At 50.0% G+C, this 71,519-nt stretch overlaps 1 protein-coding gene across 1 annotated transcript; it reads left to right on the forward strand.

Annotated features, from left to right (window-relative positions):
• The first annotated feature begins 34,905 nt into the window (after window positions 1-34,905).
• On the forward strand, window positions 34,906-35,598 carry LOC138832635 (uncharacterized). Its single transcript, XM_070030912.1, has one exon. It carries the CDS (start codon window positions 34,906-34,908, stop codon window positions 35,596-35,598), a length of 693 nt encoding a protein of 230 aa, XP_069887013.1.
• Window positions 35,599-71,519: the final 35,921 nt, after the last annotated feature.

The following is a 71,519-nucleotide window of genomic DNA, read 5'->3' on the forward strand; positions in this document are numbered from 1 at the left end:
ATCTTCTACATGGGATTCTTGCATCTTGTTTTTTAATAACCCACTAGCTGGTTTGTATAGTATTTATACTTTATTTGGCCACTAAGTATCACTTTATGTTTAGATAATATACCTTTATTCAATAGGAAAGTGTTCTATATTAAATTAAAACTGTAACATTATTCACTTTTTCTTTATTCAGAGGTAGTTCTTGGTAGGTAGGCCAGGCTGGCTTGATACTGAGTTTCTCCTGGCTAAACATCCTAAGGGCTGGGATTACAGGTGTTTACCACTATGCCCAGCTTGTGTGTGTGTGTGTGTACTATTCATTGTGGTACTTGGGTTTGAACTCAGGACTTCCTGCTTGCTAGGCAGGGACTCTGTGCTGTCATGCCTCCAGCCCCAATGGGTCTGGATTTTTTTTAAGTGAAGTGCTATTATCGCTTAGCAGTACGACACTCCTTGACCCCTTTCTTCTTTTCCTGAGCATCACTCTGGCGAAGGCTGTCTGGTGTGGGGTACTAGTGAGGATACCTCACAGCTGAGCTTTTACAGGACAACAGCAAGGGGGAAAAGATCTCAGTATGTTACTCTTCTTCAAAGATGTTTCTCATAGCCCACGCCAATGTTTCATCATCGTAACATAGCTTTGGAAAGCCATGTACAGCAATTTGTCACAAATAGTACCCTCACAGAGATGGTTCTTCCAGGATTCAGGCCCACCCTTGGACACTGAAAACATCATAAAATAAATAAGGACAAAATATGAGGCCAGATGGAGAGAAGAGCTGAGATAAATTCCAGAAACATGAGACAAAGCACAAAATTTGCTTTAGTTAAAACTCAGACCTTAACCTTGAGCTGCTTGGCAACCATGGCAAAAAAGGAAATATTGTGGTGGTTACCGTTAAAATTAAAGTGCGGATCAGATCAGAGGATGCTTTTCTCAAAGGCACGCCCAGACGCCAGGGGCCGGCCTGGGGAATGCAAGGCCGGAGGCAGGGAGGCAAACGGAACCGGGCTCATGGTCTTCGGGGCCCCACTGCTTCCGGCGTCCACCAGACTCGGAACTCCCAGGAGTCAGGAGATGCTGGAAGCGTGGACGTCCCTCTCACTCACACAGTTCCTCCACAACCTACGTGGCTCCCTCTAAAAAGGGAAAAGTTATGAACCACGTACAGTGGGCTTGTCAGGAGATGGTGATTTTACAAAGATACCTCTTAAGCTCCGGGTTTACTCACTTGCTCTCTGAGTGGAAATCCATCAGCACCCCTTTTCATCAAGTGCCCCCTCACTCCGGAGAAAGAGTTCCCTGTCACCTCTTGTTGAATTTTCTGACCACATGTTTATCTCTTCTCATCCCTCACTCCTATTTCTGATAGCACGCTAACGTGGCAGACAACAATGCACACAGCATTTTAACAAGAGTCTGAGTGATGTTACAGAAAGAAACAGTGCCCGGCCACTGAAGACCACTGAGCCTGGCTCTCTGAGGAGCACGGGGCCTGGGCCTGACGCTCTCACAGCTGAACTTCATCGCTGGCTTGGCTCCGTTTGAACAGGTACAGTTTCCATGGTAAATCAATACCTCCTTTCTACTCATCCTGGAGAGCTTTCTCCCATCCGTATATTTACGTTGTCCCTTTAAATGGACTCTGTTTGCAATACATATCCACAGGAAGTTACAAATACGTTGCTGAGAGGCCTGAACCCTGAGCCCAGTTTCCCCCAGTGGCCTCACCTTCCTGGAACAGTAGCAGAGTATCAAATTCTGGAAGTTGGTGTTGGTCTGAGTGTGCGGTTGCACCCAGCCTCACTTTAGGTAGCCATACACAGTTCACCCACAATCTAGCTATCACCACCATGCTGTCCTGTCCCCTGCCTCCTATACTCAAACCTTGAGACCCCTCACTTCTAACTCAGCAACCAAAGCTGTCATGTCAAGAACATTGTACAAGCCAGCCATCAGTGGTCACCTCTATACTCCTAGCTACTCAGGAGGTTGAGATCTGAGGATCATGGTTCAAATCCAGCCAGAGCAGGCAAGCCCATGAGGCTCTTATCTCCAACTAATTACCAAAAAAAGCCAGGACTGGAACTGTGGTAGATCCATCCTTGGGCAAAATAGCTTAGGGACAGCCCCAAGGCCCTGAGTGCAAGCCCCAGGACTGACATGCACACACGCCACACACACACACACACACACACACACACACACACACACACACACATAATATTTCCATGTGTAGTTGAGCCATGTATTTTTAATCTACTTCCATAATCACTGTCTCTTATTAGAGTATTTAAGTTTAATGTAATCATGCATATGTTAAGACTTGGGTGTGTCATTTTATTTTTTGTTTACAGTTTATTCTCTTTTTTCTTCCTTCTTTCTCTTCCCTACCTTCCTGTGCAATATTGAACAAATGTACAGGTTTCCATCTTGATTTACCTCTATTTGGGGTGGGTCTCCCTGGTTAGACTGTTTTGTGCTTTCTCTAGGTGTGACATCACATACATGTACCAACCACCATTTACTAGTTTGACTCATAAATAGAAATTATAGCTCCCTTACGCTCTCTTAATTGTCTTCACTATTTGTGATGGTTTGAAAGTTTTTCTTGTTTGCCAGTCATGGGGCTTGAACTCTGGGCCTGGGCGCTCTCCCTGAGCTTTTTGCTCAAGGCGAGTGCTCTACCACATGAGCCACAGTGCTACTTCTGGTTTTCTGGTGGTTAATTGGAGATAAGAGTCTCATGGACTTTCCTGCCCAGGCTGGTTTTGAATCACAAATCTCAGATCTCAGCCTCCTGAGTAGCTAGGATTACAGGTGTGAGCCACTAGTGCCCAGTTTGATGGCTTAAATGTAAATGTTCCCCAAAGGCTCCTGTGCTGCTGGGACTGGGAATGTGGATTAGTGGTAGAGTGCTGGCCTAGCATGCACAAAGCCCTGGGTTCAATTCCTTGGTATCACATAAACAGAAATAGCCAGAAGTGGAGCTGTGGCTCAAGTGGTTGAGTGCTAGCTTTGAGCAAAAGAAGCTGAGGGACATGCCCAGGCCCTGAGTTCAAGCCCCAGGACTGGCAAAAAAAAAAAAGGCTCCCATGAAGGGGGCCTGGTCTGGGTGTTAATTCATCCAGAGGGGTGAAAAGATGAGAGGTGTGTCCAGTGCTGTGGGGGGCGTGGCCTGGTGGGAGGAAGTCAGGTCATGAGGGGTGTGTCCAGGGCTATGGGGGGCGTGTCCTGGTGGGAGGAAGTCAGGTCATGAGGGGTGTGTCCAGTGCTGTGTGGGGGCGTGTCCTGGTGGGAGGAAGTCAGGTCATGAGGGGTGTGTCCAGTGCTGTGTGGGCCTGGTAGAAGGAAATCTGATACCTGTTGCTTTTATATAAAAGACATAAAAATATATAAATACATATAAAATATAAATATATAAAACAAAAAAAAAGAAATGTGTAAAAGCAGATGTACTATTTGACCTAACACAAACATTACATTTAATTATATCTACTTGGACATGTTATGGGTTTGTGAGAGATATGAACAAATTTGAAAAACATCCAAGAGCAGGAAATTCCACTGTTGGCTGCTTTGTGGCTGTGTGAGCATCCTCAAGTGGCCTCGCTTCCTGGGGCCTCTGTTTCACCATTTGTAAAGAGATTAGGGATCACCTTCAATAGGCTGCTGTGTAGACCATGTGACTTGAACGGTTAAGTGCTTTTATCATTTTAGGGACAGATGAAAAGTTTACAAGATGTAAGCTATTTTGTTTCTTCTTTCTTTCTTCCTTCCTTCCTTCCTTCCTTCCTTCCTTTCTTTCTTTCTTTCTTTCTTTCTTTCTTTTTTCTTTCTTTCTTTCTTTCTTTCTTTCTCTCTTTCTCTCTCTCTTTCTCTCTTTCTTTCTTTTTCTTGTCAGTCATGGGGCCTAAACTCTGGGCCTGGGCACTATACCTCAGCATTTCAGCTCAAGGCAAGTGTTCTACCATTTAAGCCACAGTGCCACTTCCAGTTTTCTGGTCGTTTATTGGAGATAAGAGTCTCACGGACTTTCCTGCCCAGTCTGGCTTTGAACCGCGATCCTCAGATCTTAGCCTCCTGAGTAGCTAGGATGACAGGCGTGAGCCACTGGCACCCAGCTAATAGGCTATTTTTTGTTTTGGTGGTACTGGGGTTTGCTCTTGCAGCTTTAGTGCTTGCTAGAAAGGTGCTCTACCTCTCAAGCCATACTCACAGCCCTTTTTGCTCTGGTTATTTTTGTTGGATAGATCTGACCTTCTTTGTGTGTGGGCTGGCCTCGAGTTACAGCTCTTCAAATCCCACCCACCTCCTGAGTAATCCAGGTACAGGCGGGCCCCACGTCAGAAGAGGGTGGACTTATCCACCCAGAGCTTCTCTAGTTTTTATTTTTATAAAAGACCGACAACAAGGCTCTCACCCAGTCACGGGTCCTGTACCCCTGAGCATTTACTGGGCATCAGCTGCCAGTATCCTTGCTGGGTCTGAGTCCTCTCATCTTGCTTCAGTTTGTTCAATTGGTTTCAATTGTTCAGGACAGGTCTAAAATGTTTCCTTTTGAAATTCTGAAGCGATATATACAAGAGAGTAGTGGGAGCTTGGGAGCTCCAACACCAACTATTTATGATCTCTAGCTCTGCTCAGGACCCCATGGAAAGGATGTCACCTTCCTACCTGCCTGCAGCCCAAAAACCTAGGGCCCTTGAATGCCCCCATGTGGAAGGGCAGCGGCCATCTCCAAGTTCAGCCTTTGATAGAAGCTGTTCAGCCGTGTGCTCCGGAACTTCACCATGACACTCCTAACTGGTCAGACTCCCATTCCTGCTCCAGGCCCTGAGCTTGCCTGTTACATTTGGATACTGCATTTATCCCTTAGCCCTTTTATAGAAATGTTGTTCTGTTTCAGTTTCCATCTCCACAAATTCCGAGGGCTGCGTTTATTCTTTAGGTATTTGTCTTGTCATTGTTTTTAGTGCAGGATTTGTTCTTGTTAAGTGTGTGGTTCTTGTTAAAGGTGTGTTTCTGCTCTTACTTCCAGGAAACCAGTTTCTCTCTTTTTGGTTTTGTTTTCCATAAGATTTCTGGTGATGCATGATCATGCTGACCAGCAGATCACTGAACCCAGTCGGGCTGCAAACCTGGTGAGGGCTGAGGGAGCCACACGTGGGTCACGTGACCTGGCTGAGGACGACCTAGAGTCGGTCTTTGTTTTCGACTGCCCATGAGCACGAGAGATGAGCAGACTTGTAGGGAGCCCTACCCCTGCCTGATATTGGCAATGCCCAGTCTCCATATGCTCAGAGCACCTCCTGTTGTTCCCTCCTGCAAGCCAACCTGCAGTCCCTGCGCAGTGGAGGGAAGAGCTGGAACCCCTGCCCGCATCCTGACTGTGGGCTCACTGCTCTTCGCCTGTCTCCCATGTTCCTACCTTCCATACACTTGTTGAAACATCTCACTGGCTCCCATTCTCCTTGTTCCTGTGAGTATCACCTCTGAAACCCTTTTTCCAGAGTGTTGGGTAAAAGAGAAGAAAAACCCATCTGTTCTGTCCGCCACGTGAAGAAGAGCATGTGTTTGCTTTCCTGGGGTTCTTTCTCCTTCTTCTGGTCCCACATTTTTCTTCCTACTTCCACCTGGCCACATTGTAGCTGACCCTTCCAAGCTATGTACCTCTGAGGGATTTGGTTTTCAACCTCCCACAGTTTCTTCTTCCGTGGGGATCAGATCGATTCCCCTGTCCGGTTAGATCCACCCAGTCCTCTGAAGGAGAAAATGCTGGCTGGAATGGTCCAGCGAGGCAGAGGTAACTGGAAGCTTTGATGTTTTGACCAAAAAAGGTCTCTTCAACCTCTTCATCATGGATGGCCTATAAATAGACTGCTCCGAATTCTGTCCTGATCGTAATCTCTCACCGTGTGCTGTCTGGCTGATGGCTTCATGTGTCCTGAGGTTTTATTCAGCACAAGGGTGTTGACTCATGTGGAGACATGCTGAGGTGGTGGACAATGGGCAGCGTCTTCTGCCCCCCAAGGCCAGTGAGGAGGTTGTCATTGATGCAGAGAAATGGTTATGATCAATGAATTATTCAGGTCTGATCTGTCCAGGAAGGGAGGAGGGAGAGAGGGAAGGACGACTTGTCTAGGGTAAATGGTGTTTTGTACAAAGTTTAAACACTTTTCTTCCTTGGGAACAGGGAGGACACTAATAAAACCCAAATACTGTCTGTCTGCTTCATACGTCCTCCTGGACGGGGTCCCCCCACCCCCCAGCCTTGTGAAGCCCTGGTTCCGTTTCCTGAGGGACTTTGAAGTCTGCAGGCCCTGTGTAGAGACGCAATCATTTCCTGCCTCCACCAGGCTCCTAGACTGTGGGAACTCTCCCCCTCACCCTGCTGGCTGGGGGCAGAAGTTTGCAGCCTGGCCAGGGAGATCCGCAGTCCAGGGAAAAGTCTGGATCCACAAAGTGTTTTGCCCAAATACCCTGACCACAACAGGCACCCCTACACACAAGGCGTTGGCAGAAAAGCACAGAAGAGGAAGTGAAGCTTCTAATCTTCTGGAATAAAAAACCTAAACATCACTTGCAGTGCTTAAATTTGGCACCTGTTGGAAAGAAACGTTGATGTGTGCGTTGCACAGATCTGTGATCCGAGTTATTCCGTGCTTGCCTCGTGCTGATGCCCTGCTTGGCTGGAAGGAGGAGAAATGCGTGTTTCTTCAGCAAGTGAGAGAGATGGGAAGGAGCGGGCAAAGAGCAAGCTGGCCACTCCCTTCCACCCAGGCCAGCGTGGGAGAACAGCCTTCATCCCCAGCAGCGCTGGTCTGGAACCGCCCCACAGAGGCAGCGGCTTCTGCCTCCTGACATTTACTGAGTGTTCAACACTACAGGAAACACCGTCCAAGTCAAATCCACTTACAAGGGACATTTCAAAACAGCAATCCTAAAAACAATTCAATCAGCAAGAAATGTTCTCTGAGGATAAATGTGTAATAAGTGGTAGACATCCACATGTTAAAATAAATATCTCTAGCTGGGGCAGTGGGGCGGAAATCATGGTTCAAGGCCAGCCAGGGTCTTCCCCACCCATAGCTGGGTGCAGTGGCCTTGTGACTGCCAGCCCAGCCAGCTGGGAGAGAGAAAAGTCCAAGGGTCCCCATCGCCATGGGAGACGCAGGACGCAGTGTCACATATCTGTCATTCCCGCCACGTCAGGAAGCCAAGAAAATAGGTGGATCACAGTCCAAGCACACAGCCGGGCAGGAAGTGAGCTCTATCACAAATATGATGCAAAGGAGGTCTGGAAGCGTGGCTCAGTGGTAGGACTAATGAAGTAAGCACAATGAGTTCAAAACCCCAGTATCACTAAAAGCAGCTGCCTTACTTTATGCCCAACATGTAACTAGGTACTTCTAGAAATAGACTGTAAGTGAGCACATGAGGAAGGGAAACAGCTTCTTGCTCACAGTGCAGTGAACAGGGATCAATCGTATTTTGAAGGAGGAGGAAAAGCAAGCAGAGCGGGCAGAGCTCTTGGTAAGGCAGTGGGCTTTGCCTGCACAGCTGGGTAAAAGCACCATTTAAATAGAGGCGAGGCCATTTCAAGACCCCAAACCTTTTTGTTTCTTTTTCTAAACCTGGATACTCTTGTCCCATTGATGGAGGAAGACTGAAGCTCAGTAGTGTTTCAGCTGGCCAGGGACGCATGGAAGTTAGCCCCAGATGTTCCAGAACCGGTGTGCAGGGCCCAGGACACACCCTGACCGGCCCACCACCCTGCTCTCCATGAGCACAGGATGCCAGGCCTGCAGCCTGCACCGAGGACGGAGGCTGGTTATTTGCTATGACTCAAGGGGGAAAACAACGTACACAGAAAATGGCAATGACAGGAGCTTTCCTGCTGGGTATGCCAGGCAGCCCAGAACAACCCTCTTCTTTCAAAAGTAGACACTCCTTCTGTGGATTCAGGGCCGTGAGTGAAGACTTCTGTGTTGTTGTCTACCGTGGTTAGCAGTGTTTGTTCTCAGTGATGCTGGTCTTACGGCCAGAGGTCCTAGAGGCCGGTCTGGGGGGAGTAGCTGGGTCTTATCAAGGGAAGCCGGGGTGCCATGCACAGCTGGACACTGTTGCTACGGGGGCTGAGGTTCTTTTTTCCTTTTACAGAAATGTGAGGCTCCAGATGAGAGACTGAGAGAGTTGTAAAGTAGATTTCGTGGTGAGTGCATTCCAACATTCTCCATTAATTGGCTAGTTACTCCCACAGCCTGACCCCGGAGCGGGGACCTGGGCGGCGCAGTGGCTTGTGGGAGCTGGTAGACACATGGCCCAGCCTGTGTGAACTCCCCTGTGCTTGTAGCCAGCTTCATCCTGTCAACCCAGCGACATTTGTCTAGCAAACTGGGAGGGTGGTGTATGGGTGAGAAGTGGGCCCAGAGGGGGCATGCGTGGGCCATGTGGGAACAGCCCAGGCCTAGAGTCAGGCACTTTCCTAGTCTCCTTCCTGCCTCTGCACAGCAAAGCTGCATGGCATGAGTCCCCATGTCTGCCCCTCCTGCTTCCTGGCTGTTTGACACTGTGCTGGGCACAGATGAGGCTGGCTCTGACCTCTCTGTCCTGTCCGTCCCCTGCTCCAGAGCAACTGGGAGCTCGCAGGGCTTCTCGAGGCCTGTAGAGAGACCCTGGCAGACATGGTGCCACCTTGGGGGGAGATTAAATTCCAGACAGACGACATGGGCAGTGTGTGTAAAGATCCTGGAAATAAGACAAGAAATGCCCTCTGTCTCAGGCCAAGATCTTCCCTCTACTCTGAAGAAGCCCCCAAGCATGGTGCCGCATACAGACACTGCTGGGCAGCAGGCCTGCCCTATAGGCCCTAGACAAACCAGGACTCGGAGTCACCACCCAGCCCTGGAATCACTGGCCAATCAGATATCTCACAACTGACAGTTCTCAAACGCATGGATAGTGACTGCGGGAAGTCAGTGACAGCTGCTAGGTACTACGGGTCTGTGACGCGCCCACCCCTCTGCCGGGCGTGGAGCACGGGGCTCCCTCCTGGGAGCTGCCCCTGATGCTGTCCAAGCTTTTGGTGCCAAAACAGGTACTCAGCACAGACGTGGACCAAAGGAGCTGGGTGCTGGTGACGTGTGCGCCCATGTGTGCTCCACGCGACCTCTACCAGGCAGCTTCTCCACGTGGCAACCTCATCTGCTCATCCTCCTCTGGTTCCTCGCGTAGCCTGGGCAAGCCCCTGCCTCTCTTCTTCCTCTCCCAGATGGACGTGGTCCGGCTGCGCCTCCTGGGCTGCCGTGAATGTGGGACCCGGGCAGGCGGCTCATGACACGGCCAAGGCCTGGGCTGTGAGCTGCCGATTCTCGGCCTGCATATTCACCGTGCCACTGCGGTTAAAGCGGCCTCGCAGGCCCTGGACCTCTGACCCGGCGCCAGCTTTTCTGCCAGCATCCGGCATCAGCACTGTGAAGTGCCAGGCGCCGCAGTCTGCCACTACCTTCTCTGTTTTGCTGCTGGTTTCCACTCAGGTATTGGGTATCTTGCTGGAGAGTAGTGTACGCTGTAAGGCGGCCATGAGACCCCTGAGAGGTCAGCCATGCCTGTCCCCTGGCTCCAGACTGCCCGAGGCCTGTGCCATCCACACCAGGCTAACCTGACGTCAGAAATGTGGCAGATGTCTCTTTGGGAGGTGAAAGGGTGCCAGCGTTACCCGCTGTGACAGCGAGGGCACGGCTGAGAGCGGCCGTGGAGCTGGGGAGGGGCGAGGAGACGCTGCTGGGCTCTGCGGGTGTCATTCGGGGGGACGGGAGCCCTGGGAGTGACGTGAGGTGCCACTGTCACCCGCATGCAATCTCGTAAGCAAACAGCAAGCACCTGGTGGGTTCCCAGGCCCCGCCCCGTGCACGCCACGCGCACGCGCCAGGGCGGGACCCCACTGCTCACTGGCCAGCGGGACCCCTGTTCGGTGGAACGAATGCACCCGAGCTTGTGCACAAGGCTCTGCTTCCGACGGCTGCCGTCGCCACCGCCTTGTCAGGTCACGGTGCCTTCTCCACCCCACGAGTGCAGGACCGGCAACGCGGGGTGCGCGCGGGGTGCGCGCGGGGTGCGCGCGGGGTGCGCGCGGGGTGCCTGCCGGGTGCCTACCGGGTGCCTGCCGGGTGCCTGCCGGGTGCCGGCCCAGGTCCTTTGCTGGCTCACCTACTCCACCAAAGCTGCAGTTCCCTCCTTCCAGGAAACGGCAGCTGAGGAGGATTCCTGCCAGTCCCGGAGAAGAGGATGGGCTCCGGGGTCCTCGGGTCGGCTGACCCCAGCCCCGCTCAGCCTCTGACTCCCGGAGGCCTCCTCCTCCAGGCCGCGTGGCTCTGGCCTTGCCCGTGTGTCCAGGCCGTGCAATGTATTCCGCAAGTATCCGTCCCTTTCTGCGAAACGCAGCCCGCGGCTGCAGACGGCATTCCCTTTCACCCATCTTCCTAGGTTGGGGTGGTGTCGGGGGTCCTCGGGGGCGTGGGAGCCGAGTGCCCGCCCCGAGGGATGGCGGGTTAGGCATGCAGGGGCATTTTGCAGCTATGGAGACAAAGGGAGTCTGAGGAGACAGGAAGTGCCTCCGGCACCCAGAGTGCCCTTCACAAATGGCCCCGGAAGTGAATGCTCTGAGACAAACGGGCCTGTGCGAGCTGGCTCTAAAAGACCGCGACCTCCCAGCTCAGTTCCGAGGCGACCCCAGGCCCTCGGGTGTCCGGCCGGGCTGTCCCGTCCGTGACATCAGCCACCAGCCTTTCCAGGAGACATGCTCCAGGCAAGACTTCAGAGCTAGGAGCCCGCCGCCCAGGCTCCCTGCGCCATCCTCACTGGAAGGGAAGGGGGGCCAGCCAGGGCCTCGGCCCCCCGCCCCGGCACACGCCAGAGCCCGATATGACCCTGGCATCCCCCTACCCACTTCTGCCGACCTCTGCCCAGGCACGCTTAGGTGGTTACTGGGAGTTGCTCTCAAGTTTGGGCCAAATCCCACAGACCCCGTGAGCCCTCTTTGTCTCTGTGGGGTGGGGCCACAGCAAACACACCAGCTCGCACACTCGGAGGCCAGGGCACCAACCTTGGCCCTCCTGCTGCACACTTCTGACCTGTTTATGAGGAGCTGGGCCTCCTCACTCCCGCACTGAGGGGGAAGGATGCCGGAGCCGGACATGCACAGAGGGGAGGACGCTAGAGCCTGGCCTTCACAGCGGGCAGGGTGCTGGAGCCTGGTGTTTCCAGAGGGGAGGGCGCTGGAGCCCGTGTTGGTAGAGAAGAGGGAACTGGAGCCTGGTGGTGGTAGAGAGGAGGGCGCTGGAGCCTGGTGTTTGCGGAGGGGAGGATGCTGGAGCATTTTTCTCCTTGGAGAAAAGTGTTCCTGGGAACAATATAGCCTTTGGTAAAGGCCAGGGCCAGGTGGAGGAGGCTCAGCAAAGGTAAGAGAGAAGAAAAGAGGAACTGAGGAACACCCCCCCCCCATTCCCTCATGGCCTTCCCTGGTCTGCCCTCCTCCTCCTGGGCACAGCCATTTCTGACCTGAGCTCCCTGGGTGGCTGTGACCGCAGAGACACAGCTGGGAAATCACCACCACGCAGCAATTACGGCTCATTTGTTGCTATGGTGCTTCTGTGGCCTGCTTGGTTCTGTGAACGTCTTGATTATTTTCCATACCCATTTATAGAACATCCTCTTCACCACAAAGTGCCCTGAGACCCCCGTCCATAGAGCACTCCGCTGACAGACACAAGCCAGTGACGTCACCACGCACAGAGGAGCACAGGGGAGGACAGGGGTTTCATAACTAAAATCAGAGAGAGGAGAGAAAAGACATCTGGCCACCGATATCATCCTTCTGAGACAGGACACTTAGCCTTAGGTTAAGTTAATTCTCTGTAAATCGATGTTCTGACGTCACAGGCTTGGTGGAGAATTGGGCACCTGGCTGCCATCACAGAGGGAAGAAACAGCACCGAAGGAGGTGTTACTATTTAAAAAGACCCGATGAGGCTGAAGAGACAGGCAGTAAGATGGGTTCCAAAGAACCTGCAGAAAATTAACTAAGTCACAGTTCCACCTTTATGCATTAGAGCGTATTTTGAGCAATTATCTGCAGCATGTCAAGAACTACTCTGTATAAATAATATTAACATTATAACTTGCATGGGGAAAAAAAGCAGACCAATGTCGCCGTGTGGGTGTGTAAACCGTGGCGCATCTGTGCCGTGGATTTTACATCACAGTGGAAGTGTGTGGCACAGGCCCTCTGAACCCACGCTCATGATGCGCAGTGCAGACACCAACTCGAGCAAAGCTGTCTTGTAGTTAAAAAACCCTGGAAATTTGTGAGTGAGGTTCACAGGGACATGGGGACAGCGGTGAAGGAGATTGTCAGTGTGATCACGGAGTGGCCGAGGGCAGCAGGGCCCATGTGCTGCACCATGTGGCACCCTGCCCCACAGTCTGAGGGTCCAACTTCTCCCCAGCCTCACCCCTGAGTGCGGCCGACTGACATTTTAGCCTCCCCATCCTTCCGGGCCTCCCTGTGCTTTAGACTTTGGTTTTCAGGCTTATCAATGACATGGCAAACGTCCCGGTGTGGATACTCTTTTCTTTTGCTCTTTTCCAGTGTTAGGGATTGAATCCGTACCAGGTAGGTAGGCTCTCTCTCAGGCACCTGTTGACTCTATAGATCTGCTTTGGAAAAATGTCTTTCAGATCCTTTGGCCCACTTGAAAAATAATTGGTTACTTCTCTTTTGGCTAACTTAGGGGAGTTGTTTACGTATTTGTATATTTCAGGTACATAAACTTTATCAGATATATCATATTTTATGTGTATCTGTTAATACTGGACTTGAACTCAAGGCCTCAAGATCTCACCTTTTTTGTGCTTTAGGCTAGCACTCTTTCAGTTGAGCTACATATCTTCACTACTGGCTTTTTGGTGGCTTACTGGACTTAAGCATCTCATTGATGTTTCTGTCCCAACTGGTTTCAATCTGGGACCCTCAGATCTCATCTTCCTGAGTAGCTATGAATACAGACATGAGCCACTAGCTCTTAGCAGATAGAATAGATAGATAGATAGATAGATAGATGGATAGATAGATAGACAGACAGACAGACAGACAGATAGATAATGTACATATACACATGTATTTTACATATATACATATGCAACATATATATGCGATTTATAAATATTCCCCTCCACTCTGAGACCTGTCCTTTAATTTCTGAAGAGCACCTTTTTAGACACAGAATCTTTTATTTGTTTACTTATTTGTGCACTTGTTTTTTGTGGTGCTAGGCAAGTTGTTCTACCACTGGCTGAATCTCTAAGGCCCACAAGTTTTTAATTTTGATGAAGTTCAAATTCTCTCTTTTCCTTGGGTGCTTGGACTTCACCTGTGACCAGAATCCCTCGTCTAACACCAGGCTCAGAAGGCTGCCACCTTTCCTTGGAAGAATATTGTAGTTTTAGCTCTCATATTTTGCATGTGGTACAAGGAAGGGTTTCAAATTCCTCCATGTGCTTATGAGAATCCCAGACTCCCCTCACCATGGATTTATTTTTGTAAGAGCCCTGTTCATTCCTTACTGAATCATCACAGTGCATTGATTAGAAGAGCACCTACCTATACATGTATGGACTTACTTCAGGACGTCCCAGGCTATTCTGCTGATCTGTACACTAGTCTTTGTGCTCGTGACTTGACTAGTGAAGCGTCAGATCAGAGGTTCAGTCCTCCAGCTTGCTTTTGGCTTCAAGATTGAGCAGGCTTTTTGGAGAGTTCCCTAGCACTTGCAGATGCATTTTAAGAACCATGGTACATGTGTATGCACCATGACTGAAGCCAGGGCTCAGTCCAAAAACAAGCCAGGTGGGGGACAGAAATCTGCAATCCCAGCTATGCAGGAGGTAAAAGTAGAGGGCCAACTGTGAGCAAAAGATCCTAGACCCTATATGGGTTGTAAGTGTGGCTCGAGGAAAACAACCACCAAGCAAAAGCAAAGCCTTGAGACACAGACACAGAGACAGAGTGAGCAAGAGATTTAAATTCAGTCACAGATGTGTCTGTGCATTTACATTTAAAAAATGATGCGCTGCACAAAGGGTTTCAATTCAACCTGTCAGTGTATGAGAATGTCGCACCTGGTTAAGGAAAGACCTTTCCTGAGTTGCTTTCCAGACCTAAAGTGAAGAACCTCTTGTTGGGAGTTCTGTTGTACTTGACTCCCAAAGAGGAAGAAACAAGTCATAGGTGCCCTGAAAGGCCAGGCGTCCACCTGACCCCGTTTTCTTCTTCCTCATGGAGGCTTTTGTGTGTTTGAACAAAGAGAAGCAGGGGTTCCCAGAGTGCGTGCCCCGCAGGACAGAGGGCACAAGGGAACTCTCTGGGGCCCGGCCACCCCTTCCCCCCACCAACAGGCCAGACATGGCTCCCCCACACCAACCCACCCATCACCTAAGGGCAGGAGCACGCTGCAGGCAGCCTAGGCCCCAGTCCGACTTAGAATGAAGAGGCGGCTGGAGTCTTGAGTTTAATAACAGACAAACCCCCGGAACGCTGGGATCAGGCACTCACAGGGCACCATTATCTCACAGCAACTTAATAAGCGTGTGTTAAATACCACTTCGGTATTCTTGGCACACGGGTGTCTCATGCCCAACTCACCCTGGAATTCTGGCTTCTTCCAAGGTGGCAAGCAGCCGCTTACACAAAACAGATTTCAGCAAATATTTAGAAAGCAAAGGCATGGAAGAGCGTCACCGGAATCAAAGCAGGACATGTTTGTACGGAGCAGTTGCTTTACCCAGCCATTCCTGAACTGGCGGGAAGGGCCCTTCTTTAGTCTCGGAGCTGAGGTTTCCTAGGCCCCCCAGCACCAACTGCCCCCTTATAATCGGGTGTTTATTAAGATAAAAAGGTGTCCGTGTGAGCAGGAACACTGGTGTCACAAGGCAGCCTGGCTGCAGTGCGGCTTTTTCGCACATTAGATTGGGATTATGGACTCGTTTCACAGAGTGACTGTGTCACTTTGTGAGTGACACAGGCCAGAGGGTTTTTAGTGTGTTTGTTTTCAGTTTTGAAGTCTTGGGGGAATAAACTCAGACACAGAGGAGAAGAGGAGTAGCCAGTGCCGGTTCTCTCCTACTTCTAACCTAACAGACTGTCACAGATGGAGGTAGGACCTGAGAGCCCCAGCCGGCGGCGTCTCTCCGGATGGGGGAGGGAGGGTGGAGACCAGTGCTTTCCAACCCAGGCGAGTGGAAAGCACACAACTCCAAACTGCACCCGCTAAACGAGAGCCTGTCTGGCCACTGAGCAATGCTACCTGGCCGCATCTCTCTTCTGAAGAGAGCGAGCTGGATTCTCCCAAGGGCTGCCTTCTTCCTGACTTCCTCCCTACACAAACGTTTCTCAGCTGGCTCCAGAAGAGCTGTGCTGCCCTGAAGCACCTTTCAGATGCTCAGAGCTCCATTTCCATTGTCCTAGAATCCGTGTGTATACCATGATTTTATTAATCCATTTATACACCACGATTTTATTAATCCACTCTTGTTTGTTTTTAATTGAGCAACCTTCCATTTATTACTTCTGGAGAGCCAAGTGTATTGCTAAGATCCCAGGCTGAACCATGGCTTCTCTGTTTATTGTCCGATGGCTGAGCGCTGCAGGCAGAGGCCCCTCCCTTTGCTCCCCACCCCCCACCCAGGTCCTTCTGGGCCCCGGCCCTGACTTCAGGTCCACCTGAGCTGGTCAGGGACACACACAGACTTCAACCCTTCTGCGATTTAATCCCCTTTCTCCTCCGGAAGTCCAAAGTTCCCCTAGGGCAGGCTGGAAGAGAAAGCTCCCAAGACTTTCCTTCCCTGAAGCCAGGCGGGAGGAGAGAGAGGGAGGGCTGGGCGCTTGCAAAGTGCCTGCTTTGCATCAGATTACAAACGTGCTTAGGTTGCAGTTAGAGGTTGTGTTTTTAAAAGTGAAATGTGGGCATTCTGCATTTAATCCCAGTGAACGCTCTTCAGTCTATTGACATAGAAGGACTTCCACTTGCCAAGATCTTGCAGCTTGGACAACGTGTCTGGGGAGGTTGAATGAGACTCTTTTCTGAGCCTTTTGTCCTTACCTCACAGGAGCAGTGAAGAGGAGGGTGGCAGTTCCAGGGAGCTTTCTCAGCCTCTGCGTCCAGGGTGAACCCTGCTGCTGGAAGGGGAAATGCCCTCTACTTCCACGGAATTCTTTTGGGTTGTTGGAGGAGGCTAGCTTGAACCACCTCGATCCGTGTGGCTTACAGACAGCCTGCCACAGAATTCAGGCTAGAAGCAAAAGGATGAATTCTGAGCCAGGTCCGGGGTTGCCAGCAGGGGACGCACCCAGGTCTTCAGCAAAGACAAAGACCAACAGCAAACTGTTGCAGGGGGAATCGAGGGTGGAGGCCGCTCCCGAGAGGCTGGGAGTTGAATCTGTGGACCTTCAGCCAGCTCCCGTCCTTCCACCCCCAAACCCACCAACCACAAAGACTAGAGCACTGGCCATTCGCACAAACAGTCCCCCCTATCCCAGGTGGTAAGACTCCACACTGGCTGACCTCCTTGGGGAGGTCTGGCAGGCCAGCTCCCTCCTGCTGCTTCTGGGGTGGATCCCAGGCCTCTTCTTGTCTTCCTACTTCCTCTCCCTCCCCACCCCCACCTCTGCACAAAGAGTGACCTCATTCCAACCACTGCAGAGCGAGTGCTGGAGCCCCAGCACGGGTAAAGCCAGCCAGAGGCCCCACAGACCCGGCCTCCGCTCTGGGAACGCGGGCCTTCCAGTCTGAGGATTGGGTTCTGCTTCTCAGAACCGCAGCCATGTGTTTTCTGGTGCACAAGCCACTCCCGCACAAATCCAGGGGGTTGGAAAGCCCCGGGGCTCTGTCACCCCACCAGCAGGACTCTGTGTCCTGTGGACAGCAGAATCAGGCCCGTTTCTGTGCACTTCTGCAGCCGGGTGCTGGGCGTCTACAACAGGAATGAGGGCCATGCCGAGAAGGAGCCCACATGAACACAGAGCCCCCATCAGTGACCGGGGCACAAGGCCAGTGGGGTCCCGGGGAAACCTGGCTTCCCACTGCCGACTCAGGATTGGCACGAGGAGTTCACCACCAGCCACCCTGGGCCCCTGGACGGTGCCCAAACTTCCTGCTCCCTGTGGTGGTGTTCAGAGCATGTGGACCCTCAGGCAAATTCCGCCTTCCTGGCCAGCAATGGGCTTCCCCAAACTTTTATACAGTTTGTGGGCCAAGCCATGGCTTACATTTCCTGTGTGTCTACATCGCTTCACATCCGAAAACCTAGGAGGGGATAAAGTCAGGAGCAAAGGAAATGTTCCACTGTCTTCCCACAGGGCAAGAAAGCCAGAGACCCCTCCCCACAGACGGGAGGGAAAGCCAGACCCCTCCCCACAGACGGGAGGGAAAGCCAGACCCTCCTCCCCATAGATGGGGGATAAGTTCAGTGCTTTGGTCAGAATAAACGGCTCCAGACACAGCTTTTTCAAGACACAATTTTAATTCAAACAGAGCCATCACTTGTTCCAACTCTGGGACCTAAGAGTAACAGCCAAGCTGGGCGCCGGTGGCTCACACCCATAATCTAGCTATTCAGGAGGCTGAGATCTGAGGATCACGGTTCAAAGCCAGCCAGCACAGAATAGTCTGTGAGACGCCAATGAATAGTCTGGCAATAAAATTCCTGGAAATCTGGAAGTGGAGCTGTGGCTCAAGTGATAGATCTGAGCCGTACACCTCCCTCCGCCCCCACTCCTGCACCAAGCAAAGCAGCATGCATGATCCTCCATCCCGGCTTCATAGGCTGGCCTGACAAACAAACCCAGACAGACACAAGAAGCGCAGCAATTGGCTGCTGTTCATATGCCAAGAAAGGCACCGCCAAGTCACTGAGCCCATGTGGCTTGCGGGACTTAGATGCTCATCTGTAGAGCCTCGGCCGACAAAGCCCGTGAGACAAGATGCCAGACCATCCTGTCTGGCTCACCTTCCCACCGAAGGCCCAGGATGGCGGCCGCGCAACGGCCCCCGGCCCCCTGCAAGCATGGAGACCTCGGCACACGGCCACCTCTGCCAGGCAGAGCGTGTCCCTTCAGTTGTTAATGAAGCCAGAGGAGAAACCAAGTACTCAACCAAGTGTGTCGACAGTATCAGACCATTTCGGTTGTTTAAGGGGCGCTTTACTTTTCTATCTTGATGCCAGGGGAGGTCTGGGCATTGGGGTTCCTCCCAGGGCGGAAGGCACCTCTGGACCTCAGCGGAATCGGCTGCTGGCTGCCCAGGCCTGCCTCTTCCAGACTACGTGTGTCTGTGGCTGGGAACTCAGAAGACATTTGTCTTCCGACTTGGAAATGCGCAGGCCCTGTTCTCTGGTGTCTATGGGTCCATGCTGCCCTAGGATGGTGACTTTTGTGGAATTTCTGTATATTTCCCTCAGTCAAAAAGCCATGAAGAGAACAATTTGCTCAGGTAACAGTAAAAATGGAGGACCCTGCTCACGGGGGAGACGGCGGGTCAGGCCTGCACCAGGACCGGGGGCCTGCGCAATAGCCAGGCGTCCTAGAGATGTGCACTTCTTAGCCACTGAGAATCCCATGTCTGTCTTCTCTATAACGACACAGTGAGGGCCAGGCCTGGACTCCAAGGAGTTCACAGGGAAATGAATTCCTCCGAGACACAAGGTCAACGTTCAAGGTCACTGGGGAGCATCCAAACATTCCACACTGATCTCCATCCCAGGCTCCCTCCTGCTCCTCCTGGCCCTTCTGATTGTTGTAACTCCTTCCCATCCTGCTCCTCCTGCCCCCTCTGATTGTTGGAACTCCTTCCCCTCCTGCCTTGTCCTGTCTCTGTGTGCCTCTAAGCCAAGTGCTGCTGTCCTCAGACATCATCCCTGCACTGGCCACGGGTACCATCATCCCCGCACTGGCCACGGGTACCATCATCCCCGCACTGGCCAGGGGTACCACTTGAGCCAGGTAGTCATCGACAGTCTTCTTGGGGTGCCGAATGCCCAGCCTCTGCCTGCCTGAGCTTCATGAAATTCTGCAGGACACTCAGAAATGGAGGCACTGCCCGGGGCCACCCCCAACCCCGATCCACAGCAGCAAGGCCAGACAGGAGCCAGGGCTGCTAATGACGGATGTGACGCTCACTTCCGCCGACCTCCGTGCCCCGCTCTGGAACAGCGGCAAGACAGAGGACTCTCACACATATGCACACACAAGTGCACACACGTGGCTGTACACACTCTCCTTGTATAGCTGAGTCTTCTTCCGACTCAGAGCTTGGCGTAAACCCCTCCCGCCCCACACCCAGGTGGAGGAGAGCAACAAGAGCGCAGAGCACTTGTGTTCAACAGAAGTCCTGGCTGGAGTGAGACAGAACTTCACGAGGAAAGAGTCAAACACTCCCCCCCCCCCCGCCCTCCCCCCGTAATCCACGGAGCCATGGTACTGTGGCCATAGCTACATCCAGAGGCACCGCCCTCAGCCCTGGGTTAGGTGAGCAGCCCCGGGGCAGGGAGATGTGGGAAGTCGGCCAGCCTCTGCCTGCAGTCCCTCTAGCGTGTTTCAGGGGTGACAGCTGCTGTCAGGATGCTCACAAGAGTGGAGTCCCACAGGCTGCCACCCAGGCCCAGAGGAACCGACTGGAACCGGAAACCCATCAACGTCAACGTCACCCGTGTCAGGAGCTGTGGGTGCCCCAGCCCAAGGGACAACTCATTCTTCATTTACAGTCAAAATAGATACATTGCCCAGTCTGAGGGAAAAAATGGTACCAGCTTGTAAGATGTGAAGTAATGTACTGCTGAGCATGTGAAGCGGTGCTGAGTGTGTTTGTGTGGTGTTGGCTGTAGCAATTTCTCTATGAAAAATCATAGAAACAAACAAAAGGGAAACACTGGCCACTGCAGGCCAGCTGGAACTGACCACGAGGGCCCCCACGCGGTAGACGGGAGAAGAAGGGGCGCCTGGGATGGAACGGGGGAGGGGTTTGGTGACATTGGGGATGGGCTTGAGCTCGAACTCAGCGTTCTGCTGTGAGCCCAGGATGGGGTCACTGAGGTCAAACCCCCAACTCTTCACATTCCCAGTAAATGCATTGTCGAGAGCACCCGCGTCAGCTTCTTCCCACTCTTTCATCACTTAATTATGTCTAGGCTATTTATAAAGCCTCAATTTAACCTTTGAAATGATGAGAAGGGTTTTGAACTGGAAGGAAGCGGCGGATGCACAATACTGGACATGTGATGAATGCCAGCGAACACGTACTTAAAAATGGTCAGATGAGGGCGGAGACACAATTCAGAGCAGGCAGCAGTGGATCCTGCAGAGGGCCTGTGATGAAGGAGGGGAGGAGGGAGGGAGGGAAGGAGGGAAGGAAAGAAGGAAGGGAGGAGGGAAGGAGAGAAGGGGGAAGGAGGGAAGGAAGGAGGGAGGGAGAGAAGGAAGGAAGGAGGGAGGAAAAAAGACAAGGAAGGAAAGACAGAGTTAGAAAAAACAAAGAAGAAAAGAGAGAAAGAAAGAAAGGAAAGTTAAAACTACATACTTTCTGAATGTAGTTTTACCACAACTGTAAAAACATTTTTACAGGGCCACTCAGAAACCTAAGAGAACATGTATATATATGTATATGTATACATATGTTTGTGTGTGTGTGTGTGTGTGTGTGTGTGTATATATATAATATATATATATATATATATGTATACACATTAGTTTAACTAAAAATACAAGCAGGAAAGGAAACCACAGTTGTATTGTTCATCACCATGTATTTAGCTTACTGCGTGTCTCGGAACATGCAGTTGAAGAATAAAATGAGTTACTCTCCTTAAAACAAAACAGAAAGTTTCCCTTTGAGGCCAGTGGTGGTGGGAACCTGGGGCGGGGCTGGCCCTCTGCTGGCACCTGAGGTCTGCAGTTCTGTCTAGGCTAGGACCCGAAGGCTTGGGGTCCAGCCCTGGATGGGGCCGTCCTTGGTGGACGCACAGCTCTCCGAAGGATGCTGTCCACACCACCTGTCACCCGTGATTGCCTTCGCAAAGGCCAGTTACGTCTGAGCCAAGTCAAAGCCGTGTGGGAGAAACGAAACAGAGTCTGCAGGGTTGGGGAAGTGGACACCAGAGAGAGGCGACAGGGCCCAGAGACCAGGGCCCGGAACTCCGGCCTCCTGACATCTGGGTTCAGTATCACAGACCTATTTTCACTCTTTCCACCAACTCTCAGCCAAAAGAAGAATAGGTTGTGAGAGGCGGTTAGAAGTTTAAACTTACACAGTGTAAATATTTAAATATTCTACCCAGAAACCACAATGTCCTAGATAGCTGCTGGTGATGTTGACTGCTGGTGATGTGCGATCATGGACGAAGCGCAGGGTACGGCAGGGACAGGGCACGCAGAGATGGAGGGGCACGCAGAGACGGGGTACCTCAGAGACGGGGTACCGCAGAGACGGCCTTCGATGCTCCCTGCTGTGGGGCTCTGTGCAGAAGCTCTTCTGCTTGTTGGGGAGTCTCTGTGAGTATCCCCCCAGTGGGGTCTGCTGGAGGAGTGCCGCTCCTTCCATTTAGCACACGCACGTGACTGTCGGAACCAACCCACCCTGGCACCTGCCACGCTGTGCCACCAACTTCCTGGAGGAGACCGGCAGCTGATGGTTAAATCCACGCTGCCCCCCAGGGCAGACAGATTCCTAGCTGCAGGGACCAGGGCCAAGGGGGTCGACCGGCCATCTGTGACCCTGCTCCTGGGTCCCAGTGTGGAACGTGTTAAGGGTCACTGTTAGGTTTACTAATGGCCATTTTCAGAACAGGCCATTTTTCCACCTGGGCTCCTATAATCTCAGTCACACTAGACATCAAGATGACAGTGAACAGCTGCCCCAGGGAGGGCACCCAGAGACCCAAGCCTCGGGGATGGGATTCAGAAGGAAAAGTGGAAAGGGTACAGAAATCACATGGGCTTTTTTCTGGGGGGGGGTCCCAGTCGTGGGCCTGAACTCTGGGCCTGGGCACTGTCCCTCAGCTCTTCAGCTCAAGGCTAGCACTCTACCACTTGAGCCACAGCATCACTTCCGGCTTTTTTCTTTTTGCTTATGTGGTGCTGAGGAATCGAACCCAGGGCCTCAGGCATGCAAGGCAAGCACTCTACCCCTGAGCCACCTTCCCAGCCCCACATGGGCTTTTGAGGTCAGACTCACAGATCCCTGATTTAGAGGGAAATATAGGTTTAAAGCATTTCTAAGTGACCAATACAACCAACTAGATCAACTCTGTAGGTGTACTATAGCAACTCAATATATTAGAAATTAAAGATGTTTTGCCAATGACACAAGTAAACTCCTCTCAGAAACAAGGGAAGCTCCTGTGGTGCAGCTCTTCAAAAGGCCGAGAGATCCGGTCTCACTATTTGTGTACAAAAATTATCCTCAAGATCTCATTTTCTCTCATTACAACACAGAATCTCATATTGACTACAGGCAAAAAAAAAAAAAAAGAGGCACATATCCAACTTCAACATTAAAATTGGCACCCTATGGAATCTATTTTGCACAAAATTCTTTCCAAACTGAGTTTGTCACAAGAAGAGAGCACGGGAGTCGATGGGAATGAGTATGGAAGGCCTCAGCAGGCACCAGGCTTCCAGAGGACACCCTCGGATCCCTTCCGGGTCGGCAGGGGATGACATGGCTCTTCAGGATCTGTAAGACACTAGCCACTCAATTCCATCAAATGCAGACGTTGGTGATTTCCCTGGAATCATTGCATCCATAGATATACAGAAGAGGGGTGGGGGAGAAGAGGAGAGGAAAAGAAAGAAGAGGAGAGAGGCGAATGGAGAGACAGGACAGAGAAACAAAAGGCGAAAGAGAAGGGAAGAGGGAGGGCCAGATAATGAGCGCCATCCCGGCAGTGCGCCTGCCTGACTCGCTGTAACAAAACGCTCCAGACCGGGTAACTTGAAAACCCAAATTCTGGGCCACGGTTTTGGGGTTCATGACCCAGGCTGCTCCTCAGAGATGGCATCCTCTGTGCCCTCAGGTGGCAGAAAGGCTGAGCAGGTTCATTCTGCAGGCTTCAGGGGGCAGGCCTGGGACCCAGGCACACCCCTCCCCCCAAGCTCCTCCTCTCAGTACGACTCCACTGGAGGCCAGACCCAGATCATTGTTTCTCCTAAGAGTCCCACAATTTAATGTGATTTCTCAGTTTTAGGCACTATGAAAGTAACAAGAAATCATTTAAGCAAAGTTGACAACAGTTTTGTTGTTTTCTTTTTATTCTTGCTACTTACTTAAAGCAGAGCATGGTTAAGTTTCAGTAGTACACAAAAGAACACCCCAACGTGTGCAAACTATGAACTCAAGTTTTTTAGTACTTTCAAGACAGTCTAGCCCATCAAGAAGGTTAAAATATGAATGAGAGAGTAGAGCATTTAAGAGGCAGAGGCTGGAGGATCTAGCATTTGACATTAGTAGGGCCTGCATAGAGAATTCTAGGTCAGCTTGTGCTATATAGTGAGACTCTGTCTCAAAAAATAAGGTAGGTAGGTAGGTAAGTAGGTAGGTAAGTATGTAGGTAGGTGGGTAGGTAGGTAGGTAGGTAGGTGGGTATGTAGGTAGGTGGGTATGTAGGTAGGTGGGTATGTAGGTAGGTGGGTAGGTAGGTAGGTAGGTGGGTATGAAGGTAGGTGGGTATGTAGGTAGGTGGGTAGGTAGGTAGGTAGGTAGGTAGGTAGGTGGGTGGGTAGGTAGGTAGGTAGGTAGGTGGGTGGGTAGGTAAGTATGTAGGTAGGTGGGTGGGTAGGTAGGTAGGTAGGTGGGTATGTAGGTAGGTGGGTAGGTGGGTATGTAGGTAGGTGGGTAGGTAGGTAGGTGGGTGGGTAGGTAGGTAGGTAGGTAGGTAGGTAGGTAGGTGGGTGGGTAGGTAGGTAGGTAGGTAGGTGGGTAGGTGGGTAGGTAGGTAGGTAGGTAGGTAGGTGGGTGGGTAGGTAGGTGGGTAGGTAGGTAGGTAGGTAGGTAGGTAGGTAGGTGGGTATGTAGGTAGGTGGGTAGGTAGGTAGGTAGGTAGGTGGGTAGGTAGGTAGGTAGGTAGGTAGGTGGGTGGGTAGGTAGGTAGGTAGGTAGGTAGGTAGGTGGGTGGGTAGGTAGGTAGGTAGGTAGGTGGGTAGGTGGGTAGGTAGGTAGGTAGGTAGGTAGGTGGGTGGGTAGGTAGGTAGGTAGGTAGGTAGGTAGGTAGGTAGGTAGGTAGGTAGGTGGGTGGGTAGGTAAGTATGTAGGTAGGTGGGTAGGTAGGTAGGTAGGTAGGTGGGTATGTAGGTAGGTGGGTATGTAGGTAGGTGGGTAGGTAGGTAGGTAGGTAGGTGGGTAGGTAGGTAGGTAGGTAGGTAGGTGGGTGGGTAGGTAGGTAGGTGGGTAGGTAGGTGGGTAGGTAGGTAGGTGGGTAGGTAGGTAGGTGGGTAGGTGGGTATGTAGGTAGGTGGGTAGGTAGGTAGGTGGGTGGGTAGGTAGGTAGGTAGGTAGGTAGGTAGGTAGGTGGGTGGGTAGGTAGGTAGGTAGGTAGGTGGGTAGGTGGGTAGGTAGGTAGGTAGGTAGGTGGGTGGGTGGGTAGGTAGGTGGGTAGGTAGGTAGGTAGGTAGGTAGGTAGGTAGGTGGGTATGTAGGTAGGTGGGTAGGTAGGTAGGTAGGTAGGTGGGTAGGTAGGTAGGTAGGTAGGTAGGTGGGTGGGTAGGTAGGTAGGTAGGTAGGTAGGTAGGTAGGTGGGTGGGTAGGTAGGTAGGTAGGTAGGTGGGTTGGTAGGTAGGTAGGTAGGTGGGTGGGTAGGTAGGTAGGTAGGTAGGTAGGTAGGTGGGTGGGTAGGTAAGTATGTAGGTAGGTGGGTAGGTAGGTAGGTAGGTAGGTGGGTATGTAGGTAGGTGGGTATGTAGGTAGGTGGGTAGGTAGGTAGGTAGGTAGGTGGGTAGGTAGGTAGGTAGGTAGGTAGGTGGGTGGGTAGGTAGGTAGGTGGGTAGGTAGGTGGGTAGGTAGGTAGGTGGGTAGGTGGGTAGGTAGGTAGGTAGGTAGGTAGGTGGGTGGGTAGGTAGGTAGGTAGGTAGGTGGGTGGGTAGGTAAGTATGTAGGTAGGTGGGTAGGTAGGTAGGTAGGTAGGTGGGTATGTAGGTAGGTGGGTATGTAGGTAGGTGGGTAGGTAGGTAGGTAGGTAGGTGGGTAGGTAGGTAGGTAGGTAGGTAGGTGGGTGGGTAGGTAGGTAGGTGGGTAGGTAGGTGGGTAGGTAGGTAGGTGGGTAGGTAGGTAGGTAGGTAGGTAGGTGGGTGGGTAGGTAGGTAGGTAGGTAGGTGGGTGGGTAGGTAGGTAGGTAGGTAGGTAGGTAGGTAGGTGGCTAGGTAGGTGGGTGGGTAGGTAGGTAGGTGGGTGGGTGGGTAGGTAGGTAGGTAGGTAGGTGGGTGGGTAGGTAGGTAGGTAGGTGGGTGGGTGGGTAGGTAGGTAGGTGGGTGGGTGGGTAGGTAGGTAGGTGGGTAGGTAGGTGGGTAGGTAGGTAGGTGGGTAGGTAGGTAGGTAGGTAGGTGGGTGGGTGGGTAGGTAGGTAGGTGGGTGGGTGGGTAGGTAGGTAGGTAGGTGGGTGGGTGGGTAGGTAGGTAGGTAGGTAGGTGGGTGGGTAGGTAGGTGGGTAGGTGGGTGGGTAGGTAGGTAGGTAGGTAGGTAGGTAGGTAGGTAGGTGGGTGGGTAGGTAGGTAGGTAGGTAGGTGGGTGGGTAGGTAGGTAGGTAGGTGGGTGGGTGGGTAGGTAGGTAGGTGGGTGGGTGGGTAGGTAGGTAGGTGGGTAGGTGGGTAGGTAGGTAGGTAGGTGGGTGGGTGGGTAGGTAGGTAGGTGGGTGGGTAGGTAGGTAGGTGGGTAGGTAGGTGGGTAGGTAGGTAGGTAGGTGGGTAGGTAGGTAGGTAGGTAGGTAGGTGGGTGGGTAGGTAGGTGGCTAGGTAGGTGGGTGGGTAGGTAGGTAGGTAGGTAGGTAGGTGGGTGGGTAGGTAGGTGGGTGGGTAGGTAGGTAGGTAGGTAGGTAGGTAGGTAGGTAGGTGGGTGGGTAGGTAGGTAGGTAGGTAGGTGGGTGGGTAGGTAGGTAGGTAGGTAGGTAAGTAGGTGGATGGATGGATGGATGGATGGATGAATAGGAGGAGGAGGAAGGGTGAGGACGGGTGGCTGAGCTATGATAAAGCGTCACTAATGCTTTGGCAACATGTCTTCAAGAATGACCTGCATGCTACAGATGCAAACTCAGAGACTGGGTGCCTTGGACTGGGGTCCAGGGGCTGCCTCCTGAGGCAGGTGAAGACTGGGCTCCTGGAATGAGCCCATTTCCAAGCTCTCTGCATGCTAAAGTTGAAGATCACAAATTGCACTACAAAAGAAAGAAGTACGGCATCTTTTGCCACGCTAATCTCCAAGCCTATGGGTAACAAGAGCAGGGGAAAGGGGGCAACGTTTCCAGCTGGCAGGGTGGAGGCAGGGTGAGGACAGACCAGCCACTGGGGCTGCGGCACAGGAGAGGCTGCAGGAAGCCCTGCAGCTGCACCCTGGGAAGAACAGGATGGTGTCCAAACACTTGGTGCGCGAATTGGCAAAACGGCCTTGGGAGCTCCTGGCAGGTGGGGCGGTGAGCTGGGGAGAGGGCGTAATTTTGCAAGGCAATACTTTCTTGGGTAGAAATCAGTATCTTGAATGTTTTAACAAAATATGAATGGAGATCACAAAGAAATACTATAGTGTGTTCCCATCAGTAATACGAGGAGATGGACAAGAGTGGAGGGCAGTTAACTCGCATGGAGCAGAGGATGAATGACTGAAGCCTGCTAACGCCTTTCCACACCCACGCCCACGGGCGGCTCAAGTGCTGTCCACGTAAGCCAAAAGGCCTGGGTGTGTGTTCAGTCGGAACCACGGGAGACACCGAGCAGAGTATGGATCCTGTGCATTTCAGAAGCCGGTGGCTTTAATTTAATACCAGCAGCTGTGGTTCAAGCTCCGGTTTAAATATTTATCCTGGAAATGTTCGTGGATGCGCGAAATGTTTCGTGCACCAACCCTGGGCGGCTGTGCAGGGGACAGGCGCAGTGACAGGCGAGCGTTTATTAAAGTCCTCCACCGCCGAGCCTTCATTTCCGCTCTCCCTCAGTCCGAGCAGCTCAGTCCAAGCAGCAGCGGCGCTCAGCCTGTGGATGCAGCCGTCCCGGCGACACCCTGATACCATCTCATTAGGTAGTGTCGCAGAGAGACCCGGAGCACGGAGCCATTCTGAAAGTGTGATGCTCTTCTCAGAGCCCAGGTGATAGGCCCCACACGGAAGCTTTAAAACACTAAGAGACAGGTGCCTGGGGCTGGGGCCAGAGTCCTTGTCTAATGCATGGGTGTCCAGCAATGGAAAAACAAACAAAAAGCAAAAGCCAACAATAAAGAACCCCATAGGTCCATTGGAAGTAGAGACTGCTCCATGCAGCGTGCGGACACAAAGGAGGAAAATCCCGTCTCTCACCTCTCACACTGCTCTTGTTCTCTGAGATCAAGTCCGTTGTCACTGGGGCCGTTTCTCTCTGTCTGTGAAGTGGTGGTAACACCCCTGTCCCAGCTATCCACCTGGCCAGGTTCTCTGATCACTCCGCCCCTTCGGGTATATTCCTACCCACCTGGGTCATTGAGTATTTTAAAACACTCAAACTATTACTGGGACCAAGGGAAATCATTCTAACGGCTGTTTATTGAGCCAAGCATTTTTCAATAAATTAAGTCTTTAACTGGATTATTATGTGGAATTAACTCAACGATGGTGGGCGGGACCTGGGGCCTGGGTTCCCTGTCCTGCGGGCTCCACAGATCCACCCTGGATTCCGCTGCCGCCTGGCACCTTGGGAGGTGTCCTCCCACTTCACATCTGGAGGCCCTCTAGAATTTTCTCTCAGTATGGCTGGTGCAAAGCGTTTGGGTGTGAGCTCTTACTCCTCTGATTGCTCACATTTAAGAGGAGTTCAGGGCCAGGGAAATAGCTTAGCAATACAGCACTTGGCTAGCGTTTGTAAGGCCCTGGGTTCAAGCCCCAGCACTACTACTTACTCATGAAAATGGTCACTATTATTGTTATTACTATCATTATAGTGAATGAAGCGTGTGAGCTGGACACATCTTCAAAAATAGAAACCCGAGGAGCACTAGGAAGGCTGGCCCTCCCTCCACAGAAGGCCCTGGGGTGCAGGCGGGGGCGAAGGGGGGGGTGCGGATTCAGCAAGCCAGGAGAGACAGTGAGGCAGGGGCTGGATTACTATAAGTTAATCGTTTCAAAGTGAAAGAGAGAGAGACTTCCAAATTGGACTGTGTTTCTTATGGTCTGGGGAGTTGGTGTCCTGGGCTTCACTGAAGCCAGGGCAGGCAAGGACTTCGTGCAGTGCTTTGATCTGCATGTGGTTACAGAGTCTCCCGCTCCAGTCCAAACACTGCACCCTGGGAGCAAAGAAAGACCACGATCTTTACAGCCTGGCTCCTATCCTCGGGCCCCACCCCCGTCTTGATGGACCCATATCTCATACCTCGAGGAGCTATGAAAGGATGTCTGGAAAGACCACCAGGCTAGCCATTTCACCCCACGACCATCCCTTCCACAGACTCTGACCCAGCTCAGCTCAGCCGCGTGGGTCCTAGCGCACGAAGCAGATGCCTGTCTCTGGCCACTGGGGCCACAGACAGCGAGCGACAGACATGCAGGACAAGGAAGTTGTTCCCGGTACTGCTGCAAGAGCCACAGAGGAGAAAGGGAGGAGGAGTCTGAGGCCTGGATGGAGGCACACACCGAGGACCACAGAGAGGACCGCGAGTGTGGGTCGTCTTACAGGGAGTCCAGGCTAGCTGGCGCCTGTCCACAGCTGTGCCACGCTTCTCTGGCTTAGTGCGAGTCTCTCATCTCAAGCCTCTTTGTTATAAATGACAAAGTAAAAAGTGGAACTGATAGCTGGGCTCATGTGGGCTGCTGCTGGCTTTTATTGTTCAGCATAGGAATAGGTCAGAGGTCAACCGGTAGCATAGAAGATGAGTTCAGTGGACAGCAGCTGGGTAGGAGCCTCACCTGGAGCCCCCTCCACCCCGTGGGAGAAGGCTCTCAGCCTCCATTCACGGACAGCAGTTTCCATCACGGGAGACCCTGGGGCTGTGCAGGCAGGGTCGAGCCGGGCACCAGGCCAGCAGAATCAGAACTTGGCTGTAGGAACCCAGTTATAAGAAACGCCCACGTCCCCTGACACCTCGGCAGTGTTTGCACTCTTTATTTTTATTTTTTTGTCTGTCATGGGGCTTGGACTCTGGGCCTGGGCACTGTCCCTCAGCTTCTCAGCTCAAGGCTAGTGCTCTAACACTTGAGCCACAGCGCCACTTCTGGTTTTCTGGTGGTTAACTGGTGATACAAGTCTCATGGACTTTCCTGCCCGGGCTGGCTTTGAACCAAGATCCTCAGATCTCAGCCTCCTAAGTGGCTAGGATGACAGGTATGAGCCACTGGCATCTGGCGCTCTTTTTTTTTTTTTTTTTTTTTTTTTTTAAGAAAAGTATCTATTACTAATCCAAACAACGTCAAGGTAAAACATGTGGGTAAAAGTTTCCAACACAGGAGCCATCCATAGGCACTGTTGAACAGATTGCCACCATTTATCTGGAGGTAGAGGTATGTGTACACACACATACACAGCTATGCCCCTATACCTCAGAGTCACAGTGTGTCTCTGTTTAATAGCATGTAGAAACGTGTAGGACCGATAGCATGATCTTCCTTAAGCACCAGAGTGTTCCTCTGATACCTTAGAGTCGCAGTGTGTCTCTGTTTAATAGCATGTAGAAACATGTAGGACCGATAGCATGATCTTCCTTAAGCACCAGAGTGTTCCTCCGCGTTCTATTTTATGACTAAAAGCCATTCTGTAACTTAAAGCCAGTCTCAGTGAACTATAGGCCTGCATCATATCTATTTGCAATGCTGCAAAACACCACTGTATGTGACAGTGTAATTCATTCACGTCTTCTAGATGAACGTGGACCTTTTCTAAATTCTCACTATTAAGGAATTTTTCAGTACAGATCAGTATACATATACACACAAAAATAAGAATCTTCGTGTGTGTTGAGCATTTTTGAAAGTAAACTCTCATATGTAGAATTATCAATATCAAAGGATCGAACTGTGGGGCTTGCCAATCTGGTAGATAAAAATTATTGCACACTTCTCTAGGGTAATTCAACCTCAGTACCTTCTCCACAGCCTTTGACCAGTTGTATGCTTATTTCTGGGGACTAATTGCTCATGTATTTTGCATATTTCTATCTTGGGGTTTCTTAACCTTATGAACGTCTTTACCTCTCTATATTAGGAAGATTAATATTTCATCTTTGAACATGTTACATGCTTTTTCCACTTGTCATTTCTATCTTTAACCAAAACACTTCTATGCACTTCTATGTTTTTAGTTGTGCTCCAGTGCTAAAACAATAGTAACAAAAATCCTCCCCCCGCCCTCAAATTCTCCCTCTGGTTGGATTTTCCATTTTCTGACCCACATACTTTTTGGTCTATGGATGATTCACAAGGTAGATAATCAGCTGTTTTTCTTTTCCCCTGAGATGACCCAATGTTGCCTTATTTTTCTTGTATGATCAAGCACTGCCCCTTTGATTTGAAATGTAACCTTCAACACGTGGTTATAAAGCCCACGTGAGCATGGGTCTGTCTACACTGCTCAGGGCAGTCCACACGCAGCATTGCAGCAGATGGGCCAAGTGGCCTGCCTGAGGCCCTCTTCTTTCCTGTTCAGCATTTGCTCATATCAGAACAGTTCTGCTCTCAAATTTGCTGCATGTTTTCATGTGAAAACTGAAATTTGGGTTAAACTTCCAGTTTGAGGTCAGTCAGTTCAGGGTGGACAAACTTCTGTGGAGTAACAGTGTCTCCCCCTGTAGGCAAGTGGTCAGTGTTTTTCACTTCCCGATTCTCTTTATGCTTTAGGACAATCAGTTTAATGTATATACATTTTCCATACTGTTAAGTGATAGGAAATCCAGTGGGTTCTAGTTGCTATTGAGAATGATTACATATAGGAAATGTGACCGAAATGTATTGCTTTCCAGGCACACACACAGAGATAATACTGTGTACACTTTTGAAACTTTTCTGAACACTTGATATTATCTTTATGGTTATGATTTTGCATTTCTCACTTTGCAATAATACTCTCTATTCATGACGATTGCATTAGCTAGCTTTTAGTTGCTGGCATTTTTACGTAGCTCTTTCCTTGGAGTCATGAAAGACCCCACAAAGGAAAGGTAGGGATGATGCAGTAGGCCCTCGCAAGTCCTCCATCACCTCCTACAAATTTCCTCCTTTTATTAGCAATAATCTTCAACAGAAATGACTGCCAAATTTGATTGTATTTTAATGTCCACTGAGGGCTGGGAAGGTGGCTTAGTGGTAGAGTGCTTGCCTAGCATGCATGACTCCCTGGGTTCGATTCCTCAGTACCACATACACAGAAAAGGCTGGAAGTGGTGCTGTGGCTCAAGTGGTAGAGTGCTAGCCTTGAGCTAAAGAAGCTCAGGGACAGTGCCCAGGCCCTGAGTTTAAGCCCAAGGACCAGCACCCAAAAAAAGTCTCAGACTTTAATGTCCACTGAAGCAATCATTTGTCTTCTGTGATCTGTGTGTGCAGCGAATTCCTCACTTCCCCGCCTCAGCCCTTCTAGCTGTGGCGTATCTGTAAACCTACTGTGAGATTCACTTGGTATTTTAATTTAAATTTTCTGCATGGATTTTTATGAACGATGTTGTGCCCAACCATTTTCTCTCTTTCTAGCTTTCTATTTGTCTTCATCTTTTACTTTACATTAATGTACCTCTTAATGTTTATATAGTTTCAGCATGAGGATCTATCGGTTTTTGTAAATGAGTCTTCATGTTTTGAAAGTATTCAAATAACTTATAAATTATCTGTTCTATGTTTCTGTAGAATTTTCTTTTAAAACTACTATATAGATTTTTGATACCTACCTTTGTGTGTGTGTGTGTGAGAGAGAGAGGGGGGAGAGAGAGAGAGAGAGAGAGAGAGAGAGAGAGAGAGAGAGAGAGAGAGAGAGAGAGAGAGAGAGAGAAAGTGATTACTGGGGCTTGAACTCATGGCCCAGGTGCTGTTCCTTAGCTTTATTTTTGCTCAAGGCTGATGCTCTACTACTTAGACCACAGCTTCATTTCCAACTTTTTGGTGGCTAATTAAAGGTAAGAGTTTCATGGACTTTCTTGCCCAGGATGGCTTCAAACCATAATCCTCAAACACCAGCCTCCTGAGCAGCTAGGATTACAGGTGTGAGCCACTAGCATTAGCCTGATCTTTGATACTTTTAAAAATTCACTTATAACAATTGGTAATTTGTTTCATTTATCCTTTTAAAATACATAGGAAATGCACACTGTGAAGATATTTATTGAAGTAATCTTATTTGGACATTATGTGGAAAATGAACTATACAACAACTTGTGGTTGGGGATTGGATGGAAAAACTGGGAGAGAGCAAGGGAAGGGTGACATTGTCCAAAAAGAAATGTGCTCTTTACCTGACTTGCATACTGCAAACCTTCTGTACATCACCTTTATAATAACAACAAAAAATGGTAAAAGTGTCCACACTGCCACCATACTCAGTCCAAGATTCCAATGACATTCTTTACCAAAATAGAGAAAACAATCCAAAAATTAACCTCGAATAGCCAAAACAATTCTAGGCAGAAAAAAAGAAGAAGAAAGCACGAAAGCAATGCTGTAGTATCACAATTGCAGTCTCAGGCTCCACTACAGAGCTATAATAACCAAAACCAGCTTGGTCCTGGCACAAAAACAGACCTGAAGATCAATGGAACAGACTAGAAGACCCAGAAATTAAACTATATACTTACAGTTACCTGATATTTGATAAGGGAGCAATTTAAAAAAAAAAAGAAAAAGAAAAACTGGAGCAAGGTCAAGACCCCATAGAGGTTCGTGAGGCCCAGATGGGCCCCGTGTTAGATGAGCTGGCTGCCGTTACGAATGATAAACACAGGCAGCCACAGAGGAACTTGAGGAACAGAGGGAGTGCACACTCTGGGAACATGGGGAAGGACCAGGTCGGGGGAGCCTGTGGCCTGACATACCCTTCTCCGAGCCTTCCAGAGTCTGAGAGAAACTATCAGCGGGACTTCCTGCTCTGTGGACTCCACCCCCGGAGTTTCTGGCTGTGGCCAAGGCTGCAACCTAGTGCCCGGGTTCTTCTGCTCTCCGCTGTGGGGCAAACACACAAAAGGCTTATTGGCACATAGCAAATGCTATGTTAACCTTTTGCATGTTTCATGTTTCATGAAAATCATTAAAAGATAAGAGAGTGTTGATTATTCCTGTCATCAGATTCACCCCATAAACACGACTGCTTTTAAATTAGCTCTTGTTATTCCTGAACTGAAGGGAGAAATTTTTTATGAGATAAGAATCAGATGGGAAATACAAGCTGACAAGCCCTCATCTGAGAAGCTCCACACTAAAACTGTAGCCGGGGGTGATTGTAAAGGGGGCCTGCTGGGGGCAGAGCCCGCCGTGGGGAGGGGTGAGCCTTGTGGAAAAGCCTGCTCGGTCCCCTCTCCCTGTGGGCAGACCTGAGTCCTCTCCCAGCTTTCCTGGAGGCTGGAATTGTCCACCAAGAGGCCTTGGCCTCAGCCAGAATGGAATTAAATTTAAAGACACATTGAAGAACTAGGGGAAACCTACAGCAGGCTTGGATGCCTCTGAATTTGGGAATCATCACAGATAAATGAACAATGCACACATGCACGCACACACACACACACACATCTGCACAGTCTTTGGCCTGAATGCTACGGCCGCTGCCCCCCCGCCTCCTCCTCCTCTACCCATCTTGTGTTTTGAGCAATGGTGGGGAATGGTGTATGCAGAAGAAAGCTGGCCCGGGCATGGCTATTTTAGGACTCGTTGCTGTGAGGCGGGTGTCTTAATGCCAGCAGAGTGGAGCCCTGGAAGCAGGGCGGACGGACCGGGCAGCAGTGGCTAGACACCTCCAGACACGCATCCCGATAGTTCTCTGCTGCAGGGTGCACCTCACTGCACTAGCTGGGGCCGGTTTGCATTTACCACGCGTGGACCCGACTCAAAGGAGCAGAGATGGCGCGTTCCTCTTGCTGCTCCCAGAGCAGCCTTTGCCAGTGCTGAACCCTGAACCCTCATGCGGGCATTTCTTATCGACTGATTATTGCTTACCAATGGATCACTTCTTACCAGTTTCTTATCAATTGATTATTAACCCTTCAACATAAATCTAGGAGGTGATGATAAAGCCATATCAAATCTAACCCACCCTGAGCTCTTTCCTTTTTTTCTGAACTCCTTAAATCAAGCACATATGAGTCCCAGACAATTTAGCACATAATTACCATTCTTTTACTTTGTTCTCTAATTACTGTGTGTGCATGTGCGTGTGTGTGCACGCATGCACACGCGTGTGGATTCTCATCAATGAACTATCATATACCTTGTGAGAGATAAAAAAAATAAAATAAAAACAACCACCACCACCAAATCTCATTTTCTGTGCTTCCCTGTTTCCTCCGGCCTCACGTGGGCTCCACATGAAGGGAGCCATTGTACCTAGCAAGTTCTTCTTCATGTATAGCTTCAGACCCAGCAGCAGGGGAGAGAAGCAGAGGGGCACATCCCAGGGACGGTCTGGGATCTGTTCCCTACAGTTGGGGCTGAGCTGAGGATCCTGTGTGCTGGCCAGGAGTATGCTGGCCAGGCCGGCTGCTGGAGGAGCACGCTGGAGGAGCACGCTGGAGGAGCACACTGGAGGAGCACACCGGAGGAGCACGCTGCATGCTGGAGGAGCACGCTGGAGGAGCACACTGGAGGAGCACGCTGGAGGAGCACACCCGAGGAGCACGCTGGAGGAGCACGCTGGAGGAGCACGCTGGAGGAGCACGCCGGAGGAGCACGCTGGAGGGGCACGCTGGAGGAGCACGCTGGAGGAGCACGCTGGAGGAGCACACTGGAGGAGCACGCTGGAGGAGCACGCTGGAGGGGCACGCCGGAGGGGCACGCTGGAGGAGCACACTGGAGGAGCACGCTGGAGGAGCACGCTGGAGGGGCACACCGGAGGGGCACGCTGGAGGAGCACACTGGAGGAGCACACTGGAGGAGCACGCCGGAGGAGCACTCTGGAGGAGCACACCGGAGGGGCACGCTGGAGGAGCACACTGGAGGAGCACTCTGGAGGAGCACGCTGGAGGAGCACGCTGGAGGAGCACGCTGGAGGAGCACGCTGGAGGAGCACGCTGGAGGAGCACACCCGAGGAGCACGCCGGAGGAGCACGCTGGAGGAGCATGCTGGAGGAGCACGCCGGAGGAGCACGCTGGAGGAGCACACTGGAGGAGCACGCCAGAGGAGCACGCTGGAGGAGCACGCTGGAGGAGCACGCTGAGGAGCATGCTGGAGGAGCACGCCAGAGGAGCACGCCGGAGGAGCACGCTGGAGGAGCACGCTGGAGGAGCACACCGGAGGAGCACGCCGGAGGAGCACGCTGGAGGAGCACTTGGAGGAGCACTTGGGGGAGCACGCTGGAGGAGCACACCCGAGGAGCACGCTGGAGGAGCACACCCGAGGCGCACCAGCTGCCTCTTCTGCACACAGTGCTCTGGGCTTCCCCGCCTCCACTCAGCCAGCCTGCTCCTATCTGAGCCATCCCTGAGAAAGGCTCAGTGACATGCAAAGTCAGAGTCTGGAGTCATTTTTGAAGGATGGGGAAATCAAGTCAAATCCGGTGTCTGGCCTGTACACAGACTTGTCTCAAGTGGGCAGCGGGATCCAGGGGTGCGAGCTGGCCTCGGCCTTTGTGCATCCTTGGCTGGCAGGGCCACCGTCCCACAGGCTCCGTCCTCAACCGGCCAGCGGCGCAGCCCTGGATGCCGCTGCCTTGTGGCTACTTCTGTTGTGTACTCTGTCTCCAGGCCGCCGTGCAGCCAGCCAAAGCTGCCTGTCGTTGCTAATCATTTCTGGGAGCCTCTGCTTGTCTCCATGGGCAGGGGGCTGCCATGTGCAAGGAAGAGATGGAGCTCTTTCAGTAGTCTCAGCTGTGGGGTGCAGCGCGCTGGCCGGGAATCCATGCACACACGCGCGCACACCTCCCCCACCCCAGGTGTGTGCTTAGGGCCCCTGGGCAGAGCCCTCCTGAAACAATCCAAGTCTCACAGAACTGGTTTTGGAGTTTGGGCTGGCTTCTAGAATTGGCTGATAACATACTTTGGCACAATTTAAAGTTAAAACGTCTCGGTTAGACAGGAAGGCTCCCTGCTTGGAGTCTCCAGGTTTGTTTTCACTTTGTTTTTGATAATTGCCTAAAGAAGCATTTTGAGGACAACAAGCAGCTCGTGTTAGTGTTGTTGATGATGGTGGTGGTGGTGTTGATGGTGGGGGTAGGGGTGGTGTTGTTGATGGTGTTGGTGTTGGTGTTGTTGCTTGTGGTGGTGGTGTTAGTGTTGTTGATGGTGTTGGTGTTGGTATTAGTGTTGTTGATGGTGGTGGTAGTGGTGTTGATGTTGGTGGTGGTGGTGGTATTGATGATGGTGGTGGTGGTGTTAGTATTGTTGATGGTGGTGTAGTGGTGTTGGTGTTGTTCATAGTGGTGGTGGTGATGGTGGTGATGGTGGTGGTGGTTGTGGTGGTGGTATTGATGGTGGTGGTGGTGGTATTAGTGTTGTTGATGTTGATGTTGGTGGTGGTGGTGTTAGTGGTGTTGGTAGTGATGGTGGTGTTAGTGTTGTTGATGGTGGTGGTGGTGGTGGTGGTGGTGGTGGTAGTGTTAGTGTTGTTGATGTTGATGGTGGTGGTGGTGGTATTAGTGTTGTTGTTGGTAGTGGTGGTGGTGTTAGTGTTGTTGATGGTGGTGGTGGTGGTGGTGTTAGTACTGTGTCCTCTTTTCAGCCCCAGGATGGAAGCAGAACCTTTCACCCCCTAGGAGAACCCTCCACCTCCACCCTCCCCAGCCCTTGCTCCAGCTTCTCCAAGACACAGAAATGAACTAGGATAGGGCTATTCATTTTTCAGTAAAGTTTCTACAGGGCAAAATGCTTGCACCAAAAGCAATCAAGGAAGAAACAACCAAAGTACACGATCGATTCACCTCCAAAACGACTGTGGTTCCCACACTGTGTACCGGAATGGGCTTTTGTGACCCAAGCCGGGTCCGGTTAAGCTGTTTAAACCAGCATTGACCAGCAGGGCACGACGTGGTCCTCTTCCTCTGGATGATCCCACGCTGCTGCGTTAGAACGTGTGGTGGCTGCCTTGTGTCTGTCAGTGTGATCTCTCCAGTGCCACATCGTCTGGGTTGCAGCGAAGGTGTTCTTCAGGAGCAGCATGGAGAGCAACGGCTCGGAGGGAAGTGCTCCGGGGGGTCTCGTCCACACGGGTGACAGACACTGGAGCAAAGCCTGAGGGCAAAGATCTGCCACCCTGTGGGGTCAGGCCGTGCTGTCAGCTCCACCCTGGGCCCTGGGCTGGTCGCAGCCCCAGCAGCCCAGAGACATGTGGGGCACCCCTAACCGAGTCGCCCTCGGGTCTCCAGCAGCAGGACGGCCTCCCACTCGCTTCCATCTCTGGAGATGCCATGGCCAGAAACTCTTCAGCGGCAGCATTTACTTAAAACAATTCTGTTTTTTTTTTTTAGTTTCCTGAGTAGCTTGAGTTCGGCCAGAGAGAAAAGTATAAAATGTCTCTTGATAGCTACCAAGGGCAGCTCTGTTTGAAGGCTGGGTGTCTGGTCCACTCAAAATTGGAGATGACTGAATGGCCTTAGAAACCACGGGAGATTTCAACTTGCACGGACAGAGTTTTAATGTGGGACAGGAAGCAGGGACAAGGGAGGTAATGGGGTGCACATGACTGATATTTATTATATATTATATATTTATAATTATATGGAGAGGTCATACTGAAACCCATATCATATAATACAATTAATACACATGAATGATGAAGTAAAAACTGTGTTTTTACTACGAGTAAGAACAAAGGTTACAGTTTCACTGAAAACACATTTTGATGGATATTGGTCCCACATGGCAACTGTTTGAAGTAGGATCCAAGAGACGATCGAAAGGGGTGACCCTGACAAGACACATGGTGTTCACAAACTGCTTTGTTAAACGGCAAGCGTTGTGTGCAACTACTTAAAGATAACAACAAATATAAATACAGGGAAGCTGGTGTCAGATCAGCTTCTACGGAGGGACGGGAGGTGTGGGAACGTGACAGAGGCGGGCTTGCTGCAGGCACAGGCAGCCCAGGCTGGGCAGACCGGAAGGACACATGGCAATGGCCGTGCCTACAGATGCCAGGCTTCCTCTGAGCAGCAGGCGCATGGGGGGGTCTTCCTGCCAGACAACAAATGATTCCCCAGGTTTCATAGAAGGAATCTGTACCTTCTACGTGATACGATTCAGTTATTTCTGAAACTTCTTGGTGTGGAGCCCTAGGAGTAGAGATTTCTGTATAATACAAAAAAAAAAAAAAAATACGGGGCTTGACCTCGGGGCCTGGGTGCTGTCCCTGGGCGTTTTTACTCCAGGGTGAAACTCTACCTCTTGAGCCATACCTCCACCTCAGCTTTTTGCTAGTTAACTGAAGATAAAAATATCATGGATTTCCTGGCTTCGATCTCAGCCCCCTGAGTAGCCAGGATTGCAGGTGCTCAACCCCTCACTTTGCTTTTTCTTTTTGTGTGCTCACCCTGGGGCCTGAACTCAGAATCCAGGGCCTGGGTGCTGTGCTTGACTTGAGCTTCTTTTTGCTCAACTCTAGCACGCTACCATTTCAGCCACAGCTCCATTTCCAGCTTTTTGTTAGTTTATGGGAGAGTCTCAGAGACATTTCTGCTCAGGTGCTCAGGCTGGCTTCAAACTGCAATTCTCAGATCTTAGTCTCCCGAGTAGCCACAGCGTGCAGCTATCCTGGCTCTCCTCTGACCTTTGTAATGCCTCCGAGAGTGGAACAAGTATTTTTGTGACCTCAGAAGAGGGGAAAAGCTTCAAAGCTCGTAAGCAGTGTCGAGCAGGAGGCGCGGCCCGTGTCCACGCTGCTGCGGCTCCCTCAGTTCCTGATTTCAGATCCAGCGCCCTTTCTGGTCAAGCTTCATAGTTCTCATACTAATGGCCAGACACCATGCAACAGGTGTTTTTGTTCCTCCAAGTAGGTGGCCTTGGACACCATAGGAAAGAATAAGAAAATGACCTAATTTCCATTGATGGGAGAGGGAACACTCATCCCAGTGAATAGACCTGGGCCTCCACTCAGCACAGCAAATGGACCTGGGCCTCCACTCAGCACAGCAAATGGACCTGGGCCTCCACTCAGCACAGTGAATGGACCTGGGCCTCCACTCAGCACAGTGAATGGATCTGGGCCTCCACTCAGCACAGCGAATGGACCTGGGCCTCCACTCAGCACAGTGAATGGACCTGGGCCTCCACTCAGCACAGCGCATGGACCTGGGCCTCCACTCAGCACAGTGCATGGACCTGGGCCTCCACACAACTCAAGGTCTATGTTTCCTCACAGCCAAGCAGGGCTGTCTTATGAGCTGCCAAGGGTTCCCACACAAGGGACCCCAGATTCTATACCAACCACAACCTTCAGCCCTCTGCCCCCTCCAGCGCAAGGCCTTTCCTTCCAACGATGGCTGACGGAGGTACCTGTGCTCCCCCACAGCTGATGGAGGTCCCTATCTGACTCAGAGCCTCGTCACAGCGAACAAACAACGTCGGTGAGATGCTTCCTGCTGGGGTTGGGGCTGTGTGGGGGCCCAGGATTGTTCTTTTCCATCCTGGGAATGACCACTGCCAGAAAGCAACCTGACTAGAGCTGACAGGGCAGAAAACCCTTCATGTGAAGCACAAAGATGGCTAAGAATGGAGGAGATGCGAGGCCAGTCCCGCCTCCGTCCAGCCGCAGGACACCCAGACTTGCCTCCGTCCAGCCGCAGGACGCCCAGGTTCTCATCCTGGGAGCGTCCTGGTTCTGGCAGGCAGTTCAGGTCTTGTGGTTTTGCCTTCCTAAGGAAGGACGTATCCTTGGGCAGCTGGCAGGTTTTATAAAGAAATTTAATAACCTCAGAAGATACCAAGATTCCGTGAGCCACACTTTATACGTTAATTAGATTGGTCACTGGCTTCCTGGTCTACCACAGAGTCTGCAGTCCATGCTGGTGCCGACCCCTCCCTCCCACAGAGCCACCACCAGAACCCCTGTGGGGGAGGGGAGAGCCGAGCTTCCAGAGCCATAAGCAAGTTGCGTCTCCCTGCCAGGAAGACACGCAGCCAGTGGCAGGCCCGGACCAGAATGTGCTCACTTCTGCTGCAATGGGACACCGAGAGCTGTCGTGTTCTACATGCAGTGTTCCCTTCCCCACCAGAGCTTTTCTGCCCTCAGGTGGGCAGGTGGAAGATGGGGGAAGAGCCCCCCACCCACAGGGCAGAGAGGGGCTCAGCCTGCGGGGACTGAGGGCAAGTCACTGCTCACTGTGTTCCTTTGTTTGTTTATGAACCTCTATGCATTTCACAATATAAAAACAAGCATCTTTAACAATTCCTTTCAACGTAAACTATCTAAAAACTTCATTGGGTTCTGACACAGACCCCGGTGGGGTCATGAGCACGGGCTGGGCGGCCGCCGCATGCCCCCTCCGGGGAGGCCGGGGCGGCCGGGGCGGCCCCGGGGCTCCAGGCTCTGCCCTTACTCTCTTCCTGGCCCGTGGTCTGCACACACCGCGCGAGGGGTGTGAAGATAAGCACTCATTCCATAGAAGGAGAGGCTGCGCATTATGTTCACCTTGGAGACCAATGAAACCCAATTATCTAAACATACTTACTTTAATGTGTACGAATTCCGTGTCGGATTACAGCGATGCCGCAGCTCTTGGGCTCTGGGCATGCTTCACGTGCTCATCTTTCCAGCGTGGCGTTGGGCAGGCTGTGCGGGAGCGGGGTGAGACTATCACATGAAAGTCATTTTCACACAACCACGGATGGTTCCATTGTTGTTGCTTTTCCCCCAAAAAACCCTTTATCCAAGCGTGGGGACGCTGTGTGACCCCAGCCTCTAATTTCTCAATACCTCCGGCATGCTGTAAATACAAGGCAAGTCATTTATTCTTTCAAAATAGTTTTGGGGGATCTTTGGCTTTCTTGCTGTATTCTATATATTTAACTTTTTTCAGCTGACGTGCATTTGTAGTCTGAGGGGTTCCCATATTTCCATGCACGCACAGTGTAACCTGAACAATCCCTCCCCCCTGAATGTCCCCTTTCCTCCTCTTCTTCCCCCTCTTCGGGCAGTGCCGGGGGAGGGGGAGGTGCTATGCTCTCTTCTGGAGTGTGTATTTACATAGACACGCAGGTATGGCATCAGGTCCCTCCTCTCCCAGGTCTGGGTGGCAATACACAGATGCCAGCTATGTCTCAGCAGTTTCTCTAGTTTTTATTTTATTTATTCTTGTCCCAGTCCTGGGCTTGAACTCAGGGCCTGAATGCTTCTCTGAGCTTTTTTCTTGCTCAAGGCTAGCGTTCTACCTCTTGAGTCACAGCTCCACTTCCAGCTATTTTGGTGGTTAATTGGAAATAAGAGCCCCACAGACTTTCCTATCAAGACTGGCTTTGAACCATGATCCTCAGCTCTCAGCCTCCTGAGTAGCTGGGATTACAGGAGTGAGCCACACAGGCAAACCATACAGGTGAGATGCAAGCCTCTCTCCTGCCTGGGTGTTCATCTGAAGCCTTTGGAAAGAACCCTCTGGTAAGGTCTGTCTTAAACCGGAAACGAGTCTCTGGAGCAGCAGAGGCTGAGGGGATAGCATTGTGAAGCACAAAGCATGAAACACAGTAACTTCTCCCTATGTTAGAAACATGGTTCAATCCTGGGACCAATCAAACAGCAGAAAAGCTTCACTTGGCAGAAAAGCCATGAAAGAGAACCTAGTGACTCTAGGTTTTATTCACTGCCTTGGGTTTTCTTCCCCGCACCCCTCCCCTGTCTCCTTGCACCTTTTCCAATTTTAGAACGTCTTTGTCTTAGCAGAAGGGATTCTGCTGTAAAAGCATCCTCACATATGCTTGCCTTTTTGTAGGCATTAAATATTATCTTGCACCTGCAGAAAAAACGAACAAGCTATAAATCGATGTATTAGTGAGCAAAATAATCCAAGAGTGGAAGATGAGTTGTCATCTCTGCCTTCCTTGGGGCACCAGGGGACACGGCGGGACTGTAGTCTTTGAGCACAGGTGGCACAGCGCCCTTCCAGGCCTTCCTCGAAGGCCAAGGAGGAAGAGGAGGAGGAAATCCTAACCAAGCACTGAAGCCCCCAGGAAAGAGCACCTTGTGATGGTGCCTGGGCAGAGTGGGCTGTGAGATGCAAATGCCGAGGAAGTCCAGTTCTGATTGGCCAAACCTCTCCTCCTCCCGCAGTCTGAAACCCGAGCACCACCCATAAACATCCTCTAGCCGACCTCCAACCAGGGGCTGGCTGGCAGAGGCCCCACACAGATGCTCCTCCCCGCAAGGCCGTCCCCAGCCAGCAGGCAAGACAAAGGGACAATTTGGAACAGCCACAGATTGATCATAAGCAGGTTTTCTTTCATTACGTAAGACATTAAGTAAATGTTCCTTAGCATAGAACTACTAAACATCTGTGTACTTGGCCAACAAGATGAATCAGGAATTGTTTGTAAAAACCATTCCAGTTTAGCGGAATTGACCTATCATTCCAGGTGCTTTGGCTTCTTAATACATTAAAGAGCTCTAGAAATTTTACAAGGCAATATACTCACTCTCAAAAGGCCAAGGCCCATGCGAGGGCCAGGGGAGGTTTGCAGATCTGCAAGGCCACACACCTATTCAAGCCACTCCCCACCAGAAACATCCATTGTGCAGAAGTGGAATGGAGGCTCCTGGAGGCTGAGCACTGTGCCAGCCCAGCCACAGAGGTGGGACCCGCAGGATGGACTGCTAGCCCAGCCCGAGCATCGGGACGGCCACCGGTCTTCTTTCAAAAAGGTCAAGAAGCCACATGTGAAGTAGCTATTGTTTTGATATAAATTTATATCATTATTTATTATTTATATCATTATTATAATTCACAGGATAACTACATTATACACACACACACACAATTAAAATGCAGCCAGGGAGAAATGGCAAGAAGGAAATCAGCCCGAGATGAATGAGTGAGCATCTCAGACTGATGGACTTCCCACCTCTGAAGGTTATGGGGAAAGATAAAGAGAGAAAGCTCAGACGAAACTGGAAGGAAATGCGGCTGGAAGTACCCAGAGCTTGGGGCTAGGAATCTCAAGAGACATAAATAAAATCAGTGAGTACACCAGATACTAATAGCTCACACTTGCATCCTGGCTACTCAAGAGGCTGAGATCTGAGGATCCTGGCTCAAAGCCGGCACAGGCAGGAAAGTCTGAAAAACTCTTATCTTCAATTATCCAGCAAAAAGTGGGGCTGTGGCTCAAGTGATAGAATGCAACTTTGAGCAAATATAGTCAAAGATAGTGCCAAGGCCCTGAGTTCAAGCCCCAGGAACGGCACACGCTCACCCATGCAAGCACATGCACGTACACATATATGCACACACACATACACACACACACTCTCAAAGGCAATGGACATATATCCTTACCCCATCCCACAAAATGGAAAGATTTGAACCAAGAAAAGAAGGAGAAGGAAAAATCCACATCAAATGTATTGTAATGAAATTAAGACCACTAAATTCAAAGAAACCCCTTTAATGGGAGAACCCCTTTAATGAAAAGGATTCAGGGAGCAAGTTCATGTCTCAAAAGCAGCAGTGAATGCAAGAAAAGAGCAAATCAATTCTTTCAAATAACGGAAGGAAATATATTTGCATCCATAATATTATTTCTAGAGAACTTGTCTTCAAATTCACCAAGTAAAGCTAAGCGCGGTGGCATCCACCTGCAGTTCTAGCTTCAGAGGATACAGTGTGAGGATGGCTTGATCCAGGAATCTAGGGCCAATCTAGGCAACATGGTGAGTGCTGGTTTCAACAATAAAAGTTTAATGCATAAATAAAAGTCCCACATAGATCCCAGACAGTTTGCCATACCAAGACCCACTCCACGTATGAAGACATTTTTAATGGAAGTACTCAAAATTAGAAAAACAATCCCTAAGTATTGCTAAAAGAAACGGTGACCCAGCAAGGTAAAGTGGGTATTTTGATAACATTTATCATTTGAGCCATTCCAGAGCTAACATCTGCCCTGTCTCAGCATCAGGGAGGAGGAAACAAGGCTGATGCTAGCTGAGAGGCAGTCAGTGACCTTCCTTACTAGAGAAAATACAGACATGCACAAGCTGAGGGGTCAGAGAGACACGTAAGCCTGTGAAGCTAACCTGGAGAAAAATAAAGCTACATGGCATTTAAATTAACAGAGGAAAATTTGACCCCTACACTAGAAAGCAGGGACATAAATGGGAAGGAAGAAGGTCAACACATTAAGAATGCAAGAAGAGATCAGAAGTGAGGGTCTTCGTTTTATTTGGGCATAACATCAGTGAAAACAGATGACATCCTCCAATGACAATGATAGACAACTCCAGCCTGGAGTTAAGAAAAGAATATTTGAAAAATGCAGCAGGAACAAAACAGCAAAGGGTCGTTAAGAAGAAAAGCCCGTGTAGGGCAAACATGAACCTAGAGACCTGGCGTTGTGAGCTTATCATCTGACAAAAGGGAGTACGAGTACAAGACAGGACGGACCAAAGATGGCTTTCTGCACTGAGGAGGGGGAGCAGGGACCAGGGCTGCCCGAGCCCGAGTTTCAGCTCTGCATGTGATGAGCCATGGCCACAGGGTAGCAGGAACAAGGAGAGATCATCAGCCAGGGCAGAAAAGCTCTTTAAGACTCCATCTCCAAAATTACCAGCAAGAAGCAGGACTAGAGGTGTGGCTCAAATGGTGGAGAGCCAGCCAAGCAAACTGACTGAATATGAGGGCCTGAGTTAAATATCAAATAACTCTGTTTAAAAAATGGACTTTTTACTACCAACTAAGTATTAAAAATGTGAAATAAAATTTGTAAGGAGCACGCACGCACGCACGCGCACACACACACACACACACACACACACACATACACATACACACACACACACACACTACACATTTCTTGCCCCGGGCCTTGCTTCCTTAACTTCTTGCTTGCTAAAGGACTCTCCAATAAGAAGTCCCAGATATCTTGGAGACGAGGCTGGTGAAGACTGGGCAGAGAATCATGAAGATGAGGTAGAACTGGCTGTATTTCATCCCAGACAGCAAGGGCCTGCTGGCGTTGGACCCCTTGGCGCTGGGGCAGAAGAGCTGACTGACGACTTGAAGGAGGAAGGCTGTACTGGGTTTGTGGTGTCAGATGGCCTTGTAGTTATATGGAAGAACATGGCCATGACAGAAGCATGTGGTAAAGAACCTCTTTACCTCATGGTGGACAGGAAGCAGACCGAGGAGTCGAGCGTTGGGACCAGACACAAACTTTAAAGGCACGGCCACCTCCCCGTCCTGGGACCCTCCTCCTCCAACCGGGTCCCCTCCTTACATTTCTACAGCTTCCCCAAATGGCATGTGCCAGCTGGGGACAAGTACTCAAAATGGCCCCGTGCGGGCATTTCATCCTCGGCCATCACCGTGCTCAAAGGAGAGTAAGGGCCTATCTGAATACATAGAAACCATTTGTTCAGCCACCTCTAGACATTTGGGGCAACAGAATAAATACTGGTAACAATGGATTGTGCTCCATGCAACAACTTAAGACCTGTAAGCTCACACGGACACAGGATGCACTCTGAAGACCCGCGCTGGGCACGCCTGGCTTTCCTAGAGAGGAGTCCTAATTGCCACAGATGCAGAGGGTGGTCTGTAAGTCCCCCTCCCTGCAGCAGCCATGCTCAGTGGAAGAGCACACCCTGGGGGCTGAACACAATAGGCAAATACGTGGTGGAAATGGGATATTTACATGGATTTGAAGCATCTCCCTACAATGTGATTCGTCAGCTAAAAAGAAAAAAAATCATACTTTTACAGCAGAGAGGCCTAGCAGAAACCATCCTAGCCTACTCCTCGAAGTGGATGGGAGACATGGAGCCGTCTCCTTTCTATTACACCCAGTGTGAGTCACAGACTCACATAGACTTAGGCTTTACACACTCGTCAAATACAAGTCAGGAATACTCCATTCAATTTAAATTTCGGGCTGGGCCCTGGTGGCTCACGCCTGTAATCCTAGCTACTCAGGAGGCTGAGATCTGAGGATCATGGTTCAAAGCCAGCCTAGGCAGGAAAGTCCGTGAGACTCTTATCTCCAATAAACCACTCAGAAAACTGGAAGTGACTCTGTGGCTCAAGCAGTAGAGCACTCACCTTAAGCTGAAGAGCTGAGAGATAGCGCCCAAGCCCAGAGTTCAAGCCCCACGACTGACAAAAAATAAAAAAATAAAATTTAAATTTCGGGTGAGCAATCAACAAGTTTTTAGGATAAGTACGTTCCACACTGCATTTGGGTGTTAGGTATTTTATCTGTTGACCATGGTTATATTGTATTCTTGATACACAACCTATACTAAATTCCAAAGAAACATCCAGCAAACCCACACCCCAAAATAAGAGGGAGAGCCTACAAAATAACAAGCCAGCTATTATTACTCTGCTGTATCTATTAAAAAGTTGATGAAAATGGGGCTGGGAAGTGGCTCAGCGGTAGAGCGCTTGCCTTGCATGCTCAAGGCCCTGGGTTCGATTCCTCAGCCCCACATAAGCAAAAAGAAAAAAGCTGGAAGTGGCACTGTGGCTCAAGTGGTAGAGTGCTGGCCTTGAGCTGAAGAGCTGAGGGACAGCGCCCAGCCCCAGAGCTCAGACCCCACAACCGGACCCAAAAAAAAAAAATTTAAAAAAAGTTGATGATAGGCAGAGACATAGCAAGACAAGTCCCACACAGTAGGCCATCAGGAGACACAACTGTGAAATGCACATGTGGTTCTGGGTTGGTCCTAGGCCAGAAAAGGTGGCCTTCCAGGGGACATTTGGTGAAATCTGAAGAAGAGTTCGGTAAGTGGGAGAGGCTAGCCCATGCTGACATCTTACTTGGATCCTTGCACGCTGCAGGCATGAGCGTCCTGAGAGAGGCTGGGCACGGGAAGATGGCAGATGTATTTTGTTTTACTTCTGCAACCTTTTCAAAAGGCTGGAAATTGTTTCAAGATAAAAGCAAAAGAGTAAGGATAAAATTTATCTGCATATGTTCTATCTTGTATGAGATAAACTAGTATTTTAAATTCCTCCAGTTATCTTCGGATTGGTCTACAGATTTAGTACGATAACAACTAAAATTCCTAGTTGGATTATTTTAAGAAATCTGAGAAAGAACGAATTTCCACAAAACAGTAAGTTGACCTAGACAAAATATAGAGATTTTTCTCTGCCAGTCCTTAAGACAAAAGCCTGAGGCTCACCTTGATTGTTACTGTGGTTGGAGATGGGACTGGAAACCGCTCTGCTGTCCTTCACGAGATCCTGCTCCGGTGTGTGTGGTGTCTCCACCACACAGCAGGTGAGTCACCGGAAGTGCCTGTGCCCCCGAGCCCCCACATTTGCTCTAGTGAAACACCTATTTCCATGGTGTGGGGGGGGGGTGTTGGCATCACAAGGGTTCCCATGGGGTAGGATGGCAGAGATGGAGGCCACCTAAGGGGAAGCAGAGACCAATCTGGAAAGCATTGTGCTGCCACTGTTAGCAGTTACGGGTGATCTGTGTACATTTACACCAGCAGAGTAGATAGATCCCCAAAGCGCGTTACACATTTCATGCCTGTCTGTTAAAAAAATACATTTTCTACTGACAAAATGGTATATTTTTCAAGAAGTCAGCGGTTGAGCCAAAAGAGTCTAGATTCTCAGGTGACTGCCAATGGTGGGCTAAGCTGGCATGGGGTGAAGACAGAGAGGACGCCGGGCACTGGCTCATTAATCAACGAGAGGGATAATTGTGTCATTCACTAAGGAGGAAGATGTAATGAACTCACCAGGGGAGGGCCGTGGAGGGGAAGGCCGGGAGGGGAGGGGAGAAACATAAGGATGTGGGCATCCCAAAACGGCTTGTGTTTCATGGCCTCAGACCCTGCGCCTTTCTAGGAGGCGTCAGTACACCATGACCGTGGTGTGATCGATGGGTTCTCACGCATTGTCCTCTCAAAAGGAAATATCCGTTGTCCCCCACAGTACAAGTTTCTGAGAAGGTCTTCTTTAATGCCGAGGGAATGCCTCGCCTGAGCTGCTCCCGATGTCTTTGAAAACCTCGTGGGATTTGGTTACCATGCACGGCTCACCCGAGAGATTCGGTGGCAGAGCAGAGGCCCCGCCGCTGGCACGGTGACACCACCGCCCTGTCTCCCAGAGCCACCAGTGTTTCCACGGTTTTTGCCACCATTTAAGAAAGTTAGAAAAGAATGAACTTCCACAAAACAGCAGGTACACCTGGAAGAATTAGGCGGACGCTTTTCTCTGCCTGACACAAAGACAGAATCCTGGTTATAGCACCGTGGACATTCATGTTCACCAGCTACGGAGGTCTTGAGGGTTTGTCTGATGCCAGCTATCAAGGTGTAGAAAGTGACCTCCACATTGCAGATTTCCCGGCACAGGGCGGGACCCTGCGCTTTGTGAGTTGCCATGCTGTGGGGAGAGAGGCTGGAGCTGTGGCAGGCTAACGGCGTCAGAGGCTTCTCTGCAGAGGCAGCTGCGTCTCCCAGCATAGAGGATGGTACATCATTTCTGAAAGAGACTACAGGATCCACCTCAAAACGGCCTTCAAGGCAGTGTTGGAGGAAAAAGAATACATTGCTCAAGCCTAGGCTTCCCTCCCTCCTGAAGCGTGTACAAATAGATACAGATGTGCTAGAATGATTCCAATCATTTACATTTCTGGACAGTGCTTTTTATGATACCATCACATCATCATAAAAGAATTCTGCTGAGGTGTGTTCTCTTAAGGTTTAGCATTCTGGTGGCCTTTTCCTTGTCAAGGTGAATTGCAGTTATCTGAAGCACACTTACAGCTCAATAGAGAAAGAATGATTCTCTGGTCCCAAGCCACCCTGTCACCAGGCTGCCCAGCTCCCCAGCCTCCCTGCAGTATTTGCAATAAACTTTTTCTTCTTCTGTAGGCCATTATTGCCCATCATGACAGCATAGAAGACTCACCAACAAGGAGAATATAGTTTTATGTGCTGTTATGACTGGCATTAATACACACACACACAACCACATACACACATTTTATACACACACACACACACACACACAAATCACATGCAGAATCAAAGCTGTAAAAAGCAAACACAGCAGAGCAATTCAACTTACCACCCTTCCCTTCCCCAACTCCTCCCCTCCTCCCCCTCCCCCCACTGCACCTGCCACCTCCCATAAGGTAGCCTTGAACCCTCTGGTTGCAGCCTCTCCCCAGATCCAGTCAATTCTGACTCCTGAAGACAAGTACAGAGGCACACATGGCCTATGGCCTATGCCCCCTGGGTTATATTCAACAAGAGGGGCAGCTTACTGAAGCCATGCAGATAAATTAGGTCTGGAAGACATTGGAATTGCTTCTGTTGGCTAGGGAGTGGCCACAGGCCTCTGTGTCCCGGGTTCTCCACAATTTGTTTTTGGTGCTAGTACTAGGGATTGAACTCAGGCTTCAGGGTTGAGGGCCTGGGAAGACAGAGCTAGGCCTCGCTGCTGAGGGCTGGGAGGACTTGCAGAGCTAGGCCTCGCTGCTGAGGGCTGGGAGGACTTGCAGAGCTCCCCTTCTCAGATTTTGCTGCTCTTCAATGATGACAAAGTATTCTACAGACCATTCAGTGCTGGGCAGCTTATGGACAATGCCTTCTAATAGAGTGTGTATAGTGAATGCCTCTGGCCTTGGTGTGGGGGTCTCACAGCCAGGCTCCCCAGTAGAGGCTCCCTGAGAAAGCAGGGGGATGTCTGCTGGAGAGCAAGCGAGCTCCTGGCTTCATTCTCTCCCCTCTGCTTGCTTCAGCTCAGCAGCTTCTTTCCTACTCTCCTCTCGCCCAGGCAGACCCAAGGCCTTGGTGCTGTCAGGGCAGCTGGCCCAGGGAAGGGCGCTGATAGACCAATTCACACCCAGCTGCTAATGGGTGCTAATGACTTCAGAGGTTTACTAGGGAAACCCTTTCCTCCAACCAACTGAATGCTTAATAATGTCATCCCACAAACTGGCGGCAGTTGACAGGCCTGGTTCCACAGGCCTGGTTCCGACAGTCACAAGTCTAGTCAGAATACACACATGTCTCTTCATTCATGCCGTACAAGTCTGGTGAACGCCTCTGTACCAAACCCAAAGGCCTGAAGCCAGGGATAAACTCAGAAATGCTCCTACACATGGCATACAGAGCCGGGCTTCAAGAGAGCCTTGCATGGCTCTGCTCTGGTCCACCCCATCAGCCAACATGTTCTTGGGGTCAAGGGACAGCCTGGACATAGCATCTTTAGGGATGAGGGGCTCCTACTACGAGGGATGTTTCCCAACATGCACATGACTAAGACTAAGACACTCAGGCACTGATTTCAGCCTGACAGGCAGAACACTTTCTAAATCAAGGCTCACACTGCAATCTCCTATGGGGCCTCATGGTTCCTTCCCAGCTGCTGCTACCCTGGAGGAGGAGAGTGAGACACACGAGAAGACCCTGGGGTCTTCCCCCCATTACTGTGGCACAGGGTGGGCGTGGCCACATGGCTTCAGGAATAGAAGGCAGATTCTAGGCGAGCATGTTTACAGGTCATTTGTAGAACACGTGTGCCCTACCCTGTCTGGAGCTGGGCCAAAGCAGTCAGAATCATCTGCTAGTGCAACCACCTTGATTTCCATTTATTTACACTACTGTTAAACTATAATAGCTCTTTCTTTGGCAGTACTGAGATTTGAACTCAAAGTTTACAATTCTAGACAGATGCTTTTCTACTTGAGCCATGCATCCAAAGCATTTTGCTTCAGTTATTTTGGATATGGTCTCAAAATTTTGGATATAGTCTCAAAACTTTTGGGTATAGTCTCAAAAATTTGTATTTACAAATTTGACAGAGTTTTCAAAAGGACCTACTTTAAAGAAAAATTTCCAGATATATAACCTTGAAAAATACTTGAAAATACACAATAAACACACTGAAGAGAAGAATTACATGGTTATTATATTTTTCATAGTTTTTATACTTTAAAACTTTTTTTGAGGGGGGCCTTGGGGAGCTTGAACTCTGGGCCTGGGAGCTGTTACTTAGCTCTTTTACTCAAGGCTAGTGCTCATTTTAAGCCACAGCTTCACTTCTGGCTTTCTGGTGGTTAATTGGAAGTAATAGCCTTACAGACTTTCCTGCCCTGGCTGGCTTTGAACTGCAATCCTCAGATCTCAGCCTCCTTAGTAGCTAGGGTTACAGGCATGAGCCACCAACACATAACATAACTTAAAACTTGAATAGAGCTGGGCACTGGTGGCTGACGCCTGAGTTCTGAGAATCGTAGTTTGAAGCCCAGGCAGAAAAGTCTATGAGATTCTTTTTTTTTCTTTCTTGGGTCCGGTCGTGGGGCCTGAACTCTGGGCCTGGGCGCTGTCCCTCAGCTCTTCAGCTCAAGGCTAGCGCTCTGCCACTTGAGCCACAGCGCCACTTCCGGCTTTTTTCTTTTTGCTTATGTGGGGCTGAGGAATCGAACCCAGGGCCTCGAGCATGCAAGGCAAGCGCTCTACCACTGAGCCACCTTCCCAGCCCCAAGTCTATGAGATTCTTATCTCCGGTTACTCACCAAAAAAGCTGGAAGTGAAGCTATGGCTCAAGTGGTAGAGCGCTAACCTTGGCAAAAGTACTCAGGGACAGTGCTCAGGACCTGAGTTCAAGCCCCAGGACTGGCACAAACACCCAAAAGTAAACTAAACAGAAAGAAGATTCTTCCTCCCATATTCTCATTCTAGCCCCTCCCCCTCTTTCTCACTACCCTCTGCCAATGCTCTTTGAGATAGGGTTTTACTATATAGCCCAGGCTGCCCTGGGCCTCCTGAGTACTGGGATTATAGGTGTAGCACATCACACCCACCAAGTGCTCCAAGTCTGAAGAGCTCTGAAGAGCTCTATGTACCTCTTTCCATAGTATGGGCATATGGCACATGAACATGGTCTCATTCCGGAGGTAGAGACAGGAGGATCATGGTTTAAGGCCTGTGCAGGCATAGCTCGAGTGGAAGAGTGCCTGCCTAGCAAGCACAGGACCTGAGTTCAATCTCTAGGATCACAAAAGAAACAACATAAAGGGAATGGGAGCAGCCTCATTCCAAGGTCACCAAGAGGGATTAATGCCCAATCCCAGGGCATCAATTTATCTGAGGCAAGGGATAGAGCTGGAATTCAAGCCAGACAAGAGGACTCCACAGGCCTAGCTCCACCTTCCCACCACACAGGGCCCAATGACCCCCAAACAAGCTGGAATTGAGGGTGCTAGCTAGCACATTCAGAAGAGAGCTGCCAGGCAGTGGCACAGTCTCCCCTATTTTCTCCTGACCTTGAAGCCAGCACACACGCCGGCGACATCTACAGAGATGGCAGAGTCTGTGGGGCTTCGTGGACCTCAGCTTTGTGACACTGGCCTTGGACACACGTTGTGACTCAGGCACCCAAGGGCTTCCCAGAAATACCTCAAGAACACGGACCCTTGGGCGTGGGTAGTAAATTTTCATGGGAAGAACACATGGTGGCCGGCAGCAGGGAAAGGCAGGGAACAAGCTGGCCCCGAGCACATCCCAACTCCCCTGGGAGTTGGGAAGCAGAAGCTGAAGACACGGCTGCAAGTTAAGCCAGGCAGACTGGCAACGTGGGCTGCAGGATATTTTCATCTTGCCACAGGCCTTAAGTCCACGCCCTTTTGAGAGAAAGCCCACTGTTTGACAGTGAGATACTCTGAGGGCTGGGAAACAAGGCCCAAGCACGGCCCCGAGAGCCCAGGAACACCCTGCCACTGTGTCTGGGGGATAGACGGCCATGACAGGTGACCTGGAGAGGAAGGGGGTCGGGCCACAGGAAGCTATGGCAGAGCGGGTAAGGTGGTCAGAGGCCCAGCCTCCCCTCCCTAAAGAGCCAGGCTCGCTTCCTGAGCTGGTCTAGACCTGCCTCCTATTGGTATAGACTAGACGCTAGGCGGTCTGAGAGCTGAGCCTCCAAATCACCTGATTTCCACTGCCTGCTCCTCCACACAACCAGGTGAGTGCTGCCTTGACGGATCAGATGAAACACGGCTGTGGTGGTCTGGATGGGAGGCCGCCACAGAGGCTCACGGCCCCCCGTCCACAGCTGGTGGTGCTCCTTTGGGAGGTCTGGAAGCCTCCCGAGGCTGGGCACAGCGAGAGGAAGTAGGTCAGGTGTGTGTATGGGGGGGGGTCTTTGGGATATCTTGTCCCTCTCCCCCTCCCCTCCAGATGTTCCCCTCCCTCTCTCTTCCTCTCTAGGGTCTGTCTGCCATGAAAAAGCTTGCCTGTCCACACGCCTGTGCCGTGCGGTACTTGCTGCTCAAGCCCCTGCAACAGGAGATGACTGACTGAGCCCTCTGTATCCACAAGCTGAAAGAAAACCTTCCTCCCCCATGTCATTCCTTCAGTGATGCAGAGGTCACAGATTCGCAAGATACAGGTGAAATGTGACGTCGTGTTTATGTGCTTGCATACATCAGAGACCTGCACATATGTATGAGGGCATGTATAACACGCACACGTGTAGCAAATTGCAAGACACCAATAATCATATAGCTTGTCTCATTGAACTGCGAGGAACAGCCACCCACATCCGTCCAGGCCCGGCCTGCCTTGCCTCTGCGGTTCTGAGACTGGCCTGAAGCCTGGCATGGGTGCAGGGCAGAGGGCCTCGTGAGGAGGGTGGCAGGGTGGCGGGGCGGCAGGTGCAGGGCAGAGGGTGTGGAGGTGGGGGCCGTGGGGATGGCACGCGGTGGCAGGGAGCCTGGAGATCTGATGTGGGCAGGGACGGCCATGGACGTCAGGGTGGAGGAGAGCTTTAGTGCTGAGTGCACCTCTCCTGGCCCTCTGCTTCCACAAGAACGTGCCAGCAGCAGGCCCGGACTCCCAGACTGCTGGACTCCATTCCTGCCCCACAGGAGGAGAATGTTTAAAAACAGAGAGGCGGGGCCCAGGAGCTCACCTCTGTCATCCTATCTCCCCAGGAGGCCCAGAGCTAAGGATCACAGTTCAAAGCCAGCTCAGGCAGGAAAGTCCCTGAAACTCTAATCTCCAATTAACAACCAAAAAGCTGGAAGTCAGTCTGTAGCTCAAGTGGTAGAGGGCCAGACTTGAGCAAAAGAAGCTCAGGTACAGTGCCCAGGCCCTGAGTTAAAGCCCCAGGCCAAGCACAGAAAATAAATACATAAACAAAGAAACATTGCAAGTATTGTGCAACATTGTAAATGCACTAAATGTTACAGAATTGTACACTTAAATGGCTGATCTGGAGCTGGGGGGGGGGGTAGAACACACTCTCAGGCCCTGGGTTTGATTCCTAGCATCACCACGCATGCATGCACACACACACACACACACACACACACATGCACGCACACACACACACATACATACTCACATACACACACACACATTCACATTCACATATATACATACACACACACCAATTTGGTATCATGTTAGTCTTAACTAAATGTAAAGAACACTTTAGGCTCAGGAGGGAGAGATGTGGAATTCAGAGGGAAGGGCTTAGGACTGGGAGAGATTAGGAGCCCAGAGCCCCAACCAGTTCCATGCCCTCCCCTTGCTCATCTTATTAATGTCAGCTCATTAACCTCTGAGCCTCTTGTAGCCCAAACGTGATGGAAACTCTACTCCATAAGAGAAAGTATCCTCACATCAGGCACCTGATTTAGAGACCAGCTTCTGGAATATCATCTTTTCCTTTTCAATGATGAGGGACAGGTTGCAATGTAGTCTCTAGAACACAGTTAATCCTTGGCTCATGTTCTGAACTAATCAATAAAAAGACATCAAAGTGGTAATCTTTGGGGAAGTGAAATTCAATTTAATTTTTTTCTTTCCTATTTGCTGGCCCCTCTGGTAATTGCTTCAGTGAGGAAGAAGTTGGAAATTATTGGCTAAATAGAGGTTTTTGGATTATCTGTGAATTTCAATTATCCATGCTTCACCCAGCCCCAATTAGCACTAATAATGAAGATAACTGAATAGAAGTCATCTCTCATCATATCAGTTTTGCTATAGGCTTATTAGTTGTCCCACTAATGGGTCCCCACCCCCCAATTTGTCAAATTGACCCTGTTTAACCACGCAGGGTTAACTGGGTAGTTAAAAGTACGAAACAAATGTTCTTCCTAAAAAAAACATGTAGCCAAGTGCAGAAACTGGAAATTTCCAAAGTGCACTTAGCAATGTTATTGTTTATGGCCAGAAGGTATTTGAAATGGTTCTGAAGGGTAATCAATGTTTTCATGTGATTTGTATTTTCAGTTTCAATCGAGGCTGTCACTGCCTTACTTTATCCTGATTTAAATTAGACAGCTTTTTAAAGCTCCTGTTAATTTTAGCAATCTATCTGTTTTTCAGAGGTGTTATTTATATTTACTAATCACAGGTTTTTAAGGTTTCAATATTTCTTCTACCCATTTGTATTTATATTAAACATAATAAACATCTCCTTTTCCCCCAGTCCCCTCTGACCTTCTTTGATCCCCGGGTCCCCACGTCCCCTAACTTGACATAGAAATGAGCCAGCCCCCCCCCCCCCAGGCTCCAGAGGCATTGTGTTTCATCCTCCCGCCCCTTGGCCATCTCCAGCATCCTGTTTTCTCATCGTCATGGAGATCCAGCTCGCACAGCGCGCAACAAACGCAGCCAATGGGAAAGTCCTGGCTGAGATAGAATTACTAACCAAACAAATGCTATTGGTAACCGAGTGCCCGCCTGAGTTCTCCTTTCCTCCCTGCAGTCAGGTTACAAATAAAAGTGCAAATGGCTAATTGAAGGCAGGCTGACAGGTGGTTCTTCCTAAGACACAGCTGACATGGGATTCCCAGGAAAACTCAGTGTTTGCTGCAGAGTAACTCGGCCATTCAAGCAGGACGCTCAGGGTTCCTTCTGTGAAAATAGGAGCCCTAGATCGTGGCTGTATTGGTAAATAGAGAAAACAGCTGAGCAATAACCCAGAGCCCAGACCAGCCAGAACCGTGCAGACAGCCTGGCTGCCCGTGACTCAACTCCAGTCCCGATACCTAGGCAGATAACGGCTCTCACCACCACAGAGACTCTGCCAGCTAGGGCCATTCTCCAAGAATGAGTATGTTAATTAATACACAGGTCTTATTCCTGGCCTGCTATCCAACCATCTGATAATCACATACATGGGCTTTCTCATTTGCTTTCCTCAGTATTATTTTTCTCTTATTTCTATTTCTTTTTCATGGACTATTTGGTTTTGGTTAAAGAACCACTGGTCAGTCTCCAGAGGACATCAAAAAATTAAAAGGCATAAACATGTAACAAAGAAGTCAATGCATATGTTCATTCAGAGAAATTGATGACATTTTGTTTTAAGAAAAAAACGACGTCCAAAAAGACGGTAATAAAGTATCAACAGAATTAACTTATTTTGTCACTAAGGTAGTTACAAACTGGCCGCAGACCGTGTGGAGACTATAACAGATTGGAAGATTGCATCTGTCTTCCTTGGCTGATGTACATGACAGGTCTCCATCACTTGCCTTGCAAACTGTGACTGAAGTCTGCCCGTGTGTGTGTGTGTGTGTGTGTGTGTGTGTGTGTGTGTGTGTGTCCGCGCGCGTGTGCATTGCTGGGTTCTACTCAACATTCTGATTCTAGTTTAGAGTTTAAATCTGCAGGTTCTGTGGAACAGCTGTCACCCCGGACCTCAGTGAGGAGTGCACCGCTCTGTCAGGCTGCACAGAGGCCTGGCAGGCCTGAGGCCACTAAATACCTTCGACATTTATGTAGAATTAACAATGATTTAAGAAGAGAAAAAACAGCACTTCTTTTCACCTCCAAGATCATTTCTCCCTCCATTTCCCACTTCAGTTTAAAGAACTCAAGTGTTTCGAATTTCCCTCAAAGTTGTTTGCAGGTACCCATAATCACAGTTAAGAAAATGTTAAAAACAAAACAAAGCAAAAAAACCAATTTGCTCTTTTTCCAAATATAATACAGTCCACTTGAGCAAATCCCTGTCCATAGTACGAACACTGAGCCATTTATCCTGACACAAATCTTCAGCCCAGAAGTCCAGCCTGGCTGTAGTCTAGAAGTGGCTTTTTAGATTGGGGTGGGAGGCTCGAGAGTCAGTAACGGGCTAGGAACCCCACACAGGATTCTCTGTAGGGCTGCTGTTAGGTCCCAGGTTACCCCAAATGGTCTTGAGGGCAGCTTTTTGGGGACAACTTAGGAACAAAAGCAATTGTTGAAATGACTGATATCCAACGAAGACTCATCTGATACACTATTGCACAATTTAAACACCGTTTCCTAGCAACCTGGGACTAGCAAAGCCTCTCTCTATTCAGCTCTCCTAGGTAAGGCAGGTGCTATGGAACACAAGAACGTCGGCCGAGGAAACGAGGAGTCCTGTAGAGTGGCTGCTTTGGGATCAGTCTTTGCACTTCTGTAAATAGTGCTGTTTTCACTCATGAGGACAGAACACCACAGAAGCTCTATCACGAGACCTGTCAAAACTAGCCTTTCCCATCAGAGCTCTAGACTCCAAGGCCTCATGTTTCAGGAAGGCTGGCTCTGCATGCTTTCCAAACATCTAGGGCCAGAGGACTCAGAGAAACTGCCCTGCTCAGCCCTCAACAATGGATACACAGTGACCCATTGGGAAAGACATTATCAGGGCACCGTGGCTCATCACTATAATCCTAGCGACTCTGAGGATTGCGGTTCAAAGCCAGCCCAGGCAGGAAAGTCCCTGAGACTCTTATCTCCAATTAATCACTAGAAAACTGGAAGTGGTGATGTGGCTCTAAGTGCTAGAGTGCTAGTCTTAAGCAAAAATGCTCAGGGACAGCGCCCAGACCCTGCGTTCAAGCCCCACGACAGACCAATAAAAAGGTTTAGTGTTTCTCCTTTAGAGCACCCACACTGTTAAGAGTGTATCTCTGCCTTTCTGCTTGTCTGTGTCTGTATGCCTACTTGCCTGTTTACTTGCTTATTTGCCTACTCAATAAAGCTCAGCCAAGTCTTCTTACAAAAAAAAAAAAAGGACTTAAACAAGGCACTGGTGGTCTTAGCTACTCAGGAGGCTGAGATCTGAGAATCAAGGTCTGAAGCCAGCCTTGGAAGGAAAGTCCCTGAGACTCTTACCTCCAATTAACCATCTGAAAATTGAAAGTAAAGGGCTAGGAGTGTGGCTTAGTGGTAGAGAATTTACCTAGCATGTATGAGGCATGAAGCCCTGGTTCAATTTCTCAGTGCTACATAAACAGAAAAAGCTGCAAGTGGTGCTGTGGCTCAAGTGGTAGAGTGCTAGCCTCGAGCTGAGACAGCTCCCAGGACTGGCAAAAAGGATGGGTGGAGGTAGAGGGAGGGGAAAAGAGAGAGGAAGAGGAGAGGGGGCGAAGGAGAGGGAGGGGGGAGAGAGAAACAGAGAGAGAGAAAAACAGAGAGAGAGAGAGAGAAACAGAGAGAGAGAGAGAGAGAGAGAGAGAGAGAGAGAGAGAGAGAGAGAGAGATACTTGCTCCAAATTCGCTAGGACACTGACTGGTTAAAAGCAAGAACACTGTGGCGGCCCCTGTGTGGCTGTAGTGTTAAATCTTTGCCTCCCTCCTGTTCACTTACACATGCATCCATAAATCCTGCACACTGTAGCTGCCATCTGAGCCACGGCAGGGATGGGAGGTTACTCCATAGACCGCTTAGTTCCCCAAAGGCTGCTGGGAGTGTAGAAAGCAGCGGTGTCCTTTTAAATGGACATCGTTGTTGAATGGACCAAGCAAACCCCTCGGGAGCCATTCAGAAGCCGATTGCTGTGTCCCAAATCACCAATTGTTTAATTGTACTTTTCCTGTGCACCTGTATACCGTGAAGTGAAGAAGGTGGAGATTCAGGGGCCAGACACAGCAATGGGTGCTCCCAGACAGACAGCAGGAGGACTCCCAAGAGAGCCTGCAACCCACCAGAACAGCAGGGAGCAGTATTTGAAAATGGCTGCCAGGCACTTGTGTCTCATGCCTGTAATCCTAGCTGATTATGAGCTGAGATCTGAGGGTTGTGGTTCAAAGCCAGTGTGGACAAGAAAGCCCATGAGACTTTTATTTCCAATTAGCCACCAAAGAAGCCAGAAATAGAGCTGTGGCTCAAGTGGTAGAGCCCTAGCCTCAGGCACAAAAGCTCAGGGACGTGCCTAGGCCCTGAGTTTAGGCCCCAGGCCTGGCAAAAGCAAGCAAGCAAGCAAGCAAGCGAGAAAGAGAGAAAGAGAGAAAGAGAGAGAGGGGGGAGGGAGAGAGAGGGAGAGGGAGAGGGAGAAGGAGAAGGAAAGGGAGAGGGAGAGGGAGAGGGAAAGGGAGGGAGGGAGAGGGAGGGAGGGAGGGAGGAAGGAAGGAAGGAAGGAAGGAAGGAAGGAAGGAAGGAAGGAAGGAAGGAAGGAAGCGCAAAAAAGAAAGAGAAAAAATGACAAATTTTCTCTCAAGACAGTCCTGGGGCTTGATCCCAGGGCCTGGGCACTGTCCTTTAGCTTTTTTCTCATAGCTAGCAGTCTAGCACTTGAACCACAATTCTACTTTTGGCTTTTTGGTGGTTAACTGGAGATTAGAGTCTCATGGACTTTTCTGTCTTGGCTGGCTTCAAATAGGGATCCTCAGATCTCTGCCTCCTGAGTAGCTAGGATCTCAGGCATGAGCCACCAGTTCCCCACTTGCAAAGAATTTTTTTTTTTTTTGAGAAAGAAAGGGCGTTGGGTTAGCAGGAGAAATTCCTCCTGGTGGTGCAGACACCTTTTGCAAAATCAACGTCCTTTGCAATGAACACAACACACAGCACACGGATCTTTATACCGCCTTGGCCTTAAACGTGTTCTGCAGTTAGCCAGATGTGCTTATGATGCAGTCCCCTCTGGAGAGGTAAGCTGCCTGGGTAGTGGGCGTTGCGATTTTCAAGATGGCTTGTGTGGAAGGGGAGTATGCCTGGAACACCACAATTATCATCTCTGGGCAGAGCCCCTTCCCGGTGTCCGGGGCACAGATGCCTCTTTCTGTGGGGACAGCCAGCCCTGCTCCTGGTTAGGAGGACAGCAGAATGGGAGGGGCCGGGGCCACCCTGGTGGCGTGGCTGACAATCAGCTTCTTTATTTTTTGGGCTGACATTCAGGTCTTGCAGTTTTTCAAGTTAATCATTTACTTCTCTGAAATCCTGATGGCATTTCAGTGGAAACACAAATGAGCCACTCTCCCAAGTATTTCTTCTGTCCCAACCCTCAGCGTCCACTTAGCCATTGGGGCTTAACTAGGAACTACATTGACCCACATTTACTTTATCAGAAAATTTGGATGAAATAAGATGAGTCCAATGAATTCAGAACACGGCTACTGAAGACCTAATTTGCATATTAAAAGGTGATCATTAATCCTATATTTTAACTCATCAGATGTCCAGGGTCTTCCTTCCTGAGGAGCGTGGTGGGCCTAGGCTAGACCAGGCTGAGTTCAGCTACAAAGGCCTTGATCCCAGGAACCTAGAGGCCACAGAACAGCTCTGTAAGACCAACGTGCTATCGCATTGCCACTAAGGGAAGAAGCCAGAATGCCACTGCAAGGGGTGCAACAAAAATGCCCTGTGAAGGGTGAGGGGTGAGGGGTGAGGATGAGGAGCGCACCGTCCTGTCTCCTCAGCCTGCCTCCGGGGTGGCTGGCCAGCCCTGGGCTGCAGCAAGCGCTGGGGGAGGCCGGGGGAGGACCCAGCACACAAGGCCTGAGCACAACCGGGGTTTTTTTCCCCTCAGTGTTTGAGAAAACCCAGGAGCAGAGCCGGAGCTAGGACATCTGAAACCTGGCCGGCCAAAAAGAGGCTTCTAAGGGATTTTCACATAAATCAATGTGACCAGCAAAAGTTTACCTAATTCCAAGAAATTAGCAAATCAAATAAATCAAGAGGCTTTTTTTAAAAGCCTAAATTGCAGTTTCTAAGCAGACTGCACACTGAGTATCATGCGCCTGTTCATTAAGCTCTCTAAGCGGGCACTAATGCCACTTGAAAAGGGTGGGCACCAGCTATTCCATGAGAGACAACAGGGCCCCTGAGCTTAGGAGGGTTAAGATTTCCACAAATAGCTCCCTTCAGTGCCTTGCTCAAAAACACACGCACCGCCGCCTGAACCCGCCCTCCTTCCTCAGAACAAAGAGTTAAGGAAAACGAAAGCTGAAATCGTGAAGCCAATTTGCTTCGGATTTTATTTGAAATGGTACATAGGGATCTTGCTCTAATCTTCACTTTAAATAGTGCCAGGTGTAAAGATTTATTAAACTAATCAATGTACAATATGCACACTGTCTGCTTGAAACCATGATAACAAACGGTGATTTTCCCCAAAATGTTTGGTTTTATATTCATTCCCCCTACTCTCTCTCTCTCTCTCTCTCTCTCTCTCTCTCTCACACACACACACACACACACACACACACACACACACACACACACACACACACACAGAGAGAGGGAGAGAGAGAGAGAGAGAGAGACACACACACACACACACACACACACACACACACACACACACACACACGAGGGGAGGGGGGGAGGGGGGAGGGAGGAGGGAGGAGGACTGGGGTTTTGAGTTGAGCTTTAAATCAGGCACTTTGATTTTATATTCTTTTAAAGTTTGCAGAAATTCTGAGATCCTTCTAAGAGGAAGCTTTACAGTGTGCCTTTCCCCATGATGGGTGTTAGGTGGGGATCACGGTTTCTGTGTGGGAGTAGCCGCCCTGGCGCCTGGAAGCCTGTCCCTGGTTGGGCCGGGGTGGGGGAGGGGGCATTGGGGTTCTCGGGCTGGGGACTGGGGCCCCCTGGGGTCTGCTTCCTCCACTCCCTCCACACTCCAGCTCCAGAGGCCAGAGTTCCACTGGAGACCATTAACGGACTGCTTTACTCTAGATTACAAAGAGTATCATTTTAAATTTTGTCAATAAAATTTAAAGTATTTACAACATCCCCTGAATTCCAGCTCGCTCCTCGCCGCTCTTGGTCTCCTGGGACAGGAATTGGTGGCCGGGTCTTCTGGCAGCCCTGAGGTGTTTTGAATCCACGTTCTGTTTAGATGTTCCAACTTAGGAAAATGTACAGATTTCAAAAATTGTAAATTTTTTTTAAAAAGCCTCGGATGGGCGGATCCTGAGCTCAGTCGGGGGAGGAGGGGCTCACCTCAACCTTTCCCGAGCAGAGCCTCGCCCAGGAGGAAAGGCTCCCAGGCCGCCCCAGGGTAATAGAGGCCGCCCCAGGGTAATAGAGGCCAGCCAGCCGGGTGGGGAGGTCCCTAACCGTCCTGTCTCCTAGATCAGATCAGCACTGGAGCCCAGCAGAAACCAGGCCCAGGGCATTGCCGATGCTCCGCCTTCCACCTCTGTATTTCTGACCCCAGACACACAATTTTAGCTTTTTGAAAGACACACAAACAGCCCCGGAGGCTAAATAATTGGCATCTGTGGCTCCAGACCCAGCAGCCATGACTAACCGCAGGATATCAGGCGGGACTGTCGCAGCTTCTCTGGACATGGTGAGAATGCTCTTTCCTAGGGAAACTGCATGGTTCCAAAAAAAAAAAATCATATGAACCCTCAGAGTGCAGGCACGTCTGAGCATCCGAAACCCAGTTCTGCCGTGAGGCCAGTGCTTACAGCCCTGGCTTCTTGTCTTCATACTTACAAAAGAGGATATTTAAGTAATGAAGACAACGAGGAAGCTGGGCAAAAGGCAGCTATCTGGGCAGGACCCATCATCCCATGCCACACCACACACCTCACCACCCAGCCCTGCACCCAAACTCTTTCTCCTTTGTTCCCATCTCGCTGTGCTCCTGGCCCAGACTTCTTGGGAGCTCAAGTTTGTGTGGTGTCCCTTCTGGCTACACGGGGCAGCCTGTCCCCTGGGGTAAAAGCCTCTTGCCGCCCACTGCCCACTTGGCCCAACAGATGGGTTTTCAGTCACAAGCCGCAAACACCAGAGGCTCCCACGATGCTCTGCTCCCCGTCTACTGGAGGACTTGCCATCTTCATCTGCATTTTTGCTCAACTTCTTAAAATGCACAATCATGTGTCAACTTTGTAAGAGATAAACTGCCATTCCAAACATGTACATTAGTTAAAGCAAATCTTTCTGTTTAATCAAAGTACGCATGGCTACATGCAGTTAGACTTTCCGAATCTGGAAATCTCAGTAAGAAGGAAGGCCCTGCAGCACGGTCACCTCTGTCAGAGTAAGTCAACCACTGATCACATCCCTTATTTTACCACAGCTGGCGGCTGGTGCTTAGTCCAGACCCACGTAAGCCCCACCTGCGTATGAAGCTGTTCGATTCAGTGCTTTCTTTTTGGTGCATAGTGAGTGGGAAAGGCTTCTAGCCCTCATCTATACAAATTAGGACAGCTCGCACACATACACGGTGACCATGTTCAATGTGAAAACGCAGAGCACTAAACAAAGAACTCAGGGGTTCAAACCTCTGCACACCACTGCAGGGCAGCAAGTGTCATCGTTTATATTGACAGATTTTGCAAGTTACCACATTTTAACTTATGCAGCGCAACAACTTTTGTTAGTAAAAAGATCTTTCTGTGTATAAAATGAAATACACTTCTTACCGAAAAATTGAAAAGCATTCAAGGCGAAAAATAAAACACTCATCACTGCGTCATATGAGACAGCTGCAATTTACACATTGATTCAGAGATTTACCACACACACATCACAATATGGTTTGCTTTTATGATCATGCTCGTATTACCCAGGAGTATACCCAGATCACTTAAAATCTGAATCAAAGAATTCTTAGGTGGGAAGATTATTTGGTTGTAGTTCTGATTTCCCTGGTGAGCTGGCTTAAAGCACAGGACAGTTAAGTGACTTATTCAGAATCACACAGCCGAGTGTCCGATCCACTCCTGTCTCTCTTCTCCCTTGTGTACCTAGGGAGATCCCTTATAACATTCATATTTGTTTGTTTTGTTTTGTGCTAGTCCTGAGGCTTGAACTCAAGGCCTAGGCACTGTCCCTGAGCTTTTTTGCTCAAGGCTAGCAGTCTACCACTTGAACCACAGCACCAGTTCTAGCTTTTTGGTGGTTAACTGGAGATGAGCGTCTCATGAACTTTCCTGCTTGGGCTGGCTTTGAACCATGATCCTCAGATCTCAGCCTCTTGAATAGCTAGGATTACAGGTGTGGACACAGAATGTCGATACAGAGGCAGCTCTGGGGGACGTGAGGCCTTGAGGGGCTTGGCTACTGGTGGCAAAGACCCCTACTACATTCAATGGTAAAAATACTGTCTGCTCAAGTTTGAAGTAAAGGGCCAACTCCAAACGCAGTGACTTTCTCCAACCTCATGGTTCCTCACATCTCTTTACCCCCAGCCGCCGCGGCTCCGAGAGACTGCCCTCCACAAAAGGTGGGTGAGCACATTCTCGGATTCCTTCCGTGCGCCAGAAGCCAGAGCTGGAGGCCGCTGCCCCACGCAGCAAGTGCCTGGGGCTAGGGCTGTGCCAGGCCTTTGCTGCGGGCACAGAGGCACGCCCTGTTGACTTAGGTCTACCCTAGATCCCTTCCCGGGCATTCATCACCTCCCTGACGACACAGAGGCTGGGCACCATTCAGGATGGAGTCTGGGGCTTGCATGATGGCTGATAGGCATAAGAAACACCCTGGCCAGTCCCACAGAGGCCCCGGGAACCTGGGCCATGTGGAGAGCACGGCCTGGCCTCCGAACCACATGGTTACCATCTCTCTCCTCATTGGGGCGCTCTTCCTGCCGCGTCAGCCTGGATGCCTCAGTGCGGACCAGCGCCCTGACACATCTCCAACCTATTGGACCAGTGAAGCACCGCATCTCTGCTCACTACCTGTCCAGCGTTGTGACGGCGTCAAGTGCTGTGATTGAACCTAAACAAGTACGTTTAGCCTCTGACCTGCCGTTCTGACGAGTCCCCTTCTCCTCTCCGCCTCCAAAATAGTGCTTGGCATGGTTCATAACCCTGGGTGCCAACGCCACACTGCGCACGCAACCTCGCTGAGCAACATGCTTGAAGCTCTCGCAGATGTACAGTTGAACACTGCTGGGCTTCACGAGGAAATCGCTTCCCATTCATTGTTCTCACTAACATGTGCCCATGTCCACTCCACGAAGGAGCCGAGAGATCCCGTGGACGGTAGCACGTGGACACAGCCCGGCCTGGGTCTCGGGACACGGCACTAGCTCTGCAGGGCCAGGAGGATGGAGCTTTCCCGTGGGCAGGTGGAGGCTGAGAACTACACTGAGACTCACACTTTCTAAAAAATAGGCTATACATTATACATCAAAGTGATACATACATAATTATACATGATTTTTAATAATAATTAGAACAATATGTTCCAAACAGTTCTGCATTTACTTGACTGTGTCACGTGGGAAAGAGAATGACTGCCCTGAGATTGAGCTTTCCTTCTCTTTTCTCTTTTTCGTGATGGCTTTCTTTATTTGTAATGTGCTGGGCAGCTGTGAGGGAGGAGACAGAGCCCATCATTCTGGGCCCCTTGTGGTGGTTTTCCACCGGGACGACTGGGAGGGTCAAGCTGGCTGTGGCGGGATGCACTTCTGTCCTCCCCCGGCCCCCCGCTCCCCTAACCAGCCATCTCAGGTCACCCTGTCATCCTCTGAACTGCCCTAGCACAACTGGTAAGCCTTCACTTTTAAATGGTCCCAGCTGGGGTGAGAACACAGCTTCCCACACAGACAGCAACTCTGGCCACCAGGAGACAGGGCCTCACTGGCCGGCTGCCGCCCCGTCTCCCAAGCCCCCAGCCCATCGTCTCCTGTCCCTGCCCCTCACCTCTGGTGTGATTTTTGCGATCTTTGTGGCTGCGGCAGCCTCACCTAATGCAGGCATCCACCACATTTCAAACACGTTTCTCCGGAAACACGGAGGCTTGAGCCCACTCCCCAAGGACCTGAAATAAATACCCTGAAAGATTGTAACGCACTTCGGTCAAAACTTGCCGCTTTCTGGGTTTCTCTATCTCTTTGTAGGGAGTTAGATAACCAGATTTTTTTTTTAACAACCTGTGTAAGTCAGCTTTCCACCGTTTTAAGAGACTTAAAAAGAGGAAAGTTTGGTTTGCTCACCGTTGTAGAGGCTTCTGCCCGTGTTGTGTCCACACTGTTGCTTCTGGGCCTATAGCGGGAGGGCGGGCGCTGCCCACCTCCAGGATGCTGAGGAGACTTGAGACGAGGCTAGAGGTCAGGGTCTCACAATCCTCCCTTAGGACACACCCCCAGCGACCTAACTTCCGGTCACCACACCCACCTCTCAATAGTGCCCAGCTGGAGCCTCAACCTTCACTCAACACGGGGCCTTCCAAAGGCAGCCCCGTCCATGCTACAGCACATTCCACAAGGATGTGTAGCTGGCTTTCCTCCCCGATGAACTCCTCGGGGTGGACAGGCACCACTGATTCACCCGTAATTTTGGGCAGCAAGACAGGGTGACGTAATATCTCCCAACAATATGTAAGGAGCAAAGAGAAAGAAAAATAATGTTATAGGCTCTTTTTTTGTTCTTTTTGTTGGTTGTAGGGCTTGGACTCAGGGTCTGGGTGCTATCCCTGAATTCTTTTGCTCAAGGATAGTGCTCTGCCACTTTGAACTGTAGCACCACTTCCATGGAGTACTTAATAGATCAGAGTTTCACTGGGACTTTTATGCGGAGGCTGGCTTTGAACGGTGATCCTCGGATCTCAGCCTCCTAAGTAGCTAGGATGACAGGCGTGAGCCACTGGCACCCAGCTTGTTATAGGCTCTTATACAAAAGAGGTGAGTTTTGAAATACTTTTTGTGTTTTAGGTCATTCAAAGTGTCATTAAATATTTCAATACAGAGCTGGGCACCTGTGACTCATACCTGTCATCCTAGCTACTCAGGAGGCTGAGATCTGAAGATCATGGTTCTAAGCCAGCCCAGGAAGGAAAGTCTGTGATATTCTTATTTCCAACGAACCACCAAAAAGCTAGAAGTGGAAGAGTGGCTTAAGTAGTAGAGCACCAGCCTTGAGTGAAAACGCTAAGACAGAGTGCTCAGGCCCTGAGTTCAAGCCCCAGGATGGGCGCGCGCGCACACACACACAGACACAGACACAGACACAGACACACACACACACACACACACACACACAATTCAATACAGAGGAATTCAACAGTATGTTATTGTATTAAAAACTGGCATCAGGAAAAGTAAATAGCTTAAGAATTATTTATGTTATACTTTGTAAGTATATATTTTTATGTTTTTATGCTGTTCTATACAAATGCTTTCTACAGTTGGAAATATTAACAAAAATGCTATAAAAATGATAAGCTCTAACATTAAAGTTTATTATCAATTTGGCCAGGGAGGACTCCTGTGCCCCTATAGTGAAGTCCCAGTGAATACAATTGGCTGAGCTCTCTTGCAACTTTAAGAAAAAAGTGTGTGTGTGTGTGTGTGTGTGTGTGTGTGTGTGTGTGTGTGTGTGTGTGTGGAGAGGGGTCGTGGAGAGGTTACAGAGGGGAACGCTGCCTTTCCAACCTTGTTATTTTGAGATTTATTTGCTAGGGAAAAAAGGACATATAGAAGATCACTTCAGTTAAGGGCTCTCTAGGCCAATATCCAAACTTAACGAACACAGTGTTACAACTCAGGGGTAATGGAGGAAAAGCCGAACGGCGCCTGCCCGGCACCACAGCGTGACGGGTGAGGGCCGCCTGGTCCCCCGGCCCCTGCCTTTTGTAAATTTGTCAGTCCACCCATGCGCTTTGTTTGAACAGAGTTTGGCACTTAATGGATGGTTGTATTGTATTGTAGCTCGCAGTGGAACACATCTTTCCTGTATTTATTTCACATAAAGGCAGTTGGGAAGCCAAAGGGCTTAAGCCATAGGAAATAAAGAAGTGAAAGTGCTGTAGGGGCTCCTGCTCCGTCAGAGTCGCCCCGCCCAGGAGGGGTGGCCAGGCCTCCCGTGGCACAAATGCCCAGGAGGGTTGGCTGTGGAAGTCAGAAGAGAAAAGCCACACGCTGAGGTGTCTCGGGGTCCTGTGTGCCCATGGGAACAGGGGTGCGGGCCACAGGCAAAGGGGGCAGGGGACCGGGAAGGGGCAGGTCCCTTCACCAGGGGAGAAGTCCACAGCAACTCACCACAAGGCCCACAAACATTTGTGCGTGGGGACGGGAAGCTGAGATTATTCTAGGCCTGGTCATACCAAGCACAGCCTACAAAGGCAAAAAACTTGGAAATTTGCAGGGAGAAGGAGTGGCTCTAGAAATCATTTGCTCCACAAGAGCATCAGTAAGGCTCAGGAAAGCATTCTGCATGCTCTCGGATGTTTAAAGGGATACTTACTTTTGTAATTAGTATCTAAATATAATTCATATAAAATTTATAATTAATATAATTACTTTTATACCCTTTACACGGGTGATCATATGCATGGGAAACCTGTGCACTGAGGGAAGGGATTGGCATTTGTCTGCATCTGTATACTATGAAAACAGTTTTCAGGATTTTCACATTTTCGTTTTCCTTGTGCGGGTCCCGCGTTTCAGATAAGGCCCCCGTATAAAGCCTGCTCTGTCGCTGGCGCTAAGAGGAGCACAGGCAGGAGTGGCTCCTTTTGTGACAGAATTGTTGGGAGTATAGTCTGTTCTGTTCTCATTTGACTAAGAGTACAAGTCTATAAAGATGAGAGCTCCCAGCCGGGTGCCAGTGGCTCACGCCTGTCATCCTGGCTACTCAGGAGGCTGAGATCTGAGGAAGGTGGTTCAAAGCCAGCCTGGGCAGGAAGTCTGTGAGACTCTTATCTCCAATGAACCACCAGAAAACTGGAAGTGGCATGGTGGCTCAAGTGGTAGAGCGCTCGCCTTGAGGTGAAGAGTTGAGGGACAGTGCCCCCCAAACCCTACAAAAACAACAAATAAACAAAAACAAAAGAAAAAGATGAGAGTTTTTTTCCCCCTGCGCTGTGAATTCTGGGAACTTCAGAGGAACATTCTGCCACAACTCCAAGTCTACCTCATGGATAGATTCATCTGCGTGTGTGTGTGTGTGTGTGTGTGTGTGTGTGTGTGTGTGTGCGTGCCGCGCACGCACGTGCACAGTCACACACACACATGGTAAGTCTGGCTGAGCCCAATTTGACCCTGATTTCATTAGTTTTCCCTCATTTTTCTTGACCAAATACACACACACACACACACACACACACACACACACACACACACACACACACACAAGATACTGTACAGAGGGGTTACAGTTACATAAGGTAATGTGTACATTTCCTATGGAACATTGTTATCTCCTCCTTTGTTTTTCCCCTACCATCCCTTCTCTTCCCAACTCTTCCCTCCCCCCTCCCCGAAGTTATAAAGTTCATTTTTTACATAGTGTCTTGTACATGTCACTGTTACAATGGGTCAACCTGTATCCTTATTTCAGCATTTTGTTATTTTTCCTCCCGTCCCCAAATCAGAAAAATGTATATACAAGATGCAGGGCACCGGAATCAAATACAGTGAGAACAGGGGTCATACCGTGGTAAATTCCACTTCTTATATTGTCCTTCCACGTTTTACATAGTTTGGAAGGCCAGTTCACATGCGATTTTCAGAGCAATCCTCTGAGCACTAGGCCATAGCTTCTCCCCACACACGAGGCACCAGCTGGGCCTTTGGAACACCAGCCATTTTCGTGTTCAGTGACACCAATAAGGGACAAAGGCAGTGGAAACCGGGCGGCTACAGGTAGCTCACCGATTCTGTTTTTCACATCCGCACTCTTAAATGCAGAATAGACACACATAGTTGTAAAAATGAGGACTTACACACTGTTAAACTTTGGTCATGATGCTCTTTATTTACTTATATATTTGAGACAAGCTCTTCGGATACAATTCATGCTGGCCTGCGACTCTCTATGTAGCCAGGCTGTCCTCAAACTTATCCTGCCTTCACCTTCCAAGTGCTGGGATTGTAGGCATGGGCCTTGTGATAACAACGACTACTTATGTGACAAAAAATCTGGACATATTCAGCATATGAAATGTTTTAATAATCCAACCATTGCTAGTTCCCCTCATTTCTTCTCACTGTATCCACAATGTTGCCACAGACACAAAAGCAAAACAAAACAAAAGGTAGGAGACACTGTGCAGTCATGCTAGATCAAATCATTACCTCTTGAAAAGAGTAGACTTCCAAGTGCAACTTGATGCCTTGTGTTTCATCCTGTTTGGGACACCAAAGCGTGTCAGTCTCCAGACACTAACGCCTCACTTCCTTGGCACCAAGAAGCTTGGGATTTCTGCATTCTTAAACCTACCCCTAATGTTTTAACTTCTGTTCCTTTATGCTCATTTTAATTTTCTAATTTTTCATTTGGCCTTTACATTGTTTCCTTTATTTCCCCAGAAGAAGTCTGGTTACATATCATAAATAAGCTCCAAAAAGATGGAACTAGCCAGCAAGGGTGTACATCAAAGCGATACCAGCCTAGCTCTGGAGAGATCCTGTGTGCAGGTACCAGTGGGGAAGAAAGCAGGGTGCCTGGGCAGATTTCTGCTGGTGCTCCTAAGACAAGCACGGCTAGCAAAGGAAATTAATCACTTAGGCAATGGAAGGAAAGTTCTCAAGAGTTTCTGGTGAAATGACAGTCACTTCATTAACAATTTTTTTGGTAAATGTCTTACATTCATAATTCCCTCCCTCCCTCCCTCCCTCCCTCCCTCCCTCCCTCCCTCCCTCCCTCCCTCCCTTTTTGTGCTAAGAATGGAATCCACAGCCTCACCCATGCCAGCTGTACCTCTGAGTTACATCCTCAGTCCAACCATTTTATTTTTTATAAAGATGAAAAATCTATATTCACTACACATTATGATATAAATGAACCCTGAAGACGTTATGCTAGGAGAATTATTCCGGGCTAGTTGCAGAAGAATAAGTACTGAAGAACCCCACTTAGTCAGAT

This window comes from Dipodomys merriami, unplaced genomic scaffold, assembly GCF_024711535.1.
Source record: "Dipodomys merriami isolate MVZ:Mamm:240054 unplaced genomic scaffold, mDipMer1.0.p SCAF_2, whole genome shotgun sequence".
NCBI classification, from domain to species: Eukaryota; Metazoa; Chordata; class Mammalia; order Rodentia; family Heteromyidae; genus Dipodomys; species Dipodomys merriami.

Bases quoted from the DNA above. Each gene is read 5' to 3' on its own strand.
- LOC138832635 (XM_070030912.1), top strand. From the start codon at position 34,906: ATGCTGGCCAGGCCGGCTGCTGGAGGAGCACGCTGGAGGAGCACGCTG.